At 38.0% G+C, this 62880-nt stretch overlaps 2 protein-coding genes across 2 annotated transcripts; both read right to left on the bottom strand.

The window, feature by feature from the left end:
• Positions 1-4427: 4427 nt before the first annotated feature.
• Positions 4428-41071, bottom strand: LOC140242975 (iron-sulfur clusters transporter ABCB7, mitochondrial-like). The gene is made up of 14 exons (XM_072322716.1): positions 41019-41071; positions 38026-38104; positions 35979-36089; positions 20916-21131; positions 20171-20300; positions 18674-18860; positions 16336-16417; positions 15498-15674; positions 14643-14817; positions 11519-11676; positions 9262-9425; positions 8493-8622; positions 5750-6025; positions 4428-4697 (listed from the first exon to the last, which is right to left on the bottom strand). The coding sequence occupies exons 1-14, from the start codon at positions 41069-41071 to the stop codon at positions 4428-4430; spliced, it is 2208 nt and encodes a 735-aa protein (XP_072178817.1).
• A 1777-nt stretch (positions 41072-42848) lies between these two features.
• Positions 42849-57374, bottom strand: LOC140242973 (uncharacterized). The gene is made up of 12 exons (XM_072322715.1): positions 57201-57374; positions 56005-56130; positions 49818-49976; positions 48988-49086; positions 47865-48078; positions 46577-46746; positions 45940-46011; positions 45299-45474; positions 44715-44775; positions 43930-44252; positions 43342-43423; positions 42849-42972 (listed from the first exon to the last, which is right to left on the bottom strand). Exons 1-12 carry the CDS (start codon positions 57372-57374, stop codon positions 42910-42912), a joined length of 1719 nt encoding a protein of 572 aa, XP_072178816.1. The 3' UTR covers positions 42849-42909.
• Between the last annotated feature and the right edge of the window lie 5506 nt (positions 57375-62880).

The following is a 62880-nucleotide window of genomic DNA, read 5'->3' as shown; positions in this document are numbered from 1 at the left end:
TCATCACCATCATCAGCAGCAGGTCTGCCAACATTCCCACATCCAAATCAGGGAGATTCCACACAGCAATCGCAGAGATATCTGCGTGTTGCATGCATTTCAATGGGAGAAAATAATTACCAAATCAGGGAGATTTTAATATTCTCTTATTCTGACATGCACAGATTTTGACATTTTCAGGGAGACTCCAGCAGAATCAGGGAGACTTGGCAGCTCTGCATCATCATCACCGTCATCAGCAATCATCATCATCGTCATCAACACTGATTTTTATTAAACTGCATTGCCTATCTATTCCAAGTAAATGGACTTTGTCTTTCTGTTTGTTAGACCATTCATAGTCTTACACTGTCATTTCCTATCACAATAACAACGGAATAAATCAGCCCAGGGGCCATTTTCTTCTCAATTCACCTTGAAGTTTTTATTCCGTACACAAGTACAAGTATACAGGTAACAATGTCTTTGTCGCATTGCATTATCAAACTTTGAGAAATATATAGTGAATCTGAAACATCACCTATGTACAACTTACCTCTTGTATCAGATGTAAAACATACATTTTTTTTTTTAATTTACAGCGTAATAGATATTCTTCATTTGACTCAGAAATGCTAAAAAAAAAAGCATAGTAATAAATACACAATGACTAGTGCCAATGTGATGAGCTACCAATAACTTACACAGACATCATCTGACATGATGATGCATGAGACTCCACTGCAACACCCGATCGCCCTCATGTCTAGTTCAACTCTCGAGGACTCCCCACTTGTTTCTGTAGGATCTGCAAACCAGTGCATCCTATGAACCACAGTTTAAAGGAGACCACTGGATGATTTTCAGACATTTGAACAACAATAAATTACTTACACTGAGTACAGAGTTTCAGAATTCATAGTGATTGGGATGAGGAATAAGAATGTTTTCAAAATTTATAACAAATTGCAATGAACAATGATGATGACACGGCTGCCTCACCATGAGAATGCAGGAGTTTGAGCTCAACGAAACAGAAAAGAAGATGGCATACATACATTCTACACAGGTGAACTTGTCAATCACGTGGTATTGTAATGGATTACACTGCTACTTTTCTGAAATATGTGAGGCTCCTATGTCATCAAGACTGTTCAGGGTAATTTGTTTAAGATTTTTCAGAGTACACTAGTGGTTTCTCTGCTCAAAGACCACAATAAATTTCACAAATCTATGCATGGAGCTGTCGATTTATGTATTACACAATGTGAAATTATGAAAATTGTTTGGAATGCCCCTTCGCAGTCCAGAGCAGGGAGGTCGTAAGGCCCCCCCCCCCCCCCCCCCCACGAGTTCCGTACACAAATGTATGGGCGATGTGCTTGGAAAGATGGCAGCATGGTGGCTTCAAAGCGATGGGTCTATGAGATATGTGTATGTAATATCCAGGGGCATTGAGCGTGGAGGAATTTTTGGAGAACATTTTGGCGCCCTCTTTTTTGTAAGTCCTCCATGGGGTTAGCGTCATCCCAAGATGTTGACTATAATCATTTACTTCAGACTCGGGCAGCAGGTAGGCCTAGCGAAATGGGCAGCAACATCACTCATCCCACATTTTGTTGCCATCTGTAAACCATCAAGTTCTGGGGTTATTTTTGCTGCAGAAATTATCATCTCCTCTTCATCAAATTGGCAACTTGTAATTTTACTGCATATAACCTACTTTGGAGGAAGGTTAGACAATGTAACTTGATTAAAGTCACTATAACTGCCCATCTTGTGCTCCAACAAATGGAATAACTGCAAATGTGGAACTTTTTGCAGTGTGGAAATTTCTGCGCATTTCACGCGACCAGAAACTAATGCGTTAAATATAAGCACACTAATACTTTTTCTTGGTGCATGTACCTCTATAACATGTCTTGATTCTGCGGAATTAAAAACACACAAAATTCATCTTACCCGGCCCAGTGCAAAAAAATTAATATCGCACAAATAGCCACTTTTACAGTACTGCACTGCTTTTGTCCAAGTCAGCAGAATGTGATGGATATAAAGCCCTCACATCCGCTGTGGTTTGATAAAGTATTACGGTGCCATACTGTGCAAGTGTGTGTGGGCCATTTCATACTCTGATATTCATAGATCCGTAGACACATCTCCCCACACAAATGCATAAAATGCCTGAGGATACTAACACATTATCATTCATAACTTTATGGCTATTGCACACACCTTCCTTGCACTCTACAGAAAAACCTGTGGAGGTACAGTCTCACAACCCACTGGTTTTAATGCCCAGTACACAAGGTACAAGACTCGCATCTGCCCAGTCCCACATACAGGGACTTTAACCCTATTCTAACTGGGGGGGGTCAAATTGACCCCCTCCTCGACGTTTCGCGTCACGATTTTGCAATGCGCAAAGCTTTTGCTACAAGTGTGTACGTCGTTTCACGACTTTTTTCATTGAAGTCTCCCGCATATTTTGAGACCAAATTTGCGATGTCCGGGTACACCGTCTTGAAGTTACGTAATGTTTTGCATATGCATGTCAACCAAAAAACAGCTCAAATTCATGATATCGTGTGCAAATCCAATGCAAATTGTGTTTTTGGTTAAATTGATATAAATTAGATTATTTCAACTTTTAACCATTGAAATTAATCAATTCTAGTGTAGATAAGCCTGAAAAAGTGCCTGCAACAAGTTTTGGCAAAACAACAAAAGAAAACAAAAGGTTGAAAAAACAATAAAATACATATAAGAAATTAACAAAACAATAAAAAACAAAAGAAATTAATTTCAAATTGAGCTATTTTTTTACACAAAAATTGTTTGATGTGTCTTGAGGAATTCTGACACAAAAATTTAGCAATCCTCCAGTCTTTTTAATGGAGTTATAGGTGAAAATATGATTTCATGCACAAATATGCATAATTAATATATTAAAAATAGAAAGGCAATATTTTTCTATTGTATGACGATGTAATCTTGTAGTTGACATCCAGCTCTATCTTCAGGCAAAATTTCGCGGCGATCGCGCGATCGGCGGCCGAGATCTGAAGGGGGGGGGGTCAAATTGACCCCCCCCCCCCCTCAGTAAAAACTTGGTCTCAAATAGCCCAGTTAGAATAGGGTTAATATTAAAGTAGGTAGCAAGAGTAGGTTCCTCCAATTCCAGTACGGGGAACGTAGTGAAAAACACAGTCCAAGTGAACAGGACGTATCACAAGTAGTTGAGACCAAATAAACAACATAACATTATCCATCTCCTGAACTGCCGATTGAGCTACACAGCAATAATAACAACAAACGATTGATACAACAACCGTGATTGTCTACAATAAATGAATCTGCATCCAGAAACTTTACAAAGAAAGGCAGCTTCCAAGTTGAGGAGTTATGTGATTGGATAAAGTCTTGACCTACAATCCTCATCATTTGAGCTTTGTTTAGAAAAATATGTATTTTGAAAATAACTTATAATATGCCTACATTCATATCTGATGAACCAGGGTAACAATGAAAGCTAAAAGGGCTCAAAGAGTTAAAAAAGAAAAAAATCATAAGATGACATCACAACTGACTGTACACAGATGTAACATTCACACTCAGTTTGAACAACCCTCAGTAGAGTACAGTAGAACCATCTGCCCAAACCTGCAATGACAGACCAGTACTGGAGATATTAAAAAGATTGTATAATTTTGGTTGAGACCTAATTTCAGGTTTCTAACATTTTTTGGTGAGATAATGAGAAACCTCTTATGAAATATGAAAGAGCATGTAATTCCATGAAGAATTCAATGTCTATTTGATGAAAATTGGTTTTGAAATGGCTGTGATATCCAAAACAGAGCGATTCTAATAAAGTGTGGGACCCACAGTTTATTACGATCGCTCTGTTTTACTTTGTTTTTGGATGTTTCGGTCATTCCAAACCCGATTTTAATCAAATAAACTTTGAATTCCTCTTAAAATGGTATGCTCTGTACTATTTCATATGTGTTTTATTGGTATCTCGCTAACAGTTAAAAACCCAATTCTCATCTCCACCAATACTGTACCATCCCTTAAAGCACATTTCAGTGGGGGAAAAAAAGGTGGTGGGGCAAAAAAAGGGAAAGGGAGAGTTGGAAAGAAAGATAGAGAAAGAAAAAGATGGAGAAGGAGAGAGAAAGAAAAGGAGAGACAGAAAGACAGAGAAAGAGAGAAATGAATCAAGAGGATCAAACAGAGACACAGTGAAGAAACAATAAATGAGAAACTTAGAGAAAACCAAAGAAGGTGGAAAACAGGGGTCGAAGAAAAATATTGCCCGTGGAGCAGAGTTGAGTTGACAGAAACAACAAAATTTTAACAAATCAACAAAACTTAACCCAAACTCAAACCTAAACCTAAGCCTAGCCCTGTTGCATAATGATAACAACGCCACTCCCCAGACATCACGACCTTATGACCTCTTCCTCCACGTCCGTCTCTTTGCCCTCGCGATTATTTGATAAGCCCTCGAGGGCCACCCGATTCTGGTTCGTCCACAGGTCGTAGTAGAAGGAGTTCGTGTCGGCAATCAGCTGGGAGTGGCGCCCTCGCTCGGCGATGCCGCCGTCCCTGATGACCAGGATCTCGTCGGCGTTGACGACGGTGGAGAGGCGGTGGGCGATGAAGATGGACGTGCGTCCCTTGGTGACTGCCTCCATGGAGTTCAAGATGTGCTGTGGGGGAGAAGACATGGAAAATTTGACGTATTAATGGCATAATTTACCATTTGCAGATGAAACAAAAACCCAGCATTATGCTTCAAAATAGTTCTAAAATGTGAGTTAGAGATAGAAACAACCAATGTTAAAATTTGAACCAGTATAATCGATGTTAAGTATTGTTAAGTGTACAAAATGTGAACAATACCTATAACAAAAATGTTTTCAGACTAAACCATCTACAGTTATGCTTTAATGAGAAAAATAGTGATATCTCCTTATATTTCAGGCTTTCTTGCAAAAATTTCATATGGTAGGATGTTTTGTGATACAACTAACCTACTCATATGCATCAAATGCGATATCTTGAACATTTCTTAAATCACTGCTCCAAAGGTAAACAGGACCTAACAGCCGACAAACTAAGAGGCACAACCGCATGAATACTGTACATGGTGTATATGCCAAATATTAAGGGCAGTTTTTATTTTCACGAATCAGGTGCTATTCCCGAATCTAAAAACATGCAAAATATTGACTCTGATCCTGACATGAATGTGACATGCACACCTACATTTCTTTCACTAGAGCAAGCAACCAAACATCTGCAAGCTTTTTCTTGCTATCTCTTTTTATCTGTGTTTCACCAACTCCGTGCCAGGGACTTTCAACAATGTGCAGAATTCAAAGTTTGTTTGTTTGTTCTTTTGTGCCAATTGGCAATTAAAAATTTGTTTGTTTTATTAGGATGCTTTGTTTTCGATATCTCAGCCATTTCAAAACCAATTTTCACAAAATTAACTTTAAATTCCTTTTAGAATTTCATGCACGTTCATATTTTAGGAGAAGTTTCTCATTATCTTTCAAAAATAAGTTGGAAACTTAAAACCCTGTCTTAACTGGAATAATACTACCCCTTTAACCGAAAAATACTACCCCTTTAACCACCTATTGAGGATGGACTGATTTTCCTACAACACGCATTTCCCACAAACACTTGCCCGACTTTACTCCGGACTCGTCCTCATAGTGTTAAACCAAAGTTCCATAAGACCAATCACACCCACCTGCTCTGTGATGGAGTCCAGTGAGGAGGTGGCTTCGTCGTAGAGGACGATGGGTGGGTCCTTGAGTATCGTCCTGGCGATGGCCATGCGCTGCTTCTCGCCCCCGGACAGCTTCAGGCCGCGCTCGCCGACCTGGGTGTCGTAGCCCTCCGGCATGCGCATCACGCTGCCGTGGATGTCGGCCATCTTGGCGGCCTTGAGGACCTCCTCCTCTGATGCCTCCAGGTTGCCATAGCGCAAGTTGTAGAAGATGGAGTTGTGGAACAGCACACAGTCCTATGCATCACACATACACAATGGTAGGGAACAGATCAATTCATCACCCAGTCACTGTTTCAGGCGCGGTGGAGCACCCCAATTTGCATCTCATTATCGCCCCGTTCTATTTGAATTTCCAACGGGCATCCACGGCTGCCCGAAACTGTGTGCATGAAAAAGTCAAATCTTTACCTTCTCCTTGTGCCGCTATGCGTGCCGCTAGTAAACTCAAACTTCCCACACTATCTAAGTTTTTAAAAACCTTCCTTTTGATGAAAAAATTATGAAATTTGCTGCACTAGAACTTGAGATATTAAAGCGTTTTGAAAATCACCTCTCGCAAAACATGCTCTCTGTTTTTTTCCGACTGGACTATGGCCGGGCTCCAATGTGTCCGAAACTGGCAACATAAGTTCATCAGGCCTCAATCCAAAGATGGTGAAAGTTTTCGCTTTGTACCACCTGTACTTTTTGAGAAATCAACTTGTTTCTACAGGGTTTGGAATAGAAAATTGTAGTCGGCGAAACAATTGAAAATGACGTCATTCCTTTTCCCGTAATATTGGGTATGCGTGGTACGTGAGATTCAGGATTTCGTGCTCATTGTTGGTTTGCATGTGACGCAGTCAATTTTGCTGAGTGTCGCACGGCGGTGATTGCTGAGCTGCTGCCGCGCACGCTGCATGCAGCAATGCGTTGTGTGTGCTGTGACATGCAACGCCACAGTGACGCGATTAATTATACATGGGACCGACCTGTACGCTTTGCGTTCGTGTCATTTTTGACATCACCTTCTGTTTTTTTCCGACACAACCATGGCCGGGAATATTATGGTATGAAATTTAAAATGCAAGCAGATAAATAAATTTCGGTGTACTTTGTTTGAATGGCGCTTTTGTTCCGCAATCACACTTCGTGAATTTTAGGATGATTTTCAAGGCATATTTTTGGTAATTTTGCTCGCCAGGTTTTCGCTAAAATTTCACATTTTATCATTGTCAAATCCTTTAATATGTTATATGTGCATATTCGGTCATGTTTTCAAATTCAAACTAACTCAATTTTAGTCCGAAAATAGGTTTCCTGAAATTGTTATTAGCTTGAGAAGTTGTTTACTTTTTCTCAACTACGCGAGTACATGTTGTTTACTTTATGCAAATGAGGCTCGGCTGCCGATGGATTTCTGCGAGATAATTGGGGTGCTCCACCGCGCCTGGTTTATAGTTTCCAAATTCATTGGCTATCACATATTCACCACATGTATAACCATACTTGTAGTTAGGGCTGCCAATTCTGCAGACCCTCAAAAACACACTAATACAGAGCAAAAAAACATTTGAAAGGGGGATTTAAAAAATCCCATAGTTTCGTTTAGAATGTACAGAAATATATATATGCACACACACATATTACGCATGCTGTAGCCAACATTTATAAAAATACCTTCATTTTGAAATAACATGAAAAAAAAAATGCATACTAAACCACGGTTAAAATCACAATTTTTCAGGCCTGAGTAATGAAGACAAAAGAACTATTCATTTGTATTACGCAAATCAAGCTGCAAAATACCATTTAATACATATCAGTCACACTTGTGTATGAGATGTAATTAAGATTGTCCATCACAGAATGGCAAAGTGAACGAAAAAAAAATGATATACAGTCAGATAAATTGCCTTTTCAGAGGTGTAATAAAATATGTGACATTACCACAGGAGTAATATTCCCCCCCCCCCCCCCCCCACACACACATCAAGCAGCTCAGGGATTTTTTTTTTTTCTCACAGGTAAATATAACTTCAAGGACCTGTCAAATGTTATATGACACAGATAGACTAGGCATTAAAGGGTGTGTACAGTTCTGGTCGAGGTGAGGATTTAGCTTTTAATGTTTTGCGAGTTATTCAGAAACCACTCCATGAGATGTCTAAGAGCATGCAGTTCTAAGGGGTATCAAAAGTTTATTCGATGAAAACTGGTTTTGAAATGGCCGAGATATCCAAAAACAAGGTGAAACAAAGAGATCCTAATCAAGTTGTGGCATGTCGCCTTTTATTATTAGCACTTTTTTGGATATCTCAGCCATTTGAAAACCAATTTTCATCAAATAAAGGTTAAATCCTTCTTAAAATTACATGCTCTTTCATATTTCATAAGAGGCTTTTCATTATCTCACTAAGGAATGTTCAAAACATGAATCCCCACCTCAACCAGTACTGTACAGTCCCTTTAATTGTTATATTTATAACAAATAATAACATAAATATTCATGATTTTGTTATGGTCAACAATAAATACACATCATTTCCTTGCAGCTCTATTGGCAGGAAGTAAGATTTTATCATTATAAAAACTTAACATCTTGTCAATGTTGTAATAATAATCATTTTGATCCTCTCTGCACAAATCACCCGACTGCACTGTGACTTATCACTGACCAATGTCACTCAATGTAGACCAGTCAATATAAAAAAATGCTGACCTGGGGAACGACCCCGATGGCCCTCCTCAGACTGTCGACGTTCACCTCCCTGATGTCCTGGCCGTTGATCAGGATCCGCCCCTCCTGGGGGTCGTAGAACCGGAAGAGCAACCTCACTATCGTTGACTTCCTGTCGTACGGAGAAAAAGAAACGCAAGTGACTGCCTACACCTGGGTTCTTAACTGCTATCAGTTTACATGCACAAGGCACTGATGAATTAGATGAAGTCTCCCCCAACATGTATTCAAATACAAGGAAATACATTTTTATCAAGCATGTCTCTACCTAGACATCACACTGAAAAAAATTTTAAAAAACAAAACAAAACAGCATTCCTTCTATTCTTTGCACACTGTACAGAAAACAACAAAATAATCACTTGTGAAATGCTGCACGAAAAAGAAGAAACCCTCATAGAAACAACAACAAAAATCAATTTTCCCCGTAAAATTCAAGTTAGTCTGGTTTTGGGTGGAACCATATCTGATGTAAAAATATGTTTGTAAAATGATGTCCAACTTTGTGCAAGAAGAAAAGGTTCCCGAGATGCTTGTAATCTTTCTCCAATGCAAGATATGTAGCTAAATTCATTGATGACAAAATCATAATTTCTGAAGGGAATAAACTCCAGGATGTAATGAGTTAATCATCAACTATCGCAACATCAATATGACTCTGCTTGTCTTAGCTGGTCAAAGCTAGTGAATACGATCACCAGACAGCAGGATGCCTACACCTTTTAAACAAGGGTCACTATGTTTGACCTACCCTGACCCGCTGCCACCGACGATTGCAATCTTCTTTCCCGTGGGCACCTCGAAGCTGAGTTTCTTGAAGAGCTTCTGCTCTGGAAGGTAGCCAAAGGCCACGTCCTCGAATTTGATGTGGGCCTCCTGGGGTGAGACTTGGAGGGCGGGGGCGTCCACTTTGCTCTGGAGTGCACAGTTAAAGTGAAAACATAGTTCTGCATGGTAAGGGTTTGAGAACCCGTCTTGCACCATTTCATATTTGCTTGCAGTATATCGAAAGAGTTTACCAAGGAACTTACCTGGCTGACGCGATTTGCCGGGATGATGAGTTGTTTTGGAGTATTTTGAGATAAAAAATAAAAGTCGATATACAGACTTTTATTCCAGAAGGATTCAGGCTAACTCAGTCTCAGGGACAACTCAGCCCTATTTTGGACAATTCACACGCAGTTCATGACCGCCATATTTTATACATAGGCGCAGGTTCATTTTGTATGCCCATTAAAGAGGTTCTTTGACGGGCGCGTTGTATCACCTCGGCCCATAACTGTTACAAGCCAGAACGCAAAGCACTCCCATACAGGCCGAGTTGGTGAGTTGTCCCGCGAGTCTGAGTTGGCCTGACCCCATTCTAAGATTGCACCTCCGGCAAACCTTTTTGGTCAATATTTCGCATTGCCATCGCTACCCAACAAATATCTTGTTATTACAGTATTATTCTACACATTTTATTTGGCTTAGGTGTACAATTTGGAGTGAAAGTCTACAATTCTGCAGGCATACCAAAACTATGTTTTACCTTTAAAGGGACATTCCAGACAATTTTCATAATTTCACATCATGTAGTACATAAATCGACAACTCCCTATATAGATTTGTGGAATTTATTGTGGTTCTTGAGCAGAGAAACAATACTTTGAAAAACATTAAACAAATTACACTGAACAAGGATGATGACATCGAAGGTTCACATATTTCAGAAATGAAGCAGTGTAATTTCATAACAATACCGCTTGCTTGCGAGTTCACCTGTGTATAATCTATGCATGCCTTCTTCTTTTGCTCTGCTTCCTTGAGCCCCAACTCATGCATTCTTATGGTGACTCTGCCATGTCATCATCCTTGTTCATTGCAATTTGTTCTATTTTTTGAAAATATTTTTATTCTTCATCCCAATTATCACAAATTCTGAAACTCTGTCCTCAGTATAGCTAATTTATAGTTGTACAAATGTAAAAATCTGAGAATCACCTGGAGGTCTCCCTTAAGCATGAGGGGAGTTAGCAAAATGGGTGAGGGGGGCTTATCATATTCCGTTTCCTTCACTGTACAGGAGCAATAGATATGTTGCCAGTGAAATCATTTCACTTCACATAAAATTGCACTTTAAAAAAAATTAATGACTTAGCATATATGGCAGTTATTGATGTGAGGTAGTTGAATGCCTTGGATTATAGCAATGTATCCCCTCCCCCCCCCCCCCCCCCAAAAAAAAAAAAAAAAAAAAAAAAAAAAATTACTTTTTAATAAAAAAAATAAATAAATGATGAAAACATGGGATTAAACAATCCGCTCAAGTTTCAAACAAAATACAGACACTTTACTCTTTGTTGTTGTGTTGTGTCTTTGTCTCCCTATGCTATTCTCAATCCCACAGAACAGAGATCCTGCTGAAGCTCATGAATTACAACAATAACTATAATGATGTATTGTACTCGGCAATCCTCTTGTCTTAGCTACTGCTGTTTTCCTTGATATTACATAACTTCCTTTAACCGTCAGTCATTAGATGACATAATAGTGCACTCCGGGTGCACAAAAATATGTTCACCTGTCCCTCTGAATACAGTACTAGCTTTGCAGTGGGATTTGGCGATTTCTTTCACTCTTGACAGTAAGTCTGGTACCTTAAAAACTATGATCATCAAGGCATAAGAATTCATAGAACCTTATGGGGCCTTGAACCCTACCCCCCCCCCCCCCTCTTCAAATACAAAGAAAAAAAAAAGAATATAACAACATTATTTGTAGATACTGAATATTTGGATTCAAGAATAGTAACAAACCCGCCCCCAATCTTCCCACAAATGACTGGTCTACTACTGTCACACAAATATATTCATCATATCCGCAAATTTCCGTAATTTTGTAGTTGGGTTGGATCCCTCAACCCCTAGTAAGAATGAACCTGCCCCCTCCTAAAAAGAAAAAAGAAACAAGCATCCATGGAACATGTGAGTGGCTTTGAACCACTAACCTTCCAATAGGGTGGTTACCTTTATATCTGTCTCCACTTTGAGGAGGTTGAACATGGTACCCATGTCAATCAGGGACTGCCGGATCTCTCGGTACACCGATCCCAGGAAGTTGAGGGGCAAGGAGAGCTGGAAGAGCAGACCGTTGACCATGACAAGGTCACCAACGGTCAGGTTGCCTAGGAAACAAGCATCAATTACGGATGTAGCGGTCAGCCTATGTCACCTGTGCCCGTTTCTATCACAGCTCTGGGACATTTTACAAATAGTAGAGTGAACAATCTTATTACCTGTCAAATCCACACACTAAGAAGCCTTGGTAAGACCTAACCATTCTCTCTTTTTTTTTTCTGTTTTTTGCACATTAACCAATAAAGCTTCTGACTGGAAATTACACATCCCACAGCTATGGTGGATGAAAATTAAGAACACTAGTGAAATACCTGATACATAACTTAAAGTTCACAAAGTTCACAGATATGCCACATATGGTTAGGGTGACATCTGTTTTGCACTCAACAACTCCACAACACCTTATACCTCTGAGGTAGAACCTCATCAAAGCAGCAAGTAATGTCTTTGGATCACACAAGTTGTACATTGAGATAAGCTCACTACATGGCTGCCCTGCACTTTACTCAATGATGCTGTTACAGCTCTTGCAATGCTTTATCATTACGGGAACAAAGTCACATGTGTACATCCACAACATTAGAGGTACAGCTGTACCTCACTTTAGAGATTATAAAGCAAAATATTTTTGCAGCATTAAATTTTTGCCAATTGGGGCCAATGGCCTTTTTTTTTTGCAGCATAAATTTCATAAATTGCCACTGGCATTCAATGCACCAAGTGTAGACGAGAACTTCCATGCGCATTTTGATTTTGCAAATCTTGGCCCTTGCGAAATTCACAAAATCAAAATGGACACAAACACTTATGGTTTTCTTCTGGGTTTATAGTAATCTATATGCATACAATGTGTATATATGATCTAACTTTCACCCTTGCTGAGCCTTATTCAACAATGGCCACACACATTAGAGTGCTGTCCTTGCTGACTGGCACACATGTCTGATAATTAAGTGTCAATTGATAAAGATCACCTAATCACCCTCATCTCTATTATGTCACCACAGTCTTCCTGTTGGACTGAGGCACAATGCTTCACCTTTAAAGGGCAAGTTCACCTTCATTATAATACAGATTGAGAGAATATGTAGCAATATTAGTGGAACACATCATTGAAAATTTGAGGAAAATCAGACAATCCGTTCAAAAGTTATGAATTTTTGAAGTTTTTGTGCAGTCACCGCTGGGTGAGAAGACTACTGCAGTGTATGATGTCACATGCGTACAACAATATAAGGAAAATATAAAGAAAATTTCACAAAATTTCATCTTTTGAAAAAAGTACACATTCCCTCGACTTGTTACTGACATATGTTAAGGGTAATATTATTCCCATTGCCTTTAGAAAGAGACAAGTCAGGTGCTCTTGTATTATGCGAAAAAAAGTGAAAATATGTTGAATTTTCTTCACATTTTCTCTACACTGTTGTACTCATATGACATCACGAGCCTTAGTAGTCTCCTCATCCAGCGGTTCCAACACAAAAATTCTAAAAATTCATAACTTTTGCATCGATTGTCCAATTTTCCTCAAACTTTCACTGATGTGTTCTACTAATATTGCTGCATGCTCTCAATCCTTATGTTTATGAAGGTGAACTTGTCCTTTAATGGGCTTGCTAACTTTACAACCAACATGTAGGTCAAGTTTGGATGAATTACTGTATGTGAATGTGCACCACAAAACAAACAAAATGTCGCACCCCTCGATTTTACATGAGGACTCATAACAGGTGAAATAGGTCAACTAAGTCAATCTTGAGTTTTTTCATATTTTCTGAAAGAGCTATCTTTCTTCTACATTATTCTTTAGTTTGGAATTATAACACGAATGGAAAAGTATGTTTTCAAAAGTTTTTCTACAACCCTTTTTTTTGGGGGGGGGGAGAGTAGAATGATCAGGTATGTATTAGAGGCTCCTTTTCATTTCTTGAAATCCTTTGTACACTCTTCACTTTCAAGTCTAATAACTTTTGAAAGGATAATGCTACTGCTTTGTAAGTTGGCATTAATCATGGACAGAATGTGTTAATAGACCATGCTCAATTTCAGCTTAATCTAAATATCCCTTCATTGTTGTTGCTCCGGTGGTTGACATCCTGTGTTTTGTCCCTTTCATCCCACAGCTAGTGCGGCTTGGTGAAAGATTAAAGCGCTCGAATAGACCCCGTACTTCAGAGCCTATTTTCTAAAATCACACTTTTCCAGAGTGTGTGCTTTCTTTCCAGTATTTAGGTAGGTTAGGGGAGTCCATTTAAATCGAGTTGTACATGTACATCATTTTAAAGCTTATAGTCTGCTCTTTCAGAATCTGCCCTTAACTAAAAATCCATGTCTGGCAACTTTTTGTTGGTTTTGTGATACAGGGTCACATAATTATACAATGAAAAAGCTTGGCTCAATTAGCCGAGTGCCCTGGGACATAAAAGGTTCGAAAAAAAGAGAGGAAAACTGATAAGTGCAATAAATGATTTCTACTGATTAACTTCTTGTGTGCTTTGACCGTTGACTGACACAGATCACCGCATAACCTGGTATACACAGTCCAAAGTCCATGGCATAGAAAGGGTTAAAGGGATGGTTTGGTTTTGGTTGAGATAAGGCTTCAGGTTTCCAACTTTTTGTGAGATAATGAGACAATTCTTAATATGGAAAATGAAAGAGCATACAACTCTGAGAGGAATTCAAAGCTTATTGGATGAAAAATTGGTTTTGAGATGCCCAGAAACAAATAGGTCCTAATAAAAGGTGGGACCCACCTTTTATTAGGACCACTTTGTTTTTCTTTGTCTTTTGATATCTCAGCAATGTCAAAAACCGATTTTCATCAACTAAAACTTTAATTCCTCTGAGAATTGTATGTTCTTTAACATTTTATATAAATAGTTTCTAATTTATCTCCCAAAAAGTTTAAACCTGAATCCCCATCTCAAACCAAAACTAGATCATCCCTTTAAGTAGGATTTTCTGTTTTTGTTTTTGTGTTTTTCTTTGCTCGTCTTGTCTGGTTTACCTGCCAGGATGCCGTTACTAGCAAGGACCATGACGGCAGCCAGCGAGGCACTGAAGATAACGTTCTGGCCAAAGTTGAGCAGGGCCAGGCTGGTGGTTGTCTTTAGTGAGGCCTTCTCGTACTGTGCAAGCGTCTTGTCGTAGTTGTTAGCCTCGTATGTCTCATTGTTGAAGTACTGGAGGGAGACAGGGAAAAACCAAATGTGAAGAAATTCTGGACATGGCAGTTAAAGTCTTCCCTGAAAAAAGCTTACCATATGCTATTACAGAGTTCAATACATTTACTTCAATTATAACAGGAATAGAAATCCTTCTAATCGTATCTGTTCATTCCATTCATTCTTATAGAAGTTTAAACTACCTGTATAAAACTCCTTAATGACTGATACTGTAAGACAATTTCACTTCTTAAGATACTGAGTACATTTTGTCTCGCATGTTTGATATTCCATAATTTCTTGATCACATGGAAAAGCGTATTAGACACAAAGTGCATTACACCCAACAAAGACCACAAATTCTGAGAACCAAAAGAATATATGGTAAGCATGGAATATTTTGCTATATGGGAGTTTTTGTAAATTGTACATTTTTTGCAACTCGGGTAAAAGCAAAAACATGTGAATAAATCTACAAGAAATCAAAAAATGTAGAAACACTCTCATCCATAAATCTGTAAAAATCTATGTACGCAAATTTCACTGATATAGACCACATTTGCATTATATGTTTGTGAGATCTGAGCCACTTGTCAATACGTAACACAACAGGCCAGAGCCCTGGGGAAGTGCGTCAATCTGATCCGAGTATCGCCCCCAAACCTTAAAATCTTCCGCCAACATGACCCCAAAGCTACCTTGACCGTCTCATAATTAATGAGGGAATCGATGGCGTGGTTGCCGGCCTCGTTGTCCGCCCTGTTCATTTCCATCCGGAACTTGGTCCTCCATGCCGTGATACTCAGCGTGAATGTTGCGTAGGCTGCTATGCATGAGAGGGTGATGCCAGCAAAGGCCGGTCCAAGTTTGTAGTACTACGACAGAGCAGTAAGAGAGAGAGAAATATGTCAAAAGTAGAAAAGCACTCTGAGAGCGCAGATCTCTGTCTAGCAGCTCATTTCCACCCATACACGCATGCTGGAAATCGCCCAATTTCCCAAATATAGACGCTTTTTGTTTCAGCTTTCAGCCTCGCCCGAGCATAGCAGGTACTTTAAGAGCGCTTATGCAAACCCCAAATATGCGCAGCTTGAACTCAAATGTTTATTGACCCTATCTGCCAAAAGATAAGAAATACTTTCAAAATTCATAAAAAATTTCTGAATGACTACCAAAATTTAATCATATTTTCCTCCTGTCATTATCAACTTTGCTTACAAGTTTCAGCCAAATCTGTTCTCAACTTTTTGAGCTATTCTGCACACAGACAAACAAACCAATGCCAGCAAAAACATAACTTCCTCGGCAGAGGTAATGAACAGAATGCCCCAAAAATATGGAATTGTCAGGAGCCGTCACTGTTGCCATCTTGATAACATTAACAACTTAATATGTAATTCGCCAAAAAATGGTCTCCAACAGTATCCCTAACTTCACCGTTTTTATCATCAAAGTCAATGTGAACATGGTGTAGAATGCATCTTTGAATTTACTTTTCGAGTTAGATCTGCATCTCCTGAAACACATTTCACTCACCATGATGCCTGTTACCAGACAAACTTCAAAGATTGTTGGAACAATGTTGAATACTAGGGCCATGAGAACAAAGTTGATTCCCCTGAAAAGTAGAAAAATCGGACAAGAAAATGCTTGCTTCATGCTTCAGAATTATCGTATTCAGTTTCATCTCTGAGAAGTTCAAATGAGTTCAAAAAAACTAGTTTTAGCTCACCTCCAAATAGATCCCTTTTATTGAAAACATGTCTTATTTCCATTTTAAAGGTGCTGTTTACCATTGGGAGCAGTGATTTAAAAAATGTTTGAGTTATTACATTTGATGCATATTTATAGGTATCACAAAAATCCTACCATATAAAATTTTGAAATAAAGCCTAAAATATAAGGAGATATCACTATTTTTCTCGATAAAACATACCTATAAACGGTTTAGTCAAGAAACAATTTTGTTATAACTATTGTTTACATTTTGTATATTTCACAATGCTTAGCACTGATTATATTGATTAACTTTTTAACACTGGCTGTTTCTATCCCTAACTCACATTTTAGAACTATTTTGAAGTACTAAAGCTGGGTTTTTGTTTCATCTGCAAATGGTAAATAATGCCTTTAATCACCTTCAATTTCCCTCCATGGTACAGTATATGTCCTATATTTCATGAATTGGGGCTCGTGTGACAATTTGACCTTTGACCATGATCAGTTTATGCAGCAAATTAACAATGCATTTACACTCTTCCTCCTAAATCACACCACTAACACACATTCTTTGAAAAGTTATAGCCTAACAATCGCCATTGTGATAAACCAAAGTTCAGTATGCTTTAATAGACCTTCAACTTTATGGGGATTTTGACACCAGTCTAATCAAGGCATCTACACCTCATGTAGCATGATGCGGCCAGATTTGACAATTTTTGTGACAATTTTTCATGTATCATGATTATAATGAGATCTGGGACAGACGAACAAACAAGCGGAAAAGAACTTAAAGCCTTCTGTAGGTTTGGGGACAGAGGCATAAAAGAACAGAAATGTCTTCTGAAATGTACAGTTGTAGTCTCTGCTTAATAGGGTATGCTGAAACCATGATATATTCGCGGCATGAAATTTTTGCAAATAAGGAGCCGACGGCCTTTTTCGTGGCATGAAATTTTTGCAAATTGCCACTTCAATGCATATACTGTAAACAAGAACTTTCACGTGTATCTTAATTTTGTGAATCTTGGTGCTTGCCAAATTCACAAAATTAAAATGCATGTAAACATTCCTCGTTTTTCAGTGGTCTAGCAGAGCATTTCTTACCCGAATAAATGCAGTACCCTTTTGACCAGAAAGCATGTTAATTCATTCACAAGACAGATAATACATACTAATCACACACCTCTCTTCATCAGTCGCACAGCACATACAGCCATAGCTCATCTACAGTCACACAACAGCCTTTAGTGTCTGTAGCATAATATTGCAAACAATCTGCATGCAGCCCCAAGTCCTCAATCAAGTCACATGCATGATGCTAAACATCTGTCATTTTAAACTAGACTCCCGTATACTGTAAAAGTGGATATTTTCATGCTACTAACTTTTCGTGCTCCGCCGGGTAAGAAGAGTTTCGCGTGTTTTTAATTCCGCAAAATCAAGACATCAAGTACAGGAACATATGGCAAGCAAAAATACTTGTGTGCTTTTATTTTCGCACTAGTCTTTGGTTGCGCGAAATGCGCGAAAATTTCAACACCGCGAAAATGTCCACTTGTACAGTATATGCATATGCAGCCAAATGCTGCAACAAATTTTACTACATCCCCGTATGTTCCAAGGGTGACCATAAGTCTGTTTTCAGTTAACAGCCTAAAGAAAGGTTACAGTCTAAATGGAGTTTAGTTTTTCTTCGTTTCTCTTGAGAGCTAGCAATACCTAATAGGCACATGTACATGTATAGTGATTGGTGTGTTACTGTGTGTGTGTGTGTGTGTGTGTGTGTGTGGTGCTGGTGCAAAAGTTTGCACACAGCTTGCATTAATGGGTCTATTTGTACCAGTGATGCAGCGAACTGGCCATACACTATTCGTTTACAGTTAGTGTGTTTTAAATGCAAACCCCTGCTCTCTATCTACTATTAGCACCCCATAATTTCTTCATAATTTAAACACAAATCTTAAAGGCTTTCTGTAGGAAACTATGGGAAATAGATCAGGTTAATCTGGAAAATGCCTACTCTAACATCTGTTAAATATAACATACATCAGGAACTGTTGGAGAGAAGAGAACTTGAACTTGAACTTTAAAAGAACTTGAACTTGAACTGTTTTTCAGCTTGGAAGTCTAAAACCAGAGAGCACTGTATTACCTGCTGCCTCTGTCGATAGCCTTGGATAGCCCCCCCGTCTGGCGCGACAGGTGGAAGCTCAGATCCAGCTGGTGGAGATGCGTAAAGACATTCTTGGCGACACGGCGGATAGAGTTCTGGGCCACTTTGGCAAAGACGGCGTTCCGCGCTTCGTTGAAGAATGACGCTCCCGCCCTTGCAGCCCCGTCTGGATAGTAAAAGCGTTGAAAACGACTCGACGATAAAAATCAAGAATCGCGCCTTTGAAACTAGTAACCTCCACTTCGCTTCTCTCCAAATCATTCCCCCCCCCCCCACCTCTTTCAAATTTTTCTATCAACTGCAAAGTCTGAAAAGTCCCCTGAACAATTGCATGCTGACTTTTGCAAGTGTGAAAAGGTAATAGGAATCAAAAACTTTGGAATCAGTGACATTTTGATCAGTTATTCAATTTGTCAAGTTTTCTGCACCCACTGAGCTCCGTCCCCCCACCCCCCCCCCCCAAAAAAAAAAACCCCACCAACATCCAAACTTCCTTGCCATTTCTGAGGTCATAATCAGTAAAGCTGGTTGAGCATCATACTGCCTAATGTTACGCATGTTACCTTGAGTACTGCACAAAGACGATTATATAGCATGGTAGATTTTATAGAACTGCAAATAAAGATAGTGTGATAGTATGGAAAGAAAAGGTGTGATAAAGGTGTCTGAAACCTGTCTCGTTATTTTGAGCGGGTGCACCTGGTTATGGCAAGGTGCATATCATCAGGTAATGTTGTGCTTTTAAGTTACATTTATCATTAAGATGACTTTACATTTGATGTCATCACGTCGAGCAAGAAAGATTTTTGAGGGTGGAGGTAAGTGGTGGGTGCAGAAGAACAAATTCATTTATTTTGAATAATTCCAAAAATTTGATACATATTTCAATCAAACAATTCTTGACTTCTGAAGACCTATGAACTTCAATAGAGGTCACGGCCACAGGACTTGCACTGGATGTCTGGGAACCTGAAAGATTTCAATGCCTAGATGATCCTGTTTGAACTTCAGAAATGACAAAATTCAGACAAAAATCAAAGTTTGTCGGGTTGAGGTGGTTAAAGCAGAGTTATTTTCCTTGGAAAAATAAGACAAAACCACACCAAACACTCACAAATCAAACACTCGTAACAGAAGTGAGTGCTCTTTCAGCATGGTATTAAAAAACAACACTAAAGATAGAAAGATATCCCACTCAGCTGGAGCATTCATCACACATTAACGATATACAGAGATACGCATAAAACATATGTATTTCTACATAGCTGCTGCTTTAATCTTGCATTTCACGTGACCAGAAACTAGCACTGAAATAAAAGCATGTGAATATTTTTGCTTGCTATACGTTCCAGTAGTTGATGCCTTGATCCCGTGGAATTAAAAAACAAGCGAAACTCTTCTTACCCGGCCGAGCACAATATATCAGTCGCGCGAAAAATAGCCACTTTTACAGTACCACTCTGCAGTATAACTTACAAGCAAGCAACAGTGTGGTAGCAACAGTTGTCCCCGTCCCAACCGCTGCAACAGTCTCCGATGCAGTTTGGTATTCGGTGAGGTAATCGACAGCATACTTGAAGAGGAACGGCACATACACGTTGGATACCTGACACCACGACACAAGAGCAAATTATATTCTCAATTTATACCCATCTACCTGTAAACAGCGATCATGGAAGTCACAAGTCTGCAGTCTCAAACAGTATGCCAAGAAAGAAAAGAAAAATACATTTCATAGTACATATCTACAATTATTGCAATATGTTGGGACTTGATCTTCATCTCGTGTAATGGGCATCATGGTAAAAATTACAGAAAAGTGCAAAAAGAAATGACTAAATGAACATATACACAGAAGGGGGATAACAACACAAAACACAACATTATTTTTTGCAATGTATGCACACTAAGTTAGGAACATACCACTGTATACGCCAAATATTTCGGGAGGTTTTTATTTTCGCAAATTTCGCGAGTCAAGTGCTATTCGCAAAATTAAAGACACACGAAAATAACAAGTCTGATCCCGATATGAATGTGACGCATACTTAAACATTACTCCATTCAGTACAGTACTCCACGATCGTGAATTTAACTACTCGCGAAATCATCGGGAAGTCCCGCTACGTGAAAATTTAGACTCGCTAAATATATGGCGTATACAGTATAATATATGTGCACCAATACTTCAAAGGATTGAAGAATGATGACCAGTACTTACCTTGGCTGCTACCAACAGTGACAGTGCCACTACCACCCTGGCCTTTATGGCATATTCTCCCTTCGGCCACACATAGCCCATCATTGCCTTCATGATGTCCCAGCCCCCGACCTGGTCGGTGACGTCCACGTTGGCCGGAATGCCCCCGCCATGGGCGTGAAAGTCGCGCTGGGGCTGTGTCGGGAGCAGCGGCACATCTGTCGACGCACCCTGGAACTGTAACAACGCAAGACGTAAACTCAATGATAATATATATCCTACACAGGCTTAATCGTACATCCTTCTGATTTCACTACAAATTGCACACAACAGATATCAGCTATTTAAATGACTTATGACATTTTTTCTATGTGTCTATGGTTAAAGCAGAAGTTCTCTTCAAAAGCTGGCAATCATGCTGGTTTCACATTGAATAAAAAAAGAGAGACAAAAACAACTACAGAGGACACAAACAACACAGCAGCATTGCATTTTACCCTTTAACGGATCATGACATCATAGGCAACAATCCAACGGCACTTTGAAACATTTAAAGTCAGCTTTTCTATTCCTGTGGCATATCATCTCAAGCATTCCTTCAAGGACATAATTTGTAAACAATACAGACAAAGGAGAAAGCGCTGCATCACTTATGGTTTGAACTTCAAGGACAAGTTCACCCAAATGCATGTTTGAATCGAGTGAATGGAGCAATATTAGTAGAACTCATCAGTGAAAGTTTGAGGAAACTCAGACAAATGATGCGTTTAAAAAGTTATGAACTATACAGCTTCAGTGCCGTCATCGCTGGATGAGAAGACTACAACAGTTTGTAACTTCACTGTAGAATAACGGTATAACCAACCCCCCCCCCCCCCACACACACACACACCCTAAAAAAAATCAGCATATTGTCATATTTCTTACAAAGCGAGCTGAAGGAATGGTAACTTTTCATAAAAAAATGAAAGGTTGTGGAACGCTCTTTTCTTTAATTGTGACAAATACACTCAGTAAAAATCAAAATAAAAGAAAGTAAACACTTGTTCCAATACATATTTTTTTCATAGAAGATTTTGATAAAAATAATTGTGTCATATACGACATCAAAGATTATTTAATTGGCTATCAACCTAGTAGGTTAGAAGAGAAATTTCACACATGAGTAAATACATTGCTTTTGTCCTTCAAGACACATAAGTAAAAATTGTAAAAATTGGCATTTTGTCATTCACTTGCAATGCCCTTCAAGATACGTAGCAATGATAACAAAATACCAATTTAACACAAGGAGAGACACGTGTTAGCAAAAATAAGTTTTCATCCCCTTGTATCTCTTTATCTTCAAACAAAATCAAGGTAGGAAACAAATGGGGGAAAAAGAGTTATCTGTCAAATATAACTTCAGATGACACAGGGAACAAGCTGTAAAGGTGATAGAATGGACATAATTTCTTTATTTCATTCTTTTGATTTAGGAATTTATCTCTTTATGTGCCATGGTGTAAGCTCCCTGTGTGCCACATTATTCTGAGACATGCTTTGGGCAAACATTCTGTTCCTCAAATCTATGTAACTTCTGTAGATTTGTGTTGCCCTGGGCATTACATGAGCAAAGTTGTATTTAACAAGCCAAGCTTTACTTTGATGTAAACTGAAAGTAAAATTTTTGTTGTTGTTTTTTCAAATGACTAGAAGCTAAATTATTGTAGAGGCAAGACTTTTGTGCACAAAACAGCCACAAAAGGTTAGACTGCTTGATAGTCAATCACAACATGTAATACCTAGCTACATGTGACAGGAATGGAATAATGAGAAATGCTTTCACTCCACTTTGGCATTTGGTAAATTATTGTCTTTTTTTATCATTGTTATATAGAAGAGCACATACGCATGAATGATAACTTGTCCATATTGTAATCTTTACTTTTGTGCTTTGAGAGAGAAAGATAAATGTGTTCACTCATGCAGAAAGTTTGCCTTTATACTGACCTACTAGGTTGATAGGCAATTACATTTATTTACTTTTAACATAGTATAACATTGATATTTAGCCAAATTTTCTACGAGAAATGCGAACTTGAAAAAGGGTTGCTACTTTCTTTTTCTTTTTGGCATCACAAAAGTGAAGTACTCTTCTCTGTCTCCAAAAAAGGTGACAAAATCAGTCTCTTTAATTTGGCCGTGAATTGGCCGCGACTAAGGAGATGTCGGACAGACGTCTCTGAGACCAACTAAAGACTGGAATATATAGTTTCTGAATTATCACACATGTTTGATTCTCTTGCAATTTCTCAGAGAGAAGGATACTGTAGAACAAGATATCTTCGTGGCATGAAATTTTCGCAAACTGGAGCCGACAGGCTTTTTTGCAGCATGAAATTTTTGCAAGTTGCCTCTAACATTCAACATGTTTAGTGTAGACAAGAACTTTCGCGTGCATTTTAATTTTGCAAATCTTGGCTCTCGTGAAATTCGCGAAATTAAACTGCACGCGAACATTCCTTGTTTTACAGTAGTCTCCATGCTGATGAAACGCCTATTTTACAATAAAGCAAAAAAGACATTCAATGAGGACGAGTCCAGAGTATACTCGGGCAGGTGCCTATGGGAAATGTATGTTGCAGCAAAATCAGTCCGTCCTCAATGGGTTAACTACATTTTCATTAGGGTACATCATAAAAAACAAACAAACAAACAAACAAAAACCAGAATATTCTATTACAATGGTATATTTCATCTCCATCTTTTGAACATATTGATTTTGTTTGAAGTAGATTGTCGTGATTTGTGAGCTCTAAAACTGTACATGTATTGAATATATGCTGCCGAGGCAAGCAGGTACGCTTGAAAAGCAATGAATTATATCGAAGGCACACGTATAACTGTGTCAATTGTTCAAGTAATCAAAGGAGGAAACACATGATGAATGTCACAGCTGGAGTGAATTAAAATGGTCTGGAAGATTCGTGTGTGTGTGTGCGTGTGTGCAAGGAGCTTCAAACACACGAAGCTCCTGTGTATGTGTGTGTGTGTGTGTGTGTGTGTGTGTGCGTGCGTGTGTGTGTGTGTGTGTGTGTGTGTGTGTTGACTGGGATTTAACAGGGTGCAGAATGAAGAAAAAATAATTAACAATATCATGATGCATATTTCCAACAGGTATTGCGTGATTTGGTTTATCTAGGTACAAACCACACCACGAGACATCATTGGTGGTCAACACATGTTTGGATTGCAGGGACAACACAAGAAAATTTACAAATTGTAATCATGTGATACACACAAATCACCACACACAATTTTATACCCAGTGCACACTGCATGCCTGTCATTTAGGTGGCCTGTCACCAGCTAGTGCATGCTCATATGCAATTGCGCAATTTCTGGGTCTATAAATCATTACTACAATGCATGCACAATGTACATCAACATTGTCTCTCCAATATCCGGCCAAATCACTTATCCTAGAGGGCAGCTATTTCGCATGGTCAGAGAGGATGTAAAGCGCTGAAACAATGAACAATGCATTGACCTCATGCCCCCCCCCCCCCAACACATGAGGCTGCCATAACCCCCTTCGAACAGTTATCAGTCTTTAAAAATCAAACAGCTACTGTCAGCACTGTGAATAAAAGTACACTTGTAAGGCAAGATAAGATTTGTGGGAACTGCAGTGGAAACCACCTCCTATTCTCCAGCAGTCAAAAAAAAAAAAATTGCAGTCGCCACTGGCAGGAAATGCAATTGCTGGGTTAAAAAGTGTCGTCAAGTGAAGCCATTCCCCACGGACACGGGCATGGTTGAACCCATAGCAACAAATCCAGAGGAGACATACAGTGTAGCCATGCCATAGGCCATCTCAACGTGATGTGCATGCTAATAGAGTCCTACAATCGAAAATCCATACAATCCAAAGCTGAGTTACCACACATAGAAACACTATTACTATTCATGCCAAAAATGCCAACATGGGCATTATCTGTTTTATAGAATGGGAGACATTTTTTTTTTTTCTCCTGAAATCCATTTTTCTTTTCTTTTAGAATGTAACCTGATAGCAAATTTACTGGATGAATTTCCTTTTGGCTTGCTAGAGATGTAAAGCATACATCCAGTATTTCCATCCATTCGTGGTAATACTGAATGCATTCAAATTGGCTAGCAAAAGGCATTTAAGTGCACCAATTGTTTGCTTTATATGCGCAAACTCTTCATTCAAGTGCAAGGTGACATGTTTACCATGGCCATTGTCAGTGAGGCAACGTGTGGCCAGTAAAGATAAATACACAGCTGTCAACCAATGACAATGCAGGATTTGCTCAACTTGCTCTTTAATACCACCTGCAAAACCCCCCAAAAAAGTTGATTTACCTGTATGGAAGTTCTGGCATCATAGTATCTCGAACAATTTGATGCAATCGTTGATTTTCCAGATGAATATCCGTACACCACATCTTTACGCGAAGGAGCACAGCCGGATGTACACACGCCACTCATTGCGAGTCCTCCATACACCTTCGAGATGAGCGGAAAGCTAAACTAAACAGCATGTGAACACTCCATGTCATTCAACCTGTCACAGAACCCACAGATTGGGTGAACAGCATCGCTATTATCACGGGAAGCAAATGGTCACATGCAGACTTGACAGGCTCCAAAAAGGACCTGAACTCACAGACTAGGTGATACCACCTTAAAGCACACACTGTTACTACTGTGAGATCACACACAATTGAGCTCTTAGGTACAAAGGTTCAAAAAGATTTAATAAACTAGATAGCACGCACAAGCATTGTGCAAGGTGCAAAGATTTTTAGCAGACTGGATTCCAAGCACAGGTATTGGTCAATACACTTTTATGAGGAGATTGTCCTTCTCGTGACCTCCAAAAGCAAATTTGGACTGCTGCTGTTGCAGACGCAAGCCATCTGGATTGGCCATGAGCCAGTTAAATGTTCTAGTATGGAATGGATCAGATTCTATGGAGTAGATCAGATCCTACAAAACTGTTAAAGGTCATCATCAATATCGCCGATGACATCATTGTGTCTCGAGCAGTCTCTCGATGACAACCTCCACAACCTGATGGAAATCGCTGCCGGGAAATAGTGTCAAAATCAACAGCAGCAGACGTACGATGAAAGCAGAAGCGGAAAGCACTCTTATCTGCATGCTCTGTGATGAACAGAGGATGTAGCCACATCCTGCAAAGGTGGTGCCATAGTGTATATGGCGCCACCACATGAGAGAACGCTGCCGCAACAGTTTCTCGTCATGGTCATTCATCCCCACGATGTGTGACTGCGTAACAGCTGATTTGTGCGAGCTTCTTCATCAAGAGAACAGCTTCGCGCGGAGTACGTGAGAGTCACTAGCTTGCATATCGATGACATATGTGGAAAAAATCTGTAAATCTGCGACCCTATGATATTCTGATCTGAGAAATGAAAAAGCAAGCGAGGTCGACGCATTTTTATGCAGGCGCAGAGCAATGTTACTCAAGGAATTATATCGCGCTTGCATCAAAAGCAGCCAGTGAAGCAGAAACAAGCTGCGCTAATATTGAAAGGGAAGTGTTGGCTGTTGTGTTCATGCGTGAGCGTTTTCATACATCTGCCTATGGCAAGCAATTAAAGGTAGAATCTGATCACAAGCAAAAAGCTGCAGATGATATGCAATTCACAGCTGTCCTATGTTGCCTCCAACGGAAGTTATTATGCCTTCAGCTTTACAAGTTTGGAGACGCATCATACAGCATGTGCTCCTGCAACAATTGCTGCGGTCTTATTTTCTCAAATGACCAAGAGTTAGGGTGCGATAGGGTTTTAGGTTTAGTTTGATGTGAAAATCAGGATACAGGCGAGGGATACCGGTATGTTTGTGGGTAGAATTTATTTCTGGCTTAGCGTGCAGATATTTCATGGGAGCAGAAAGTTTGCTGCAGGAGCAACAGTGTCATGGAGCCTATACAACTATGTGTGACTATTGTCCTGGCACACAAATCGCCAGGTATGATGCAAGAGATTGTCAAAGAGCCGAGTGTACCAGAAAAAGCTATCAGTGACAACGGCCCACAATTCACCTCATCGACACACGGAGCATTCCCAGAGAAATGGGGCTTCACAAACATGATGTGATCTCCCCATTTTCCCCAGTATGACTGCTTTGTTCAGCAGTCAATCCAAATTTGTCAAGCATACAATGAAGCAAGCAAAGGCCAATGGTCAAAATGTGAACATGGCCATCTTGTCCACGTCTGAGGACAACCATTGTCGATAGTAAAATTCAATCTCCTGCTGAACTCTTGCGCCAACGAAAGGTTTGAAGCAATTTCCCCATTAAAATAAACGCAATGTCACACAAAAAGAACAAACCTACAGCATCTTCAGGAACAGCAGTGCCAGCAAAAAGCCAACTTTGACTGTACAGCCCATGATCTAAGGCAACTTGTCCTTGGCAAACTTGTTCACATTCAGGACTCGCACACAGGCTTGAGCCTCGTTCATTCATCCTGATTATGCCAAACTGTCACAAACTCTGCCGCAACTGCGTATATTTACATTTGTGACACTGAGCCTACCAGTGAGCAGGCTATAGTTGTAACTACTCATTATCAAAGTCTCGCAGGATAAAATAATGCCTCTGGCACCACTTTGTGGTGGAGGCATAAAAAAAGGTAAAGTTGACCATTGCACACCCAGTGTGTGCATGTGTGTTCATTGTTGTTGAATATTTCAGACCTGATCTGATTTTTTTTCAGTGCATTTCATGGTCTCCACGGCCTCCAAAAGTTTGGAAACCATTCTAAATAGTCTTTTGACAGTCTTTCATGAAAACTGTCCTACAGTGGTCTTTCAGCAGTGTTTTAGCAGCCTTGAAATGAGCATTCAAGGGTTTGACTGGTCTTGAACTTTGCTTTCAACAGTCTCTCAAGGCCGGCAACTGCATTTTTTGGAGAAGATTACAGAAAAGATTATGGAGAGATCACCGAGGGACCATCTAAAGACTAGTGATGATGTCTCTCAGAGATCTTGATTGATCTTGTGAAGGTGTCAGGAAGTATGCCAGATGGTCGTAGTGGTCTCTCAGTGAATGTTCATAAAGGTTCCTCAGAGATCTCTGAGGAATCTGTTGGAAAATTACTTAAATTGGTCTTTTAATACTCATTTGTTTGTTTGTTTGTTTGTTTGTTTTTTCTTTAAGTAATAGAGGGCCATTCCACATAGACAATATTCTTGTCTGGTCTTGGAGACTAATCATGAGAGATCTTACAAATTTGGGGTCTCTTGGTGGTTTGTCAAGGGTCTGCATTATCTAGAATGGGGGCCTTTATTTGTTTGCAACATCAACAAAAGTCATGCACGTGCACATGGACACACACACACACAATTTCCCTCTGTTTTGTATCTGAAGACGTCCTTTAGAGGGCACACAGTGTTGTGGTTTGACTTTTTTTTTATGTCAATGTGCTTTGGCTAGATTTACAGATTTTGTAAACCTTGTTGCTCTTGAAAACATGGTTGAATGCTTCCATGCTCACAAACACAGAATTTCCTTGAATGTGTTTGTACATGATGCATCTGAGGAACAGCCTGTCCAAGGTGTGCCCAAGTTTTGTGTGCACAGAGACCTTATGAGCAAACAAACTTATCTCAAGATAAAAACAACGGGATACAATTTCAGGTCAAGTCTATACATGACCTCCTGGGCATGCAAAATGACAGTCGATACTGCAGAAGAAGAAGGTCCAATTCTACCTTTTTTCTTCTTTTTTTTTTTTTTTTTGATCCCACCGATGTTCAAAACACAAGATCAAGGGTACCAGTGGGTAACAGCCCTGATTAAAAGCACTTTCAGTTTGATGTCGAAATGTCTGGAATATATGCTCTTAGTTGTTACCGTAACTTTGCAAATACTGGACAATGAGACATGCATTCAGCAGCTAAATCAATGTCAAAAATGCAACACTTCAAGTTTTTTTGTAGAAAGAATCATTTAATCATAATGGCTACAGGCCTACATGAATCTCGGAGGATCAAGTTGTTTGGTACACTTAAGATTATATCATTTAAGTTTGGACAATGTTTTCTTCTGCCTTCAATTGTGATTTAAGTAAAAACATTAGAATGAAAAAAATATATTCTTCCGACACTCTACTGTACTTTCATCTTCTTTCTTCTTGTCTTTCTCTTCCTCTTGTTTCTTTTCGAGCTCTTTTCCTCTCAAGTTCCTGTTGCTCCAGTTAAATTGAACGCATAAAACTTCCTTTTGATTGTAAAGGCAGGTCAAGGTTAGTCTCAAAGTTACAGTACAAGTGTAACAAAAACAAATGTATGGTATACTTCAAAAGTCTGATTCAATCATTGTTGGCTTCTTGATAAACGTTTGTTACTCTGCAAAGAAACTGGGATGAATTGGTTGGTATATAGTAAAAAGTCACCATGGCATGTTTTGTTTATGCTGCATACACAACTCAACGAATGAGAAAAGTAAAATCTGAAATTTATGGCACTGATCCAGCAATGAGAATTCTTGCCAAAAGCAGTCTCAATTGAAGAATATATGCTATTAGCAACAACACAGCACAGCTGAATGGACCAAGAGTGTATCGGCCTTTCATGCAGAATTTGAAACGAAGGAGGAGACAAGTGATGATGAGGTGCTACTCATGGCCTTCTCAGCGTGTCATTTTCTTGCCCTGCAAGAAATACCAAATGGAAAAGTGGTTTCACTACCTGACTACAAAAGTCAGAGAATCTATTGGACTTTACAAACATAGGGATTTCAGCACTTGTGAGTGTGACCATTCAATTTGGGAGACTTTCATTTTGACTGGAGAATCCATCAAAAAGCTATGGTCATACCATACAGTAGAGAGTGTGACGGAAGTAGGAACATTTGGCATCCTTGCCGATAATGCTGCAGCTATTCAATAGCAGTGATTGAGCGGATGATTTTATTCATTAGTTATCGTGAGCCCGAGATCAACTAAAGTTCAGGGCCCTGTTATATCAAATTATATAATCGATTTTAGATTTCCCACAGACTGCAAACTGCCATAGACTTCTGATAGAAATCAACTTTATAATCAATTCTAACTCTTCATAAAACAAGGCCCAGGTTGATTTTCTCTCAGCTGTCAATGTTTTTAAAAGATTGGTAAGCATAGGGTGCAATGCAGTGACTGTGTCAGGTGTTGCTACAAGAGCTGGAGTGAAAGGTTGGTGAACTGAAAACTTCCTGAGAAAAGTAACCAACAGAACATCTGTTACGACAGGCAAAAGATGTTGACTGAGGTCTAGGGCAATTACCCCCCAGGTGGGCAATTACTCTAGACCCTTCCCTTGACCCTAACCTTAATCCTAAATCCTAAACCTAACCTTAAACCTAATCTTTACTCTAACCCTTATAACTATTCCAGTATGGGGGGGGGGGGGGGGAATTGCCCTGATAGGGTTGACTGACTGCTCTGCTCAAACAGGTGAACCTTGCACCCATCCACGACATGTGCCCAGGGAGGTGTTAGAGAAGAAGAAGAAACAATTATCTCTCCTTTGTACCCATGCTCCATGCCACCAAGAAGTTATGTATTCTATCACAGGGGTTAATTAATTGCTTTGAAAAACGGCAGCACTTGTGCATCATTCTTAAAATACAACATACTGAGCCAGCAGCAATTTGCTGTCCCTTACCATTTTCGGCAGCAATTCTTCAGTGTGCAATATAGGACACGCTAAGAAAATCAGTAAAAATTCTACTTCTTTAACTGTAAAATGCTACTAAACACAGGGAAACATGCATTTATTAGCCAATTACTTAATTCAAAAGTTTGAACATTGAAGTGCTAAATCTGGCCAACAATATTATGGGCAAATGTGTACAAGATGTTTATATGTTAACTTTTTTTATGAGATCTACTCCTTTTTCAGTCCGGGGTATTCTAAAATAACATGGAGATTTGAGAAAAAACTTTAAAAGTTCTTCTGCACAAGATTACCATTAAGTTTCATACAGGATTTCAATATTTCCTCTGAAATACAGCTTAGACTTATTAAAATCGAGAACCCCTTCTTTGGTTTCCATTTCCAAACTCTATGGAAGAGCAGCTTGGAGCATGGAACATCAAAGCTAATGAAAAGCTAAGCATTCAATTGTCATACTATAGATCCTACGAATAAATCTGCACAAATTGCGAAGAGATTCCATTCCTTCTCTAAACACCTCCCTGATTTGCCATAGACTTGTATTGGTTTGTGTAAAGTCAACTGTGGATACTCTAACAAGCTACTGTATACGCCAAATAATTTGCGAGGTTTTTATTCTCGCAAATATCGCTAGTCAGGTGCTGTTTGCGAAATTAAAGACACGCAAAAATAATGACTCTGATCCTGATATGAACGTTGCACACACGTATACATTTCTCCATCCAGTACAGTACTCCACAATCGCGAATTTAACCACTTGCAAAATCGTCGGGAAGTCCCGATTCGCGAAAATTTAGACTCGCTAATGGTGTATCACAGCATCTCACAGCTGCTGAAACTGTCTTGAGATAGCTATGGCAATTTTCAAAAATTCCCCCAAAATGACACCAAAATGCACGCAGACTCAGTGCCAGAAAGAACAAGAGGGTCATTCTGAAAAAAGCACTGAAATCATAAAAGAACATGTGACTGTCACTAGATTGTGCAGTGGATTGAATGAACAGGTACTTGGACTTTATTCCCCTCCTGCTGACCCTTAAAAAGGGAAATGAAACTGAAAGATTATGTTGTCACTAGGCTTCTCCTAAAAAAGGAAGTGCCTAGCCCTCAAGTTTTTTTCTTTTTCTTTTTCTTTTTTTCAGGGGGGGGGGGGGCTACGTACTTTTTCCATGAGATAATTCCACTTCTTCTATCCCAACTTAGAAATTTCAGTATAGCACAGTGAATTATATACCAGATTTGCAAGCAATTTGAGCACTAAAATCTGCCTTGAACACAGTTGCTTTATCAAACTGGACTGATGACAGTGGACAATTAACCCCCTCCCCCACCCCCCCCCCCAAAAAAAAATCCATAAAGAAAGGAAGGTGTGTAATGACAATCCTTCTGAATTACAAACTTTAATATGTATATCACTTTCGGATTAACAAACCTTGAATATCAATGAACCTCATTTAATTTCTGGACTAGTTTAAGTCTTGAAAAGACAGACTTTATAGTATCTTTGGAATTTACCAATCCTGATATCAGTTTCGAATTGGCAAACCTTTGTAGTAATGAACTGCAAATCGCAGAATTGGGGATAGGTGCTGTATAATACTGCTTGAAATAGAGTTGACAGCTATTGCAGTATTATGTGCCACAGTCACACCTTGTAGCACAGTCTGCTTGTAGTTTGTTGCATATTGCTCAAACTCGGACCACACATATGCAGTCACATCCAATAGTGTAAAAGTGGATATTTTTGTGTGAGTAATTTTTCGCACTCGGCTGGGTAAGCAGAGTTTCACACATTTTTAACTCCGCGGAATCAAGACATCAAGTAATGGAACATATGGCAAGCAAAAATATTTGTGTGCTTTTATTTTCGCACTAGTTTCTGGTTGTGCCAAATGCACAAAATTTCCTCACTGCGTACTCTGTACGCAGGAGTACGCAGACAAGAGCAAAGGTCTGCACTAGTCGCTCTCTAGTTTGAAATTATTGTATGCAAGCACAAGGGTAAATTGGTTATGAGTGGATAAGAGTGGAAACCAGTAAATGCAAGCAACAGTGAGCAACATCAAGTGAAAGCGAGTGGCTTAGCACAGGCATGTATACACAATCATGACAAAATTAAGAGCCTACTACGAGAGCAAGTATTTGGGGAATTGAGGATTTTCACTTGACTTTTGACCCTTTTATAAGTTTATATATTGAGTAACTTCCAAGGTATGGAGAAAAGGTATAATTTCAGTAATGGATAGTAAAATTTTAGCATTCTAACCTGTCCTTTGACCCTTGAAAGTATGACTTTATGATAATAAATTCCTGTGAGAATCACTGTCAGGCAGAACATGCATTAATATGCCTAAGTTTCATGATGATACCTTGAGCCACTTCAGAGATCCCATGAAAGAAGTGAAATTAGCATTTTCGCTGGACCTGTGATCTTTTGACCCCTGATCTTTAAAAAAAAACAAACAAACAAACATTTCCCAGAGAATTTATTTTGTGTAATGCATGCATACACCGAGTTTAAAGAAAAATCCTGCAGGCATAGCATAGATATGAGGGAAATAGTTCAATTTTGAGGAGTTGACCATGACTTTTGACCCCTGACCTTTACCCAATGACCCTAAAATTCCCTAGATAATCACTGCAAGCAAGTACATGGATATGTTCTAAGTTCCATGAAGATACCTTGAACAATTTCCGAGGTATGGAGAAAAGAGTAAAATGTTAACATTTTTGTTTGACCTCTGACCTTTCAAATCAAGAAGTGTGTACTCGCATAATGAAAGTTCAAAAGTTCAAATACGTGCGGTAAAAAAAGTTACTTGAGTGCGCAAAGTCTGCCATTATAAAGTGGGTAATGGAAGCCCCCATCTCAGACACCATTGTAAAGTTTGCCCTCTAGTGGTGGTGGTGAGGAGAAAAATCTCTTTGTACGCAATTGCAAAATAGCATGTGAGTTACTAGTCAAATTCATAACTCAAAGTTTTCACTCCTACCAGGTTAAAGAACCAGGGTAAATGACTGCATTTGCTCACATTCAAGTTCAGATTATTCTTCAGAAGAACAATACTGACAATAGTTGTTATACATTTACTACCTCTGCCAAGGAAGGAGGCTATGTTTTCATTGGCATTGGTTGGTTAGTTGGTTGGTTTGTCTGTGTGCAAAATAACTCAAAAAGTTGTGAACAGATTTGGAAAAAAAAAACTTGCAGGAAAAATTGATAAAGACTCTAGGAACAGATGATTACATTTTGAAGGTGATTAGTGAATTGTCTTGGATATTTGAAGGATTTTTTTTTATCATTTGGCAGATACCGTCAATGAACTTGGGACTTCAAGCTGCGTGTATTTCAGGTTTACTAAATTGAGGTCACTGCTCAGCCCCATGCAGCTGAAAACCTGATTGATGACGTAACAAATGACTTAGATTGGGAAATTGGGTGGTTTTTAGCATGCATAGTGTACAAATGGAAAGCAGGGATCTCTGTGGAAGAACAAGATCAAGTGGTGGAAATGAGCTGCTTGGCAGAGGTCTGTGCTCTCAGAGTGCTTCTCTAGTTATGACTGTGATTATTACTATGATTATTCTCATCTGTATTCTTATTCAGATTTAGATTCTTTTATTCTTCTAATTGAAATGCCATTACGATAATGATGATGATGATGATGATTATCATCATCATCATCATCATTACTTTATTATCATTACTATCATCATCATCATTACCATTATACACGCTTTTGGAGCACATCGGGAAGTGGTCCACTTTTGGCACAGAACAGTACAGTATGGTATCAGTAACCTTCTAAAGAGCAGCCAAGCACTCCTCTGGCAAAGTACCCATGTTAGATTTCGAAGAGCACTCAAACATACCCTTTGATATTTTTCATAATCCTCTGACAAACACTGGAAGAGTTGCTATTGAGTGTGAGACTACACTTTATGATAAGAGAATTGTGTCTGCGCTAATGAAAGAGCTGAACTTGAGAGCACATGAAATGCCCTCAGCACAGAATTTGATGGATCAATGGAAGAGTCATGCAATTAAGATACAGTGGACTCCCTTTATAACGAAGTCCTCAGGACCAGCACCTTTCTTTTGTTATATCAAAATTTAGATAACCGAACAACTAAACAATAAAAAAAAAAAAAAAAACATAGAGCGGATAATGTTGTGGCTTGAATTTTTACTTCAGTGTAACCAGAATTTTGTTTTAACCGTGTTTGTTATAACGGGAATGCACTGTAGTGATTTACTGTAAAAGAAAAATGACTAACATTTCATTTCACTCCTTCTACATGCTTGTACACATGAGAATGCTGAGGTAAATTTCAACTGATTTTCAAACTGCAGCATAATGGCATTGGCCACATGATCAGCTGTAAGATCTTCTTTAGTGTTCAGCAGATCATACGAAATAAAAAAAAATCACACATGTATACACACACCTGCTCACATGCACATACACACACACGGACACATTGCAGCAAAAACCATGAATATTAATAAAAAGATGTTATTTTCAACAGAATTTCACATTTCTTCATTAAATATTGTTGCTTATCTACATGTATAATGTAACTTAATATCAATGGGGAATTCCAGAGTGGTTTTATAATTTCACATTCAAGCAGTACATAAATCAATAGTGCCAAATGTACAAATTTAAGATATCCATCATGGTCCTTGAGTAGAAAAACCAATACTCTGAAAAATCCGAAACATAATACACCACACAAAAATGATGGCATGGCAGGCTAACAATTCCAGTATGGAGTCTTTACCAGTATGGGTCTATAATCATGTCACTGGGTAACATGTGTACAGGTAATATTTATGCAAATTATCACACACACTAAAAAAATATTAAGATCCTGCTGCCCTATTACTATTACAAAAAAATGCAAACAATCGATAATGTACTGCACTTTATACAATAAAGTCTAAACACAACAGCTTTTAAAAATTACCTTGTATATTCATTGTATTGATTCAATTCTAAACTTTTTTCTCTGGTGGCCCTGGATGGGCCACTTGAATCCTTACAACCAAAAAATTGGTCCTGAAATAAATGGAAGAACAATCCATTTAAAATCTTCAACGGTCTGATCAAGCCATCAAAAGATGGCCGTTTTAAAAATGTGGTGAACTCAGTGGCCTCAGGTCAACACTAGTGGTGAGCCCTGCTTCTAGAAAGCAGCTGCACCTTCAATGCACAGACAAATACAATATTTCACAGGCAATGCACTGAAAATTGCAATCCTTTAATAAAAAAAAAATGCATGGAAAATTTCAATTCTTAAGAGGTAATGGATAGAAAATCACAATTACTAGGCAATGGATGATAATTCAGAAGTTAATATATTAGAGTAAACCAACCTGATTTCGAGGAATACAGAAGCTAGAGAGCTGAAGTGGCCAGCATGGTTGTACACTCTCTGCATTGTTAGGTAGGCCTCTAACAGTTCTTTTCCTCAAATACTGGTGATTCTGAAAATATGTTAGGAAAAAAAAAAGAACACTGTGCTTAAAAACTTTCAAGATATGATATGTACTGTAATATTCCAAACATTTCTCATACCTGCTATCTAAAATTCATACTCATCTTTTCTCATTCCAAAAAGAAAAAAAAAAAGAAGAAAAAACCAGATGAGTGCAATTTTGGTGTTGAAATCTGTAAAATTCAAACATACTTGTTATGATTAATCGATTGTAAATTGAGCATGAACATTGAAGAAATAACCCTGATGCCAGCTTGTCCATGAAGCTAAACAAGAATGGTTGTACAACATGACAGCAGATGACAGCATTGAGAGCAAGGCAAGTGATAGCACAAGACATTTGTTGTGAAAAGAAATATGTACAGGTGAGCATGCAAGTGAAATACAGGACAGCTTTGATTATAATCTGAAGTCGACATCTCAAGAGGGTGCATCCTTCCAGTGATGGGTAGGGTAGCCTGCTGGAAGCAGCAATTGATGCTGTTGTGACTGCAGAGAGGGATTAAGGTAAAAATTTCAGTTCCACATCCTGATGGTGTAGGGGTAGAAAGAGTATTTGTAAATATGTCAATAGTGACTGCAAGAATTTCTCACTTCAATAAGTGATCCTGTCCCTCACAATATTTAGCAAGACTACCTTGTGCACAACCTTTGCATCCATTACTAGGCATACAGTATATGCTCCATGAAGATCCGAACAGACATGTAATGAAATTAAATTTTGCACACTAGGATGATGATGACTATTATTATCATTACTACTACTGTTATCATCATAGTTATTATTATTACTATTCTATTTATCATTATTATTATTACTATTATTATTATTATTATCATTATTATTATTATCATTATTATTATTATCAGTAAATTATTACTGAATAAATTTATTTATTAATTTATTTACTTATTCATTTTCATTCATTCACTCATTCATTCATTCATTTGACCTAGCATAGAAGATATGATACATAAAAACTATAAATATGAAACAAAAGCCAGAATGAACATTACAATTCTACTAAGCCTAAGGAATACACTGTACTGTCTATGTGTAACACAAAATGAAAGAGTTACGTAAAATGGAAACAACATGTCATTTCAAATTCAAGCGAGGAAAAAATTCACTTTATATTATGCTGGAGACACAGAGCCAGGACAGGTGAAATTTATTTTAATCTCAAGTGGGAGAACGGGAGATTCTGCAAACTGGACTTCGGCAGGAGATCTCCTGTGGAAAGTGGGAGAGCTGGAGTCTCTGCTAAAAATACAAATTAAGAAGGCTACATCGTGATATCGGTCTGCTCTTGTTCTGCGAGTGCATCTTCACTCCAGTGCAAAGTCTGTGAAGGTGGAAAGCAGTTACCGATATCGCCCATTACCGATACCGGCTATGACGAAATGAATGGCAGTGAATGGAGTGGTGGACTATTTCACGATAACGCCATTAAGAATAACACTGTCAGTGCTGCAGCCCTGGAGTCCCTGGAGTGGGCAGAGCACTGCCAACCAGCTAAGTCACAGGACAGTATAGACACTAACACTAGCAGGGGAGCATGACAAATGGCCAATTTGGGAATGCAAACACACAGCCGGTCACACTGTCACTGACAGTGACACACGTACACGTACACAGAAAACAGACGACCATCTTCATGCTTCACAGATCATCTGCAGTGATATCTAAAACATGTAAACCAGCTCAGACTATACGTAAAAAAGAAGGGAACGGTAGTCACGAATCTTGTAAATACCAGTTCCTAGATCTGAATCAAATTTACACACAGTCAATGATTCAATTTGTAATTTACTGTGTACGTGTAGCGATAAATCAGCTAACACAGATACGAACACATGGGACTGTGTTCTTTACAATTGGAATACGCCACGGTCAACCGGTCATCCAAAATCGTGTGACTTACATAGCTAGAAACAGATAGATGCCTTGATAGATTTATATGGTTGTGAAAATGAGGTAGCTTAGTTGACAATTTCCCTCCGCTACAGAGATGAAGTGAACGTGAAAGGCAAGAAAATCCCCTTGCAGGGTTCCGCAATAGTATAAATGCGGCCATCGTCGATCGTCTGGCGCCTGTGGGAGACTCGAAAGCAGTTGCTAATAATATGTCTCTCGGGATCGCGCTGATCGCATCGCTGCACAGCATGCATATGGCTCATTCTCCATCATGAGAAGGAGAACATCTTACGCTGCGATTCGACAGCATGCGATTAATATGCGATTTTGACTAGACTCTTTGGCATACTTTATTCTACATGTATCAAGCTGGGAAATAAAATCCATTGTCATTGTCATTGCACGGCCAGCGCCACGTTTTCAAAAGTGGGAGGGGGCACTTCTGGGTTTCATGAGCTGACAAGCAAAAAAAAAAAAAAAAAAAAAAAGAAAAAGAAAGAGGTCTTCTGCTCATAATTTCTCATATTCATTCCACTTCTTCAGCTGACAAGTAAAGAAGAAAAAAAAAAAAAGTCTTCAGCTCATCTTTCTCATTCCACTTCAGGGTTTCTTCACCTGACAAGCCAAAAAACGAAAGAAGTCTTCAGCGCCAAAACAAAACCTTACCGCACTCACACTCTGAGGTTTCTATCAATTTCTTTCTAGTACTTCGGGGGTAAAAACAAAAATTGGGGGGGGGGGGGGGGGAGGGCCAAAGTGGTGACACCTTATGAATTTTTTGTATGGTGAAAAAAAAGTAGACCCGAGTCCCTGGTTCTGCTGGCCATGCATTGTCATTGTCATTATTGTCATTGTCATTGTCAAGTTGCGTTAGCCTCTCATAACCATGTCAAAAGGAATAGGGACCTACTAATACATTATTGTACTACATAAAACATATGAACAATTCCTATACACTGTTCAGTGATTGTGTTATTCTAATCAAGTTAATTGTTGTAAATAGTGTGATTCTGTATAATTTTTTTTCAATAAAACATAATTTAAAAAAAAAAGATATTCAAGCTGCCAGTCCAGCTGTATTGTTTAATAACGTCAAAAAAAAAATATGAATGAAATTAGAAAAAAAAAAATCAAAATGAATGAATAAGGGTGTCATCTTAAAATCCATCAATGTGTTCAATTAGAACATAAGATTCAAATTGATTAGACAAAAAAAAAATGCTAGAGATAATTTCAGCCTCGAATAAGTTCAAGAAATTTTAATGTTCAATGTGTTCGAGTGCTTTTCTACAGTTTGATGTGTATCTTTACAACACAATGGCATCAAATTTCGTTGTCCTATCTATCCAGTTAGCCACATCAATCCCTCTGCTCTCTCAGAGGCAATTAAGTCAATTCTTTTTCATTTATTTCATAGTGATAAGATTATATTTTCTCCATATTTTGGCCCTACTGTAATAACACAAACTGTTGTAGTCTTCATAACCAGCAATGACAGACACATGGATTTAATAAAAATTGTTTAAAATCTATGACTTTGGAATCGATTGTCCAGTTTTCCTCAAACTTCACTGCTATATATTACTAATTACTAATATTTCAACATAATCACTGAATCCACATGCATATTTGGGTGATAGTTCCCCTTTATTGTAGATAGCTTTGCCACCCCATGTGATGTAGGCTTTTATCTCCCTCTCTTGCTCTCTCTCTCTCTCTCTCTCTCTCTCTATATATATATATATATGTATATATAACATATGATAAAGAATATATTAATATATAAACATGAATGTACAGCATGTCAACACAAAAAGATACTGAATACATACTATAAAACCAGATTTTTTGCAAGAATGAAACTTTTGCAAATTTCAAGACGAGCCAAGATTCACAAAAGTAAAATGCATGCCAGTGTTTTCTACACAATGCACTAAGAAAGTTTGGCTCTAATTTGGCCCCAGTTGATTCATGAGAGTTACATGCCATGTATTATGTTTCTTGTTTTACAGAAAACTTTCTTATTTCAGTCCTGACTTTGACAAACCAGCCACTATTTAGACTCATGTGATTTAACTCTATTCACTTGGGACAACTTTGATATATGTATGGCATGGAATGGCTTGAAAATGAAGTTTAAAGCCAAATGTATCCAGGAAGATGGAAATGCAAGTGCAAGTCCCCCCCCCCCCCCCCCCACCTGCCACATATACATGCATTCAAAACACTCACTTATATACACACACACAGACACACACAAAAACATACTTTGAGGAATTATTCATCAGCTCACTGAAAACACATCGAAGCATATGAAACAAAGTAGACATTTACATTAAGAAATTGTAATAAAAGTGGTTGTTTAAACCTTTTAATATCAAAATCATATAATGAATATTAAGTGGGCTTCAATTCAAAAGCAAACCACAAAGTACAGGCACTTTAAATCCATTAATTCAATAAGGAATGAATACTGAGGCTGATGTAGAAAATTGTGCTTTAAACATTACAACATAAAACAGATAAAAATACTGTTCAATCAGACAAAGAATTGAAAAGATATCTGAACATAACTGGGCCAGCCAGCAATGTCTGAATAGTATATAGTATACATAATTTCTATAGCAGAGTAAAACTTCACTGCACAAGATTTGAAATGTGACATACATTTTTCCAACGATTTATGCCTACATTCAACAAATTGTCACTTGATTTTTAAACCACAAATCAAAATCATATTGTTGATTCCACACATAATTTGCTCTGGACTTGACAAACATGAACTATATCATGATTCTATTAAATGTACTCCAATGCATGTATTTCATCTTGCTTCATTTCTGGTAGACGTCCTAGCTAGAAAAGTGTACAGTTCATTTTTATTGCTTTCTGAAAGAAACGCACCAGATCTATTGTCTCCTCTCTGTGGAGTCAACCTTGTAAAGGTCAATAAACTTACATTATATAAAATAACATCAGACAACATAGGTCAATTCATACAGATTCATGCTCTTGAGCAGGGGCAGATCCAGGAATTCCATATGAAAGGACATGTTCACAGTCATAAACATGAGGATTATGAGAGAATGTAGCAATATTAGTAGAACACATAATTGAAAGTTTGAGGAAAATCGGACAATCCGTTCAAAAGTTATGAATTTTTGATGTTTTTGTGCAGTAACTGCTAGATGAGAAGACTACTGCAGTGTATGATGTCACATGCGTACAACAATATAAAGAAAATATAAAGAGAATTTCACAAAATTTCATCTTTTCAAAAAAAGTACACCTTTCCTTGACTCGTTACTGACATATGTTATGGGTAATATTATTCCCCCTGCCTTTAGAAAAAGGCAAGTCAAGAGCTCTTTTATTATGCAAAAAAAGTGAAAATATGTTGAATTTTCTTTACATTTTCTATATACTGTTGTACACATATGACATGACACGCTGTAGTAGTCTCCTCATCCAGTGGTTCCAACACAAAAATTTTAAGAATTCATAACTTTTGCATCAATTGTCCGATTTTCCTCAAACTTTCACTGATGTGTTCTCCTAATATTGCTGTATTCTCTCAATCCTTATGTTTATGAAGGTGAACTTGTCCTCTAAGGGGGCGCCTTTACAAAATTAAAGGGGCACAAGCACTCCCTTGTTTACTTATTTATTTTGTTTTAACAAAAATTGAAGGGGGGGGGGGGGCACGCGCCCAGTTCGCCCCTGCCCACATCCGCCATTGCTCTTGACGGTCTAAAATGCACAAAGAATCAAATTTTTACCCCAGGTCACATCTTAGCCAGCAAACATTGAATGAGTCTGTAGTCTTTAGACTGGATAAAATGGAATAAGTTAGACCTCTGCCTCTCACCAGAGCTCACTCACAGTGATTCAGATATTTTGATCAGGTGAATTTCTGTCATGAAATTTAGATGCTAGCTTTCAGTCTACAGGTATAGCAGTGGTATTGTTTGTTTGTTTGTTTGTCAGTCACAGTGGATTTGGCAAATGGAAGGTTTGATTGTATCTCCATCTGGAAATGTAATCAGCCACATAAAAACTGTCCAGCAGGGCATACGATAGTTATACCATAAAATATCACAAAACCTGAGTGTGATTTCAAGGCATATTTCAAGTGAAGGCACAAAGTCTGTGTCACTCCAGTTTGTTCTAATGGTTACACCTCCTGGAATCTGAGAAAATTGTCAGAGACATATGAGACGATTATCATTTTATCATGTAATAGTGGGGGGGGGGGTTAGTGTGAAAGCAAAATTTTACGATACACAGAGACACTTTGTTACCTAAGTTTCCTCAACATACATGTACAATGTCGGATAAACTCAAACTCACATTTAGAAATAGTTTTCAAGAATAGTCTACCCCTCTGAGTTAGAAATAAGTCCTTGGCAACTGGAGTGAAGTTTGGAAAATAAAACGAACAATAGGTTAGATGGGTTCATGTTTCCCAACCTTGTACGCAAGTCAAAATTAGCTGTTCATTTTTGTTTTTTGTTTTGTTTTGTTTTTATTTTGCACTTCTTTCTCTTCGACCATTTATGCCATAAAGCTTTATGTGTCAATGATAATAATAATAATAATTGATGTGATTTATATAGTGCCAAATCCACTCTGCAGAGTGCTCTAGGCGCGGAAGGAAGAGAAAGGATGATCAAGAAATACTGCACGGCATTAAAGAAGAAAAGAAAAAAGAAACAAACAAGAGGAGACTTTGTGACTTTTTTCCTATGCTGAAGTTCTCGTGAGGTCCATTTCACACACATTTATAAGCAAGGCCACTTCAAGTATCATGTACTAGCAGGGATTGTTCATTGCTGTTCATTTGGTCTCTTTGTTCTTTTTCTGTCCCATTCCTGAAGTGTGAGAGCTTTCCTCATTTGACGGCTGGCAAGAACTTCCCGTAGTTTATCCACAGGGTGCTGGGACCAGTTGCAATCTAGAAGGAGATTTAAGAATACGGAGAATATCGAGAATATCAGGCACAGACCTGGCACCTCATTCACTAGGCCACAATTTTTTTGTACATCACACATGCAAAGAATAGCATATAAAAAAGACAAAACAAAACAAACACGAAATAGAAAAACTTTGCTTTAGATGGATTCACAGGATAGTCTTGGATATTACAGCTCTTTCATTACAAATAAGACAAAAATTACTATTGTCAGCTTCAGCAAAGCTAAATGTAATTAAACTTTCCTATCCACATCACTTATAGGCTTCTAACTGTCAGGTACAATCACATTAAAATACTTTACATTGCGCCTGCATTGAAATCTTAATAGTCTTGTTATCCAAGTCATACCTTAACGTCACATTTCTCGATGACAGCATTGAGGGTCAAAGGTTGAGGTCGGCGAGGTGCTACCATCACAGGTGTATTTCTCCTGTGGATTATTCAAAACAATCACATACAATAAATATTGTAGCATGGTATCTGAGAAGGAACTGCAATAATATGGGTGAATCAATTTACTTTTTTCCCTGCTGTCCAAAACATGACATCAAAACTCAAAAACTTTGTATAACTTGTACACAATGTTCAAAGAAAACATTTTGAAATCGCATAAAACAATTGAAAAAGTAAGAGCAATCGCCACAAAGATAATTTACATCTTTATATCCTTTGGAAAAGTTTTACATCATGGCAAATCAATCATCTGACTCAATCTGATTTAAGATTATTCTAATTCTCCATGGTCTTTAATTGAAAATATGTATCAAGGAACTTCAGTAGCAAGACTCAGATCTTTACTCTTTTTAATGCTGCATAACTAATTCATACTTTAGACTTTGCATCAATGAAAATAATGCAGACATCCATAGCAGTATTAGAAGACAGATATCCATCTTTCTACAAACACAAACTACAAAAAATGAGAGCTTGTGTTACCTTCTCTCTGATTCGGTAGAGGTCAGGGAACTACGTCGACTTGATGACCGGCTGCTGTATGTGAGATACTTCATACCCTCCTCCTCCTCCTCATCATCATCATTACAGTCCTCATCTCCATCATCCCCCTCCTCCGAAATCCTTTCCATGGCTAGGTTCCTCAGGATGCGCTCTGGACTGCTTCCAGGGGCATTGCCATGGTGACTCCTCTGCTGACTTGGAGCAAGGATGAATGGAGCTGGTAGGGCCAGCCTTTCTTCTTCCTCCTCCTCTTCCTCTCTTTGTGGATTGGCAAGGGTTGCTATGGGCTCCTCTCCGAACAGCTGTCAAAGTATAACACAAAAGCAACAAGTTTTTACGAAACAGTATAACTATACTTAGTAGTGATGCAGGAAAGGATATTAATTGATACATTCATGAGTTTAATAATTGTATTACAGTAATTTTTGTATAGTTGTAAATGTCAGATCAATGCATCACATTGTTATGGTGTATGCGATATTGTATGTTAATACGAGTTATTTTCAGCTGCATTCTGTGATTCTGTGCTGTACACACTGTCCAAAGTCCCTGGCACATAAAGGGTTAAGACTCATCGATCAAATTGAACTACAATCTAAATTCAATTTCACGAAACTTGGATCTTGGTGGTATCTTTCTATCCACTGCCTATACAAATCCTTTTCTACTCTGTGAAAAGTTTTGACATGCGAAAGAAACTCATTCACACTGACATTCACTGCAAAACAGACACACACACTGACATCACTCTGTATCAAACTTACCACATCTCCTAGTGATGGTCCACTCAATATCTTGTTGATCTCACCACTCTTGTCAATTATTCTGCAAGAAATAAGATATAAATTATCATTACGTTTTATGCTCTACAACCAACGTGAGATGAATACCAATATTACAGTTCTTCTTCATTGACAACAGTTTTGATAGTGATTACATTTTAATCTGAAGTTTCCTCCATATGGCATAGTGCTTTCAGCCACCAGAATATAATGTTGGAGAAAAAAAAAAGACTCTAATGTCAGGATAAAGACACTATGTTAGCTAAAAAAAATAACCATCTATGTTCTTTGTTTTTTTTTTTGTTTTTTTTTTTTTATGAACAACATAGCTGGTCTAGGAAAACACTAAATACACAATCTTATCAAAATAGTACAAAATGAAAATAAATCCAACCAAAATCACAATCTCCCAAATAATTCAAGGTAAACACTTGATGAACTACAATCAGTGAGCCCAACCTTATAGAATGATTGGAATTGATCAATACCTTTAAGAGAGAAATAGCAAGTCTTTGTACCTAACTAAGCTCTTCTTGTTACGAAATTTGTCATATTGTGATTTGTACCTCTTTGTGGCTGCTCCATTTGAAAGTGATGACTGGTACATCTTCCGCAGACGGCGTTTCTCTGAGTTGCGAACCCTCGCCCTTGACTGGAACTCCTCCCGCATTAGCTCTATCTCCGGATCTTCCTTGGGGGGCTCCAGGTCAAGAGTGAACGCTGCCAATTTGGGGAAGTCCACCTGAGTTGTAGTGAATTGTAATGGTGGATGATAAACTTTTGACAGTAATGCCCAGAGGAAAATGGATGTGATTAATAACTAAACATCATACCTGACACGAGTCACACAAAATCTGGCAATAGATGTAGACGATCCTCAAAGAAAGAAAGTCAAGAAGATCAGATTGAATAGACATTATACCCATTGATATAATACTAAAACATAAATTTCTGTCAAAATCAACAGCAACAACAACAAAAACCCTCAAGATCTTTAGTCATACTAACATGCTAAGGGTATACAAAAAAGGTCTTTATATGGTTACTCTTAAACATGTTATGCTCTCCCTAACAACAATTTTGAATAAAACAAATGTAAAAAGAATCCCTTCATTGTGCAAAACATTCAGTGAGCAGCAATGAATTTACTTGAAATCAAACAGTCAAATTACTGTAACCAGTAATAAAAGACAGGTGAAAAACCAACCTTTGGGCATCTCTGCTCCATCTCCAAGACTTTGGGATGAACAGGCTTCCGGGATATTGGAAGAGACAGTCTCTGAAAAGGGAAGAGTTCAACTATATCATTAACTTTGATGAACTTTACTAATTTATGTGTTTCACAACAATGGGCACACAGTGTTAATGTTTGCAAATAAGAAAAAATAGCATTGAAGTGTCATTTTTAAAACTATTGTATAGTTTTGCAATGTCACTCTTTATCTTCCATATATAGCAACCTAGAACATAACTGGCATAATACTGTGGCATCACTTTAACCTCACATATTTCTGAAGAACAAAAAATGGTATAACCAAAATGATATATACGGGAGTACAGTAAATTGCAAGAAACACATAAGTAGATGTATGTGGTCAATGTCTATGATAAAATAGGTTGAGGAATTCCTGCAATATGATTGGTCAATCACTGCGACTGCATGCATATTTTCCTTTCAGTCATGCTATTTTTCACTACGCGCAAATTCGTCGGCAAGTCCCAATTCGTGGAAAATTAGACTCGTTAAACATATGACATATACATTATATACATTATGTGCCCGATCAATGTGAAGTTGAAATGCTTTATTTGTGCCTTGTGTGTTTGTTGCACAGCAAACTGACCTTTTTGAGTTTCGGTGCGTTCATCCAGGAGTGGACGTCCGGTCCGCCCATGGAGTTTGGCCTGGAGGGCTCCTTCACCTCCTGGATCTGGGCCAGGGAGGTCATCATGGGGTCAACGTGGTGCAGGGAGCCGAGGGAGGATGATTTGTCCTCTGGCATGGAATCTGGCGCTGCCAGAATGAAAAAAAAAAATAAGACCAGATGTCATGAGAGACTGTGAATTTTGAGCTCTGCTAAACCAGCAATTAGACAAGAAGATGCATATATTTCTGGGATATACCAAAATGTGGACAGCTATACTACTCATCTGAAAAATAATTGCATACATTGAAAATACACTGATGGTGATTCATTCAAAAGAAAAAAAAAATCATGCAACCACTTTTGAAGTCCCATTTTCTACAACCATATTACAATTAGGTACATGTCTTAATCTTCATATCACTATGTAACTTCTGCAACAAAATTTACACTGTGCCAATACAAACTGTTTCATGAATATACAGTGTATTGTCGAACAGAAATATGCACTTGAGTGAACGTGAAATAATGCAGAAACAAACAGGTCTAGAACTCAGTCTGGGGGTAGGAGTTTCTAGTTTAAAGACAAGTTCTACCATGTGAATATAGGTACTGTCATGTACTCACAGATGCGTCTATTCCAGCTGCTACTGTAAAAGTTAATATTTTCACGCAAGTAAGTTTTTACGCTTGGCCGAGTAAGATGAGTTTTGCTGGTTTATAATTCCCCAGAATCAAGACATACACGATTGAAAAATATGGCATGCAAAAATAGTCTGTGTGCTTTCATTTTCATACACTAGCTTCTGTTTGCATAAAATGCATGAAAATTTCAACAACGCGAAAATTTCCACTTTTTCCAGTAATTGCTCAATTGCACAAAACAGTGTGGGTTCAATTCCAACCAATAATGTGTGAAAAGTTTATATTCTAGCAGGTTTATGATTCAAAATGCCATTCCTTACACTGGGATGACACAGGAATTAGACAGAGGTTACAGACCCTTATTCTGTCTCATGAGTCATGACTTAAGCACCTCCATTCTCGAAATCACTACAAAACTCTCCACCATCATCAACCTTGTCATCATTAACATCATCACCAACATTTTCCTCATCATCACCATCATCGTCGTCATCATCTCATCGTCGTCATCGTCATCATCATCATCATCATCATCCTCGTCGTCATCGTCATCATCATCATCATCATCATCATCCTCGTCATCATCATCATCATCATCACTATCAAAACCACTACCACTTACCACTGGCCTGACTCTCATGATCCTCCGTACCAATCTCTCCCTCTCGTCTTGTGGTCTTGGTCCTCGTGAGGGACTCTCCGTCTCCGGTGTGCTCATGATCCTCCAGCAGTTCGGGGTAGTTCTCCGGGTTGGCCACATCCTCCCAGAAGGCTCTCATGTCCTCATCTCGTCTGAGCTTCCCCTCTCTAATCAGCTGATCTTGCAGAACTATGATCTGTGGATCAACGTAATGACAATGGTGAAGTTGTAAATAGACAGATTTACTTACTCATTCAAATCTTGCTGAGTCTGAATCACATATCCGAGAAAGACTTTAAGACTTTGTCCCTAACAAAAACAGATAATAGCTGCACTACAAAGAAAGAATAACTTTCAAGTCAATATAAAGCTAGAATTCTATTGAAGCAATATGCATTTTTTTTTAATCATGTAATATGTCATATTTCCTATATCTCTTAGGATACAATTTCAACTTTGCAATACAGTTAACACAGAAATTTTCGCCTGCACAAAACTTTTGCAACTTTGGCTTCAGTAAGGAGCCAAAATTTAAAAAAAGTAAATGCACATGAACGTGTTTTCCTGCACACTGCACTGAATGCTTGTGGTGTCTTGCGATTACAAATGCCATGATGCAAATATTTCTGGGTTTACAGTTGTAGTGACGGCCAATGACAATACACTGGGGAACAAAATGTTACACATGATCCATGTATGAGCTATATCCCACCTAGTCTCAACATCCAAACTACTGTTGTGACATGACTCTAATACCAATGGTGGCAGTGAAGTAAATTAACAGTCCCACCACTACCAATGGCAGTGATCTACAACACATTCCACACTTCACAGCTCAAAGCAGAGCATTGTCCAGACACTGCAGAACATTTAAAGGTCAAGCAAAGGTAAACAAGTATATACAGCAAAAGGAAAAAAGGTGGGAATCCAAAGCCGTGGGATTTCAAGTGCTATCTCCTGATATTATGAAACATATGGATATAATAAGAGATTGTTGCTATTAAACCATGGGAGTGGAATGCCTTATTATGAAATATATAGATATAATTAGAGATTGTTATTGTTAAACCATGGGAGCAGAATGCTTCGCTATACTGTCAGTTACCTTGTGATATCTGGTCTTACTCAGCTTTCTCAGAAAAGAGTTATCGGTCGACACTTCTGGTCTGTGCATGAGAATGTTGGCCTTCCTGGCTGCTTCTTTCTGCAAAAAAGAAAAAAAAATGAAAATAAATAAATGAATAAATAAATAATAATAATAATAATGATGATAATGATGATGATGATGATGATGATGATGATGATGATAATAATAATAATAAAAATATTAATAATAATAATAATAATAATAATAATAATAATAATAATAATAACAATGATGATGATGATAACAATAATAATAATGACAATGACAATAATAATAATACAACAACAATAATAATAATTTATCTATCATTAAAGGAGTATTACAGGTAAAATGACAGTTTAGATTTGATGACCATAGATGCGATACGGTTTGAATGACACATACAAAAATAAACATGTACTTTTAAGAATTCATAAATGTAAAACATAATCAAATTTCCCAAAACTTTCACTGCCTGTGCAGTACTAGCTTCTCTGCCCTCACAAGATCCATATATCTGAAAAAGCTTCCCATTTAAGAGCGGAAAAATGTGAAAATAAAAATCTCCTCCCGACAAAATGAGTGACAAATTTCTTACTTCCACCAGGCTTGTTCATCCACTTGTTTTTGTTAATTGTTATCTTTTTCATCATATTTTAAATAAAAAGAATAATTCCATTTTCTTTGCTCATTTTCCCACTATTAAATAAAAAAGATCACAGACCCACAGAATCCGAAAACTAACAAATCAACACACATACATACATACACTCACACACACACAATTCACCCAGAATGCAATGCATCACCTGTTTGCGTTCCCTGCGGAGTAGCTTCCTTCGCTGGGCCTCACTCCTCTGCTGTATGTCCACCCGCTGGTCCTCAACCTTGTCCTTGAGCGCCTCCATGTACTCGACGTAGAAGTGGGCTTTGAGGCGCTCCAGGTCGTCAAGCACTCGCATGTGTTTCTGTCACACATACAGGGATGGCAAGCATGTATCCATGTCAAATGAGAGTTTTAAGTTTGCACATGTAATTAATGTATGCACACTTGGCATTCCATATATTGTACTTTCCTACATCAGCCCAGCACCACATTACAGCGCACTATGAGCTTATTAAACGTGATCAGTGATTTGACTCAATTCTTCATCTCAAGAGACTCACAGCTTTAATTTTGATGAGGATATTGAATTTATGATTTTTTAAATATTTTTTTTCATTACCTTTGGTAGGTAAGTGTGTAGAAATGAAAAAAATTAATTGAATTATTGTATCCACACAATTCAACTCCGAAATATACATATCCAACAAAGATTTATTACCACTGCGTTACCAATCTATTTACTAGTATAGATTATCAGAGCACTATGGAATAATTGAATATAACTGCAGTTATCGGCTATCTTGCTACCCTACGCTTGCCAGGTGAGAGGTCATTTTGATTCAAATCCCAAACCTTACTGTAGGCCTATATTCTGGCATTGATGAGACTCACGCACAACAGCTTTATAACACTCTGGTGATGTTCAGAATTGAAGGCAAAATAGTGTGTCGCAAGTTTTTGTGTCATGGAACAGCTTCTAAAATGACCTTCTAGCACTAAAACATCACTTTAACAGCATATCCCATCCTTCACAAACACTATTATGCATCCCTACATCAGATTCTGTTCTCTGTTTTTGAATAATTACTTGTATGTGGTATGCTGTGGCTCTCCTAAAACGTATGTGAAGCAAACAGATCCTTATGGGGGGGGGGGGGGGGGGAGAGGAACATACTCCCGATGAAATTGAGAGCGGAGGAAAAAAAAATAGCTTGAATTTGGCAATTGCCACATATATAATGATAGCGTGCAGTGGAAAGCAAAGCAAATCAAGGCATATATGTAGCATAAAATATATCCATGGTGTGTTCAGTGTGAGTTGAGAAGCAAACATGTACACCAGTGGTCTGACAAACGTTCGTCCAGGAGAACAACAGTGGCCAGAACGCACTTATGCACTGCAGCCACAAGTTTTGCTGTGAGGGGATATGTGGCGCACATGAGCACAAACATTGTACCATGCATATAAACACTGTGTATGAATTGTGCAGGCGCAAAGACTGATGAGAGCAAGGAAAATACTAACATCAGCTGACATGCAATTCAAGAGCTGTGAAAGCCAGTTATTGTCAGCTTAATTTGCAAGAGATCATAATCTCTCCTCATGAGACCCAGACTGTTTACGAGTCTATACTTCAACATCCTCCATTCCAACGTAAGTGGGAGCTCCATACAATTAACATGCAATATGATAGCTGTCACTAGTTATTCTCAAGTTTGCAAACAAGTTGATGATACAGTTGTACCTGATGTACTTTCCTCATGTATGAATACCAAGAGTTTAGACCTATGTTGTAGTTACAATGGAATTATTGTCCAATTACAGTATAGGCTATTTTGAGGCTATCACAAAGGCTAGAAAAAAATAAGTCCATCTATGTTTGATTATGAATCCCCTGTACCACTACCAGGACATGATCTAGCCACTTTGGAGAGAAAACAAAACAAGAATTATAAACAGCTCTACGCATAGCATGCCTTACGTTCAGGCATCACCATATGACCTACGCTGTACAGGTACTATTGTACATAAAACACACAGGAGATTCTATGTGGTTTGCAAAGTACATACAATGTTTACAAACATATCTTTATCACAAATATTTATACAACGTAGTACATTTAGTCACAAACATTTACAAACAAATAAATCACTTATATTCTTTACATTACAATGGCCTCTCACTTTGATTGTCAATAATGATGCACCACAAAACAGGATAACTAAGAAATGATAATCAGTGCTCATTGTGCATTAAAGCTCTATAGTTATATATCACAGTTCAAACAATATGCTTACAGTGCAGTACTCACTACATGGTTATGTCATTATCTAAGCTATGACAGGTTTCTCGTAAATTGTTAATACGGTATTATTGATTTTATGATATTACAACACTGGTTAGATATGAATCTGTCATGTCATGTCAGTGTTTTAATTATGAAATTAATGATGCAGATTCTTAACTAGTTAGTACAAATCTACATGTAACTACTCACTATCAGGCAGAGATGTCAGTAAATTAATGAAAACCATTTGAACGAAATATAACACACTCATATCAACCTAACAATTGTGATTTAAGAAATGCATTTTTTAATATTCTTTTTTAAACAAGTGTGACACGCAATTCCTTTTCTTATATTACGCATATATTTAGAGCTCCAGTAGCACAAATTTTATTCACTAAATTATTATGGAAATTGTATCACTAGCTCATATTTTGAAGCATACAATGGGAAACATAACAAACATTATCCTAAAGAGTCCCTTATTAGTCAAATGGTTTACAGGGACTGTACAGCAATGGTTGAGGTGGGGATTCATGTTTTGAACATTCCTAAGTGAGATAATGAAAAGCCTCTTTTTTGATATGAAATATGAAAGAGCATGTAATTTTAAGAAGGACTCAACGTTATTTGATGAAAATTGGTTTTCAAATGGCTGAGATATCCAAAAAAGTGCTAATAATAAAAGGCGACATGCCACAACTTTATCAGGATCTCTTTGTTTCACTTCGTTTTTGGATATCTCGGCCATTTCAAAACTGAATTTCATCGCATAAACTTTTGATACCCCTTAGAACTGCATGCTCTTTGACATTTCACAGAGTGATTTCTGAATATCTCGCAAAACGTTAAAAGCTAAATCCTCACCTCGACCAGAACTGTACACACCCTTTAACATACTGTACAAACTGTAGTATACAACTGTATATTAAAAGGACATTTCTTGTTTATTAATTGCTTGTGACAAAGTTTGATAAATCCATGCAATTTGGATGATATTCTTGAAAGTTTGCAAAGAACCCACAGTGGAAACCAAAGGGCACATTGTTGCTGAGACACATAGAGAGCAAGTAGTTGATGCATGACAAAACAAATGTTCCACACACAATTTTCTAGGGGAAAAAACAAACAAAACAAAACAAATGTCCCTTGTGACTTCAAAGTGATGTGACGCATGATTACAGATGGATTCTGTGTTTGAATTCTTTATCATCCTCGCTCACACCCCTGTAGACCTTAGTTTCTGTCTATAAACAAGACAGAAAGCTTTGGGTTTTTTTGGTTGTCCAAATTAGAGAATGGAAGATGATACATGTACTATTGAAAAATAAAAACAGAAAGAAAGAATAAAAAGTGTTTATTCCACATGGGACTCTGTCTTTACTGCTTCAAACAGATGACTGGCTTTGTTGATTTATAGGCAATACCTGAACACTTTGGGAGAGGAACCAAGCATGTTTATTAGGTAAAATAAATGGTTATCTCCCTGGTAAAGGGTGCATATCCCCTTTACATAGAGCATATCCCGCTTGCTCTCGGTAAGTGAGCATGTGAATTGTACGCTGTGATCCATTTGTGTTTTATAGTATGTGTAATCACAAGTTTTGATTCAAATTGCAAACTTCATAAAGTTATCAAATTTTTAAAAGTTGATCAAAGTCTGTGGTTATGACACTGCAGCTACAGTAGCTGTACAGTAGTATCTTCATAACTGAGATTAGGATATTGTTATCTTCATACATTGTAGGTGATTAGTATATCAGTATTGTAAAGCAAAATCATTGAAAAAATGATGACTGTTATGAGAGCTATGCAAGATAAAGTTAACATGGTTTACAGATATACATTGTATAATGTTATTTTTTCATGCATGCCAGTCTAAATTTACACTTTGATTCATTTAGGTGGGAGGTTATTATAATAAATGTTAGTAAAGTCCTTTCTTTCTTCTTTTCGAATAATTTAACATTGTTATTTACATCACTAACTATAGCACACAAACAAAATTTGTGACATTTAGGTATCTTTTAAATTACAAGTTATCATCAAATCCTTGTCAACTAAATTTGATGTATGATCAAGTCAGAGTATTAAATTTCATACATGGATTAGTGGTTTAACAGTGGTCAATGTATGTTTCAGTGTTTGATTTAAAATAGAAAAAAAAAATAGTACCTCATCAAAATCTCTGTAAATTATACAAGGCATTTCTAAAGGCAGGAAGTAATTGGGTATACATGGATGTTTTCTCTTTCTTGCAACCTATGCCTATGGAATCCTATATCCTATGTATGATAAAAGATGCAGTTGTGCAATACAATTGTTTTTATTTATCTATTTAAGTATGTATATCTATCTATTTTTTTTTTTTTTTGGTTTTCTTTTTTGAAGAAGTTTTCAGTCAGTCCTGATAAAATGTTAATGCAAAATTTGATTTGATACATCCATGTACCTGCTACACACTACAAACAAGGAAGTCTAATATATTTGAGTAGTGGGTTTCTATGAGGAGTGTGAGAAGCTGTCCTGCAAGCTGTCGAATATGCCTATAATCTCTGCCTCAACTTAATTGAAAGAAATTCACTGGTAAAGACATTACTGTCTATAAGCAAGCATCATTTCAGTGTAATGTTTAAGTCTGAGTTTACTGAATGTGTTAGGATTTTGTTATGAATTAAAGAATGACTTTGAAATGAATTGATATAATATAGGAATGTCAAGCAATGAGTGTTATTCAGGATATTACATGGAAATGTTTTCTTAGTATGGAATATGACACACATATGATGATGAAAGTGATTATGATACAAATGATGCACAACAAAAAAAAAATACTGTCAAGTATGGAGTGCTGATTTTCGCCAACAGGTGCATGTCACTGCTATGACAATCCAAGATGTGTTACATTGTCATGGAGACAAACTTCTCAATCTTACCAACATGGCAATCTTTAACTCATGGTAGATGTGGCTTTTATCCGTGTCCAAATTCATCCACTTGATTTACAAGATATCAAGTGTATTTTTTTTTTAATTTGGACAGCAAATAGCAGTGAAAGAAGAAAAATTAAAGGCATAATGCATTGATATATTAGTTTGATTTTTGATGATCACATATGGCAAGTTTATGCAGCACATATTAAACACAGACAAATTTCATTGGGACGAACATGATTATTAAAGCTCTGTAGCATGGAATGTGTTACAGTTTAAATCATGAGAACCATCAACTTGAAGCTAATTGCAGACAAAGGTTTTAGATGAAAAGCATGCATTTCACAGTTAGATAACTGATATTACGCAACATGGTAGTCATCAGCTGGAAATTGTAGCGAAGGCAAAACATGCAAGGAAGGCTGAATAATTTCATGATTGCTCATCTTCAGGCTTAGTGGCTGGCAATCAATTTCATGTCAAACAAGGAGAGATGTAAGTAACAAGGAGGCCAAGTCATTCATATCTGTATTAAAACCAACACAAAATTGTCCTGGAGTTGAGAGTACTTTGAAGTGGCAAGGAAGCAACTAATTCATTTAATGTTGTGTAATTCTAATGAACTGTATAGCATGCAAAAAGAACAAACAAACTGATTCATTATGCTAACATACTAACAAAATATTAGAAGTAAAAAGAGTTATCTATAAACCATGCATATCTGCAGTATAGTAGATACAAATACTTTAATAGAAGGCCTCTTAGTGTACAAGCTGAAATTTTTGCAGTGGTTTTATTTTCGCGAATTTCGTGAATCGCCTTTGAACCGCGAAAATAACAACACGCGAAAATAACAATGTGCGAAAACAAAAACGTGTGAGACCCTCGCAACCGCGAAATTAACAACACGCAAAAATGTCCTCCAAGTAGCAATGCGCGAAAATATCTGTACCCGAAAATTTCAGCGCGTACAGTATTCAAAATTTAGTGTATCTCATGCATTAAAGAATATACACATTTAGCATTAATCATCCAGTGTACCAGACATCAGCTATCATTAATTAATTCTTAGTACTGTGATCAACTGTGTACCTGTTCTTTGAAACACAAATACATTATATCCATAGAGTAAAATGAGACAGTATCCAGAATTCAAAACACTCTTACCTCCTTCAGCTCCCTCAGTCTCTGCTCTTCTCTGTCGTCATTGTTAGGATCAAACGATTCTTTCTTCTCCGTCTTCTTCTTCTTCTTTTTCTTCCTTTCTTTTCCCCCAGGAGATTTGTTGCTAGTCTAGAAACAAAAACAAAGATACAATACACAATTGTATATATATATGCAAAATCAATATCTATATTAATGGTCTTGACAACTAAATGATAAAAGGATGTATGTGACAATTTCATATAAAGAGTGTTCATCTGCAACGTCATAGTAAAATGGCTTTCGAAGAAAGTGTGCTCAGAGGTTGGCAATGCATGACTTGACTTTGAGTTTTAAAACTTGACCTGGAATTGCAACTATAGGACCGAACCATGCCAATCACATTATGGATATTTCATCACAGATGGCAGTTATTCAGATGAAGCCTCTGCCTGATAAAAATCCTCATTCTTCAACTTATCAATGAGGGTTACGCTAAAGATTACTTGTACAGCAGGTGCCTCATTGCAAAGGTGTCCTATTGGTGAACATTTGTCAGCCACGTAATTACATGCACCATGATAGCAGGTGACTGGTAGTCAGTCACCTACTATCATTCAGTTCAGTTCAGTCTGAACTGAAATGAACTGAACTGAATGAAAAATAGTTACCTGTCCTCTGATCTAAAGATGTGATATAAGGGTTCTGACAAAGTAATTCTCACTCGAGCTTCAATGGCATTTATGACAACACTGATTGTGTATAGCCATACTCTCTTATTATTACAGTGACCCACATTTTGGCAATACAAAATTATCGCTATATACCAGATATCAAGGCCCACGATCAGGATTTAGAATGCCTTTAACCTTTTTGCACATACACCGAATAGATAATTGATAATGTGCACTGCATCAAAATGGACACATAGCATCAAATAGTAGTGACACTTTTCTAGCGTTAGCAGCATAATTGACAAAGGTACAAGGCTCCTTGAAATGGTTTCTGATCAGGAGCAGATCCAGGAATTCCATAAAGGGGAGGCGCCTTTACAAAAATTAAAGGGGGCGTATGCGCCCCAATATTTCCTTATATTTCTTTTGTTGTAACAAAAACTAAAGAGGGGGCGTGCACCCGGTGCGCCCCCTCTGGATCCACCACTGCCGCTGATGCAATTTAGTGTGGTTATCTGTGCAATTTCAAGACATGAAGTGACTTACCGGTACAAAGTTTACGTGATGTAACTTTTCACTCTCTTGCTCTGTAGTAGGAAGGGCAGCATTCAGGAACTTTCTTCTGGTTGTGCCGAAGGATTCATCGGACTTTGGTCTCCCTTGGCCTGGCTGATCGGAGAAGGTAGAGGGCTGTCGTCTCCTCCCTTTATCATCGGCCATCTCTCTGCAAATTCAGCCCTAAAGCCTCACATACACCTAGTAGATCTAGTGGGAAAGATTAAACAGTCTTCTGAGTCAGATCCCTCTGTTTGGCAAAACATATAGATCTACAATCGACAATGTACTCCAAACTACAGTAGACTCTAGTGCAATATAAATTATAATCTGAATGAACCACTCCCAACATTGAACATCAGTATCAAAGTTGGCAGTTTTATCAATCTGATGTATGATCGCTGATGATTCTGATATTTTTGATAGAACTTAGATTAATGGAAGAAATGTCAGTCATTATATGACATGAGCTACAAACTTTAGCTTTTTCCATGGACATGGTCTCGCTGAGGCCTGATTGCTGAGGCTGAGCATTTAGATCTACTACTAGACTTATTCTGGTTCTGGTTCTGGTTGGGTTCTGCGCAATCACTGCCTGAAGGCTGTTATCCCGCGCAGCCGGTGTGAACGGATTTATTTCTTTAAAATTTTTAAATTCTGAAATGAGCTTTTTTGACCAGCTCTTCTACATTGATTGCGTCAAGCATAATTTTGAAATCCTTTAAATTGGTAACGCCTCTTATTTCTGGTGGTAGGAAGTTCCATTCCCTGGTTGTCCTTGGATAAAATGAGTGCTGGTAACATGTCTTGTTGAATGAAGGCATCTCTAAAATGTTGGGACCTGTTTGTCGCCGTGTTGAGCCAGGTCTCTGACGTAGATGAACATTTGATGGGGTAATATTGTGTACTTCTTTAAAGATGGCAATCAATCGGAACTTGGTACGGCGGTTTTCCAAGGTTTCCCATTGGAGTTTGGATAAGATGGATGTGACACTGGATCGTTTGTCATAATTGTTTACGACAAAACGAGCAGCCCGGCGTTGAATGGCCTCAATGCACCTCTTTCTTGTAGCTTGATGAGGGTCCCAAATGGAAGCACAATACTCAAGCCTTGGGCGAACCAGCGTTTTGTAGGCTGTTTCTTTAACTGATTTATTACACGAATGGAGATTTCTTCTTATGATACCCAGCATTTGGTTTGCCTTTGTAGTAATCTTGTTAATGTGGTGTGACCAAGTGAGATCTTTACTTATCTCAACACCTAAATATGGGTGGTGGCTTACTTGTTGTAGCTGTTTTCCTTTCATTGTATATGGCGTGATAATAGGTTTGACTTTGTGGCTAACATGCATAGCAAAGCATTTTGACGGATTGAAGGACATCTGCCATTGTGTCTCCCACAAGCATAATAAATCAATGTCTTTTTGAAGAGCTTTTGCATCCTGATCATTGCATATTTCCCGGTATATTATGCAGTCGTCTGCGAAAAGTCGTACTTTGGACTGAACCACGTTTGGTAGGTCGTTAATGTATATGAGAAACAATAAAGGCCCCAGAACCGTTCCCTGTGGTACCCCTGATGTCACCGGAGATTCCTGGGATTCTGCTCCCTCCAGGAGAACGCGCTGATGTCTGTTAGTAAGGAACATGTTCAGCCAGTGAAGGAGGTTGTTGTTGTTGTTGTTAATACCAACATGTTCAAGCTTGCGTAGTAATCTCCCATGGGGGACCTTGTCAAACGCCTTGCTGAAATCAAGTATGATGAGATCGGTTTGACTCCTAGCATCAAGGGTTCTTGCTAGGTCATTCATAAGACCTGCAAGTTGCGTTTCACATGATCTGCCTTGTCGGAATCCATGTTGATGGTGAGTGATGACATCATGGGCATCCAGATGGTCCTTGATATGACGGAAGATGATATGCTCCAAAATTTTACATGGGATGGAAGTGAGTGAAACCGGCCTATAGTTCTCAGGATTTGTACGTTCCCCTTTCTTGTAGATTGGGACTACATTGGCTTTAAGCCATCCTTCTGGGAGAGTTCCTGTATCGACAGATTTCTGGAAGATCTTTTGCAAGACCAGAGCTAAACTTGAGGCACAACTCTTGAGTATTTTGGCTGGAATTTGATCTGGTCCGGTTGCTTTATTCGGTTGTAGCTCCTCTAGAAGTTTCTGAACTCCTGCTACTGATATGGTAAGTTTTGGTAGATCTGGTATGTTGTGGTGATCTATATCAAGATATTCTTCTGGGATTTCCTTGGTGAAAACTGAACAGAATTGTTGATTGAGTGCTTGTGCTTTGTCTCTTGCAGTTGATACCATTGTACCCCCAGAACGAAGAGAGGAGATTCCAAAAACCTCTTGTCTAGTGTTTTTGATAAACTTCCAAAAGGGTTTGGTGTTATCGCTCTTGAGACTTTCTCCTATGACATCATTCACATACTGATTGTGGGCTTTCCGAATATTTCTATCAATTAATCGGCGAAGTGATTTAAAACTTTCCCAATCCTTGCTACTTCCAGATTTCCTAGCTTTATTATAAAGCCTTTGTTTCCTTCGTATTTCCCGCCGGATGGACTGATTTACCCATGGCAAATTATATCTGGTAGAACTTAATTTGGATGGAACATATTTATCTATAGCTGCTTGAAGAGTTCTTTGAAAATCAGCCCATAAACTATTAACATCTGAAACTTGAAGATGTTCCTCAGTTAAAAATCTCTCTCTAGACTCTAGACTATAAGCTACAATGTAGCACATGTAGCGAGATTTATGGCATGGTAGCGCCGCGCCATGTGATAAAATCTTAAGATGATTATTAAGATGTAGAAATAATAAGGCGATTGGAAAGATGTGGAGCTGGATACGGAGTTTAAATAGACAGTGCACAGTGCAGCGCAGTGACGAGCGAGCGGCCACAGCACACCACGGCATAGGCCGAGGCGATGAAGTGCTGCGCCCGGCTATAGACGGGGGAGAGATGGAGCTCATTCCGCAGGGAAATTCGAGTCCAATGCCACATTACCACTGAGTACCCTAGCGAGTTTTCTGCCGACATGAATTTTTATTCTGAATTACGAAAAACAAGCAGCAACGGCAGCTGACGTATTTGGAGATTTATGCAACATTCAGTAAATTTCATTCACTATAAAAGCGAAGAAAAGTAGCATTTTTACCTGTTTTCGCGAACCGAACGGACGCTTCGTGCACCGCACGATTTTGGGTAAGAAACAGTTGTTGTGGCAACGACACGCACTTATCGCTTTACACACACTGGACTCGGGTCTAGTATACACAGCTACTGAATGCAATGCACGCATCTCAGAACAGGTGAACCAATCAATTACGATTTTGTATGCTGCCATCTGCGTTGACTAACTACCACAGTCATAGTCCATGAGCCAAGTCTGAAAAAGCCCTTATTTTTCGATTTGGTTGCACCCCCGGAGGGCCCAAGATTTCTTGTTTCCAAAAGATAGGTACAAGTCTGTAGTTCATGGAAATGACATTTTTTACCTTGAACTCTTGATCGTTACCATGGCAACGCAGTTGATATATCACAACCTTTGGTAGCGTGTGCCATTTCAGTGTCAAATCAAGAAATTGGCTTAAATAGTTCAAAGTTTATTTTTTATGAACATATTCTTAGCATATAAGTAGTATTTTGTAAGAATGTAGGTTGAATAAATTTCTTGAAAAATAATTGATTTAAATGAACATGAGTGTTGCATTATGGGTACTAATGCCGATTGAATGTCATGTGACTCTTTTCATTGTAAGTCATATCAATGCAATGTCAAAATTTTAGTAAATGTTATTTTATATTGGCATTATTCAATTAAAATGGACAAAATTCGTTATAACGGAGCATATTCATAAAGAATAGTGTCTAATGACTTCAATTTTCCCATATTGAGGCAGACTACCAGTTTGTTACCATGGCAACTGAAATCATGTAAAGAGCATGAAAACGTGATTCTGCCTACACAAAGCTCTAGTAAGGGCAATAATGTCTGTGAAGTGTGCAGTCTTAAAACCCAAATTTCATTGAAAATTATTGACTGTCCCAATAAAGGACCAAATTGATTGACCTATGAACAATTAAATATTTTTGTCAGGTCAGTGTTCAGTGTCATTTCAAGGTCATTCTCAAGGTCATTCTCAAGGTCATGCTCAAGGTCATACGGTACAGCGACATCTTGCAGCTTTATATCATGGTTATGTAATAAACACTGCAAAGAAAACAAAAAATATAAGATATATTAAGCAATGCTGAAGGAGCACCATGACATCAAAAAATAAGTTTTCAGATCATTAGAAAAGCGCCCTCTTTTGTCCAAATATGAAATAATACTTCTACATCTGAAGGAGACAAAGATGGCGGAAATGGCGGAAATATTTCTTTGATGGCATGATCCAGGTGTAAGTTGTTTTTGTCATAAGGGAGAAAGCTAACCAACTGATACACCATAAACAGAGAGCATTGATTACAATAGGTAAGTGTTTACAAAGTTTGTGTTAATCTTTGATCTCAATATTTAGAACTAGAAAACCAAGGTCTTGAAAGATTAGTCCCATATATTAATTTTCATGTAAGTTATATGAACTTTCATTAAAGGCTAAAGCGTAGTCTTTGTTAAATCTCTGTTTGCCCAAGCTATCAAAAAAGAAATCAGTTGTTCAGATTAGGAGCATTGGCATTGTGACAAATAGATAACAATAGTCAGAGTAAAATCATTATATCTGTATATCATCAAGATTAGGTCAAGAATATGGACCAATGCAAGAATTAGATTCAAAACTGTTTTTATTTTAATTTAGACCAAAATGTTAAATCAGGACCAAGATCACGATCACGTTATGAGCTGATGAATAAATATGTTATCAATACTACGATCAATGGTCTTTGCTACTGAACAAAACCTTTTACCCTATCCTAATATTAAGATTTAGAATATGATTAAGAACTACATAAGGCTCAGGCACATATTGAATTAATATCAGGAATAAGACTTAGTGACTTAGACTGAGTCTAAGATAAAATATCAGGACCAAGATTATGGAAATGCCATGATCAAATTAAACAAAACAAAAGAAAAACCCAGTCAATGTTGGTCAAAATAAACGCTGAACAAAGTGGGAAAATACCGGAATTAAGATGATAAAATTTGATATAAAGCAAAACATTCTCATATTTAAGAACAAAGTCAGTATGATTTAAACCAAAAGGAAGACCAGATCTAGATCAAGGGTGCAGTCGACATAGTGATCACTACTTAGTCCAAGCTACTTCTAGATTCCATGTCACAAGGTTGGCAAAGGGCCCATTGTGCCACCTCCGTGTATTTTCTTTCTTTTTCAAGCGATTGGTCTAAAATTTGGCGCAGATGTAAAACAAGTCATGATCTAAATTTGGTTCTATAAGAAATTTTAATGGTGATATGGTGACCTTCAGATATTCATTACCTGAAGGTTGCCACGTGCGGGCGCTATTTCATAAAACGTGCCACAAAGTAGTGAAAATTTAGACCATAACAATGATTTACATTTTTTTAAATTTGTTTTAGCCAAAAAATATTTTTTTTTGTAATAACTGTCAAACAAAAATATACAGGATTTTCATTTCCATCGAAAACCTTTATTTCCACAAGCTCTTCCTTTAAATCACT

Source organism: Diadema setosum, chromosome 19 (assembly GCF_964275005.1).
Source record: "Diadema setosum chromosome 19, eeDiaSeto1, whole genome shotgun sequence".
Classification (NCBI taxonomy): domain Eukaryota; kingdom Metazoa; phylum Echinodermata; class Echinoidea; order Diadematoida; family Diadematidae; genus Diadema; species Diadema setosum.
The sequence above is the reverse complement of the archived record's forward strand: the minus strand, read 5'-3'. Positions and strand labels throughout refer to the sequence as shown.

Excerpts from the sequence above, each read along its gene's own strand:
- LOC140242975 (XM_072322716.1), bottom strand. The coding sequence starts at position 41,071 with ATGTCCTTTCATATGGAATTCCTGGATCTGCCCCTGCTCAAGAGCATG. Across the intron at positions 18,861-20,170 it reads TACCACACTGTTGCTTGCTT|ACGGGGCTGCAAGGGCGGGA; the intron begins GTAAGTTATACT and ends TTTACTATCCAG. Across the intron at positions 9,426-11,518 it reads AAGTGGAGACAGATATAAAG|AGCAAAGTGGACGCCCCCGC; the intron begins GTAACCACCCTA and ends TGTGCACTCCAG.
- LOC140242973 (XM_072322715.1), bottom strand. The coding sequence starts at position 57,374 with ATGGCCGATGATAAAGGGAGGAGACGACAGCCCTCTACCTTCTCCGAT. Across the intron at positions 49,977-56,004 it reads GACTGAGGGAGCTGAAGGAG|AAACACATGCGAGTGCTTGA; the intron begins GTAAGAGTGTTT and ends TATGTGTGACAG. Across the intron at positions 43,424-43,929 it reads TCTACCGAATCAGAGAGAAG|GAGAAATACACCTGTGATGG; the intron begins GTAACACAAGCT and ends AATAATCCACAG.